The following is a 58261-nucleotide window of genomic DNA, read 5'->3' as shown; positions in this document are numbered from 1 at the left end:
TTTGACGCTTGGTTTTAAAAGTTTTTACAAAGTTTAAAGTTGCTTAGAGGGTTTCTTGGACGGGATGTCGATCAGCGGGGGTTGGGGAGAGAGTTATTGATTACGGCCGACTCTTGATCAAACAGAGCAGCAATTCGTGGGGCGACCTCTTCCGCAATATCCGAACGGGCCGAGGATTATTTCAGGATAGTTTTGCAGGAGAATCGTTGAGGGACTAGACTCGGAGGAGGCGGCTCTGGGTCAAAGCTGGGGGCGGCAGCGCGGTGGTGGGGACGGCGAGCGAGTGGGGAGCGGACGAGAGGCCAGAGCCTCTTTTCAGTCCTGGGAGAATCCAGTCGAGTCCCGGATCGCAGGGAGTGTCACGAGAGGTGTGCGCTTCTTTGAGGAAATGTGTTGTGCTTGACTCGGCCGAAATGACGTCCATCGAGGAGAATCCCGCCAGCCCTCGAAGGGACACGCAAGAGGAGGAGGACTTCACCCACGCCTCCAAGAACAACCTGGCCAATTGTGATACCAACTTGCCCAACTCGCGTGAGTAGCACCTCGACCGGTTGTCAATTGCATGGGGCGGTGGAATTCGAAATATGCACCCTAATCGCTGGGTCAAGATGAGATACAACAAGTGAGAAGCACCCTGTATCGACCCCTCTCGTCGCCCCCCCTAGCATTCTCTTACGCCCTCACCACCCCACGAACTCAAAACACCTCCGATAATAACAAAAAAATCATAAGAATCACGACATTTTTAAATCGATACAGAACTTTTGAGACACTCTCCGCATAGATGCCAATTTTCAGACTCGCCCGAAAAGCAAAACAAAACTCAAACAATTATAACTTTAAAAAAATTGTAAATAGGAACATTTCCTGGCCTGTTTAAAGTTTTATCTTAAAAAACCACTAACAAAAGTTAAGTACATAAACACACCATTCAAGAGCAGAAAAAGAAACTTCAAATACAATACAGATATTTCTCTCGAATATAATTTTCCAACAAACAAGTGATTTTTATTAGCTAATTAATTAACATTACATAGCAATTAATCCATCTATCTTATTAAAACAAATAAAAATTTTTTTATACATTTTTTATATAATAAAATAAAAGTTTTTAAACCTTTAATTTTACGCCCATTAATCTGTTTAGTCTTTACTCCAGGTAAATTGCTTTTATAATTCAAATTATTGCCAATTAAACTACAAAACTCTATTATTAAGTTGTTCATAATAAATTCAACTTTTATATTTTGTACTTTCTTTCCGTATTTATTAAAGTCTTTAAAATATGCAACAAAAATTAAGTGAATTAATTTAACGAGTTTGTTATCAACAGGATGTAAATCTCATAAATCTTGATAGTTGGGTCAGTGGCTCAAGTATTTTTCTGTTTGCATCATATAAAAAATGGGATAAATAAATAATGGGCAATAATAATGATTAAATGTTTTATCGTCGTTACTGCTGAACAAGTTACGACCTGGGACAGGGATGGAGTTTTAATTTTCGTCAAAATATTTTTAAAGAAAGTCTGACTAAATCTTGCAATAATTTGTCTAATTTTAGTCAAAACACGAAGATCTTGTTTTGTTCTATAAGAACATTTTTATGTTCATTTTTCGTATTGTTATTATTAATATTTTTTTTAGAGGTTTTTAATGGGTTTTTATAGGGAAAACAGAGGCTGGGTTAAAGAGTAAACGTGAAACGTAAAAAAGAGATGAAATTTTGCTAGAACTTCTTTTGATCTATTTTCTAAAGTTCCTGTTCTCTATCTCTACTTATAAGTAATCTTTAATCTACTGGCATAATTATCAGCGTCGATTAGCCTGTATCAAAAAAGGGGTTCGTTCTGAACTTTGTACACCGGTCTTAAAACTTTTTTATTTTGTTTGTCCAAATCAAACTTTTTGAAAGAAATTTGCTTATTTCTCAACTTTATTACAGTTGAAATAATAAAAATTAAACTTCGTGAAAGAGTGCATCACGACAATGCACTTTTTTTCGACTTTTAAACGACGTGTTAGTGATTTCCTGGTTACTGAAATACGAAGAAAAGTTGTTAAGAAATAACAATGTTTTTTTCCCTAAAGAGTTCATTTGTTATTTTCAAAATCGGATTATTAAAGATTATCAGGGCTGAGGTAAAAGTCTAAATGGCGTTGGATTATTCCTGAACGAATGGGCTCCCGTTATCAACCATTACTGCCAAACGTGACCAGATTTTTAAATTTTTGGACGTACGGTACGAATATCTAAATATATAATTCACTTAATCGAGGGGACACGAAAAAGGTTTTTCGAGAGAAAAAGAAAAAAAAATAGAAAACCCCTGCCTTTCGTTCACCAAAGTGGGTCAGAAAAGAAAACAGTATCAATCTTGGAAAATCGTCAAAAACCTTATCCAAGCTTATGATCTTTCATGGAGATATTTATTGTCGAATTATATCTCAAATTCAGGAAACTGGAATTATTGGAACGGAGACTCGGGTCTTGGTTCTAACGCCCTTTGCCTTTAGCTTCCTTAATCCGGACGGTAAAACCGGAGATAAGACATTAACAACAGATGAAATCAGTCTCAAACAAATATTGTAAACTTTTTTTTAAATATGCGATGTATATTTGTCAATTACGGTTGATAAAGTATAAAATTTAGCCTAAACGATTGTTAATCATCGTAGATTAATTTATGTCGCATATAAATTCAATTGATAAATTGACCGCACGGGTTAACCGTTTATCTGAAGCTCTTTGTCATGTTACTGACTATGGTTTATTTAAAATGATTTTGTTAACAATATAGCCTTATTAAATTATAAGGTGTAGGATTTTATTAAGTATATGAAATAATTTTAATATGTTTGACCTCAAATCTTTTCCTTTGCACGGTTTTGATACGATTATTTGATCAATGTGACAATGCAAATTTAAAAGGTGTTAAAAAGTTATAAACGTTGAAAATATAGATAATTGGAGCATTGTAACGGTATGATTTTGGAGTTAATAAATGCAATTAAATACGGCTAATTATAGACATTTGAACAGGTTGTTTACATCATCTATCTGGAATTATTTTGAACTATGTGCGTTTGAGGGCTGAATCGATCTGGTGGAACCGGCCGCAGAATCACGTCTTCTAACATTCCTCTGTCCCTTATTCGGCGTGTATTTTCCTCCGTACAATTGTGATTATTTTAAAAGCTATATTTATTATTTGCCTGTGTTACTTGTTGGCCAAACGCCTGATCCGTTTCCAGGATCCCAACAAAGGGTGAAAGGGTTGACGGTACGACCGGTGAATATTTAACGCAAATTTACAACCTCTGAAAATCCATGCGAAACTCGGCGCATCGCGGTTTCGGCAATTCTTCGGATCGATCCCGCGGCCAGCCAAGGGAAAATTTCATGATTTCGAGACGATTTCATTCTATGTTACAGTAGCGGAATCGTTCATAATTTTTTTCCTTCCCCACCGCCGAACATTTGTAAGCACGACCTGCATACAGAGCTTGTCGGAGACTGAATCGATTAGCTAAGGGCGGTTTTACAGTGTGACCCTTGCCAAGAACTGGGTATTAACTCTGATTCACCGGTCTGGCAATTTATTACATCCTGGCCTCCTGGTTCTTACAGCAAGCAACGACGTCCTACTCAGCCACGATCTTTTCCAGGGCGATTAATTGTCTTAAGACGGTCAACGTAAATGCTTTCCCCAAGATGTATTAACCTGATTTATGATCAAGTTTGATAAACGGTAAACTAGACAATCATATAAACGCCACACTTAAATAATAGTTATTAAAATTTTTAAAAAAATAATTACAACGACAGCCGTTAAATTTTTAACATATACAGATAATTTATTAACATCTGTGTAAAAAAATAATACTAAAATTTAATACTATTGTGTCACATTTAATTGAACAATAAAAATAATTAAAAAAGGAACAACATTGTTCAGTGTTATATCAAAGACCCAATTAAGATTAAAACAAACGTAGTAATACACTATTTACTATGAGCACGTCTCAAACATTAATGCCTTCAGGATCCCCCCCCACGACAGTCCGCGGGCTGACCTAGGTCATATCCGTCCAGCAATGAGGTTGGGCTCCGGGTGTTGTCAACAGTTTCGTCAATTCAGCACCCAACCCATGCAGTTCCTAGATGCAAACCTATTCACATCCTCACTCATTTTAAAATACATTCTCTCTCATACATTCTTTCTAAAATCCAAATTCTCCATCACAACCCTCTCACACTACACATTCACACCAATAAATACATTCACTCTCAACACACACCAAGGACACCATACTATCATTAATATATACAAAAAACAACCCTGTTTCCTCCAAAAATCGGAACCCCAGATATCCAGAGACCCAGATACTGTCGTGCTCAAGCAGATACTCACATCGGGCGGCAATTCCACACACTTTCTATACGGAGCTAAGGAATTGCATCCTTCATTGAATACCCTTTCTCTACGTGCCGGACAAAAAAGTTTATGTCCGTGTGTCAACCTCGCATGGCCTATCCTTAATTGGGTGAGGATGACCCTTCTTCTACGATTCAGATCCTCCGAGGGCCACCTATCAACAGGGCTGTTGGTCCGTGCGATTTTTTCTGCCAATCCGGCCTACCGATGCTGCCACTTTCTTTTAATCATATTTTTTATTTCGTTTTTGGCATCCGAGGGTTGGATCGCGGTGTTCCAGTCATACAGTAATGCAAAATCACATAAAATAATTAAAATAAAACTTATATCTGCAGATTCGGGCATGTCCAGAGTAGATCAATGTGTTAAATCTGTTCTTTTTTATGGACTTTTGGAGAAATTTTATCATCATATTTTCTAGTAACAATATAAAGAGTGCAAACATTATCATTAATATAGTACAGTCTTTGATTGTTTAATTCACTCAAATTCACAAAAATTACAATGTTTTAAAAGTCCATGGATTTTAAACAATTTTGAATTTGCATTCGCATTTATACATTATGATACCTTTCAAATAGTAAACTTTTTAATAACCGCAATACTTGAACTAGAAATAAATTTATAAACACGAGGAAATATTTAATTGCACTACATAGTCGGATAATAAAATAAATGAATAAATAAAAAAGGAAAGTCTTAAGTCAGCATGATTTTTAAAGATTTATAGATGTAAGATTACAGAAGAGAGAAATTATATGTCATTATTTCCTTCATGTACGTTTTAAAATTGTTTTTTGCACAATACTCTTCATTTAACAGATTTTACTGTTGAAATTATCAATTAATTCATACCTCAATAGAGAAGAAAGTTATTCTCCTTGATTTTTTAAGTTCACAAACTTTGAAAATATAAATGATTTCTTCCTTTTGAGCAATTTACAGTTAATTTGATCTTTTACAGTTCTAATTTTGTTAATATAGGTTTTTTTGAAAGTTTAATTCATAGAAAATCTCATCACCACTGCAGTAAAATGATTTTGTTTATTGGCCGTTTCCGGCTTTACAACCCACCATCCGCAACCCACTATATACTCGGAAGAAAGGAAAGTATAGTGTCTAAATAATTAAAGAAAACGTATCAACAGTATGTCTTAAGTTGCTTAATTTGTTAAATTAAATTCGCACCAATTTGAATTAAGAACCATGTTATTAGTAATGTTAATAAGGATAGGAATAATAGCTAAAGAACTCGACTGCTACAGCCATTATTTTGTCAAGGTGCGTTTGAAATCGTACCCCATGACAAGACGTGCATCGTATCCTGTTTCATACAGCCCAAAGGCACTACGCTCTTGTTTTCGGGCGTCATGTTGCAGTGGAAAAGCCGTGATGAAAGTAACATTTCATTTCGAGATTCCGCCCTCATTCTAGCTGTAAATTTCTCCACGTAGCCGATTCACTCTCGATAACCCGGCTTGGAACGGTGAAAGGTTCACCTCTCGGCCCGCACCTTTCCCCGCTTTAATCCTTTATTGATCCGTGTACATTTTGACACAGGAATCCGCTGTGGCGAAATTTGTCCGAGATGAAATTAAAAATGTACGAAGAGTATGCTTTCGGTTCAATCCATAGTCGTAGCAAAACTTGGAAATATATTTATCCACTCTTTTTCTTGTTCCATGTTTTATTTTATAAACAGTCAAAAGAAAGTACTAAAATCATTTCTTGATTTAAAAAAATACAAAACAAATTATTGCACAAAAAAACAACAATTAATCTAAATATTTTTTTACGTGTAAAAAGATAAAATAGGTAAAACAGTATTTCCACGCTCCTGGCTGGATTATAGAAAAAAAGTTGAACGTACTGTTTAGTTTGACAGTATCTCTAGAGGATAAAGATCAAATCCTGAATGATAAACGCCCTGACCTAGACCCACATTAATACTCAAATGCACTCTTTATTCTTCAGGCCTCGCGTCCTGATTTATTTTGTTGGACACCTCACGTACAACATTTATTTAAATTTTTACTAACGATTTACATTATTTTTAATTGAACACATTATTATTCTTCCAGCCTTGGTAAAATATGACTTTTATTATTTGTCTTTTTTGTTTAATATATTTAATAGAATAGATTTATAATGACGCTCTGAACGAAGCGAAAAAAGTATGTTTAAATTTGTTTTAAAGAACATTTTTCAACATTTTGTGATAATTAATTCGATCCATCTCTGCCTGGCATCGCAGATTTTTTAGGTTTCGTGTTTGTTGGAATCTAAGCAATTTTTATAGATCTCTCTGTGTGACATGCGAATCACAGAGGCCGGAGCAGAACGAACAGCGAGAACGGGCGGACCAGGGCACGTCGCTGACACTTGTCTGTTCGAGCATGAGGGGGTCAACGTTAATTAAATGAGACGATTGACCTTATTGAAAACATGAAAGTTTTTATATTGAAACACATTTTTTACAGTGATTAAAATAAGCAAAAATACAGAATTGCATACTTGAGAATAAACCTTAAAAATTTATCTTTTATATTATTTTGTATCGTTAAGTTTATATAGTTTAATAAATTCTATCGTAGCAGGGGATCTCGTAAAGGCCAATAATTAATTTTGACTACCAATATTAGTCTAATGGCGTAGATTGGAAGTCGGATATATGCCATTTGCAAAGTTGGAAAAACCTTCCAAAAGAATAAAAAAGCTAACACAATTTAGTCAGTCAAACATTTCTATAGACAATGAGAAATTGAACGAAGCAAAAATTGAAATTGATAAAATTTGTCCAGTATAAAGTAATTGTACTGCACCATACACGGTAGGGTGTGCTGATGGTTGGGAACACCAACATGCAAAATGTTCTCTCTCTTTCTCATCTCGATCAGGTCAGCCTTGATTAGTCGATGAATTAATCGGGAATGTAAGCTTAAATCTGTATGGTACTCAGTCGAAGATTATCGGCTTAAATCAAGTATTTAAAGTCCATAGTAAGCCGTAGTATTAAAACAAAAATTGATTCGCAATTTCCGGCAAAGATAGTATTTTACCATAAATAAAAACGAACGCATTCGCACAAACTTGTTCCAGAAATTCAAAAGTATATTTTGTTCTATAGGAATCGATGCTAGTTATGAAAAAATATTTGGAAAAACTATCAAGTTTAAGCCGTTGTTCAGCTAGAGGTTTGTCGTGAAAAAAGCGTTCGAAGTTTTTTTGTTTTGTTCACTTTGGTCTTGTTTCCGGTGACTGCTATTGATTGCGCTTTAGACTCAACAGAGTGATGGATTTGAAAAAAAAAAAAATATACATTCCGCTTTGATCAAAAGGGACAAAGCTACAAATAACGACTTTTTCGCCTTTCGTTTCTATTCGAAATGGGCAAGAAACTTCCTACATATGATATATAAAATGGTTCCACCAAAATACACAAAAATTCATGAGAATTTTGCAATGCCAAGGACAAGGACAGTATTTTTTTTAATCAAATTCCGATTAGGCGAATCTCTAATTAAGGCTATAGCTACCAAATACTATATGTTTTCCCTAACTTTATTATGCTAATACATAGTACAGAAAAAATATGCAATTGACAAATTTCCTAGTACACAAGAAAAATATACATTTTCGTGACTTAGGTTGGTTCTATAGGCACCCTTGAGGTAAGTGAAGGACTTACAGAAATACAATGAGAAAAAATAAGCTGAGGGAACATAACATTGCAAAATTGAAGAGAAACAAATAGTAATAATTTTTACGCAAAGACGGTTGATAAGAAAAATTAGCATTATGAGCGGGACTCGAACCTACTAACTTCGCCTCAATACGCCGGTGCTCTAACCGCTTCAACATTGAAATTTGAACCCCTTTTAAAAAAGTTCTAGCTTCGATATTCAAACTTCGTAGCATTATACAATTGTCGCATTACGATGTATGATTAACAAATGCATATTTTTATGTAAGAGTAACATCCTTTGACTATAATTATTTAATTATTATTTTCAATTTTTATGCGAAGACAACTTTCAAATAATATTCCGTTGACAGGAGAAGTTGGTGATCGGGGGAATCGAGGTTACAATAGCTCAACCGGTTAGAGTACCGGCGTTTTAGTTTTTAATTTTTCTTCTCGACTATCCTTGCATCCTTTGGTTCACAGATGGATCTAGAACGCAGGAAGGTACGGGGGCAGGAGTGTTTGAACCCGGAACCAAATACTCAGAACCCATGGGAAAGCACACCAGTATCTTCCAAGCAGAAATTCATGCAATTGAAAGATGTATCCAATTCAATCTAAATAAAGGATACAAAAACAAGAATATAGCTATCATGTCAGATAGCCAAGCAGCCATCAAAGCACTAAGCTCAAATACCATTAGTTCAAGGATGGTGCTGAACTGCAAAACCAAATTAAACATATTAGGTTCGCAGAATAAAGTCAGCCTCTGCTGGGTCCCAGGACACATGGGAGTAGAAGGCAACGAGAAAGCGGACACCCTTGCAAGAAAAGGGGCTGCCACACCGCTAATAGGACCCGAACCCTTCTGTGGAATAGGAATACACACTATTAACGAATACCTCAGACAGAAGGACAAAAAGAAAATGAGCGAACTTTGGAATTCACTTATTGGACATAGACAATCCAAGAATCTTCTAACCAACTTTGGCAAGAAAGAAATCACAGAATGTGCCAAAGGAAGCAGGAATAGACTGCGAATCCTAACAGGATTCCTGACAGGACACTGTAGATTAAATGGACATCTAAAGAAAATTGGAATAATCCAAGATGGCACATGTAGATTCTGCAAAGAAGCAGAAGAGACACCAACACACTTACTAACAAACTGTGGAGCTACACTAGCCCGCAGGAGGAAGTGTTTTGGGATGTACAATGTGACCATAGAAGAGCTTCAACCACTGAAACCGGGCCTACAATCAAGTTTCTTGATGAAATAGGACTCACCGATGTGCTTTAGGCAGAGCACAGGGGATACAATAGCTCTTAAAGGGCGCAGTATACCATACCCTGAAATATTACATCTACATCTACATCTACATCCTTGCATAAAATTTGAAAATAATAATTAATAGTAAACAGATAAATAATTAAATAATTAATAATAATAATGGTCACAAGTTGTAGGAATGTATTGAAACAAACCAAAAACTAATTTTTTTTTTTTAATAGTACATACAATTTTTTGTTACTGTTCTTAACTATATATGAAAATACTTGACGTTTTTAGAAAATGTTTTGGGATTTACTTCACACTGATCTCATTAGACATCAAATAGAACTACTCAGGGTTTAGATACAGATTCGATATTTATAGGATATCTCATGTTATATTTAGTTTTTTATATTGTCAATACAGAGTGTTCGGCTACTCGTGTTACAAACTTTGCCATTCGATTCTCCATGGAAAATGGAACCAAAAAGTCCTAATTAACTATGATCCGAATCTCAACAGTTTCGGAGTTAATCTTTTTTTTTTTTTTTTTTTTTTTTTAAATTTAACGACCTTCCATCAAATAAACAATGACAGCTCCAAAACTGAAAGGTTTTGGACAAATCCGTTGTTACCATTGCAAACAACGTTAAATTTCCAGAAAGATGTGATCAATACTAAACTGGCAAACGTGGATGAAATTAATATTTTAGTAGCCAGAACTTTGAAAAAACTTTTTTTTTTCAAAGTTAAAAAACTTACTATGGTGATTCTAAACTACTCTTTCTGAACTTAGAAGCGAGCACATTTCAAAAAACGTACTCTATTTGAATTCCTTTCTAGTGGTGTAATTGATTGTTTTATTACTTTTTTCAAAGATGAAGAAATTGATGATGCAAAGGAAAAAACCGTGGTTGAAGGCGAAAAGATTAATAATAATATTACGGAAGTTTTGAATGAATGAACTAAAACCATTTTGAATCATAAAACATTTTTATTCCGGGGAATAATAATAATATAATAATCCTCTAATCAAAGTTGCAGTCGTGTTGGTAAAAAACGTTTGCACTATTTTGGTTTCGAACGCAAATTTAAAAAAAGTTTACTAAATTCACTCAAAATTTCCTTAATTTTTTTTAATCGTTCCACCTTACCAATCCGTCAACCCCGGTTTTTTCCTTTCCTTCATCAATTTCTGCATCTTTAAAGAAAGTAATGAAAAAATCAATCGCACCAATAAAAAGGATATTAAATGGAGTAAGTTTTCTAAAATTTTCTCGTCTCTACGTTTGAAAATAATAATTTAGAATCACTATAATAACTTTCTAAACTAAAAAAAATTATTTTTCAAAGTTCTGGCTACTAAAACGCTTATTTCCCCAGCGTTTACAAGTATAGTATTAATAACATCTTATTGGAAATTTAACATAATTTTCAATAATATCAACGGATTTGTCCAAAACCTTTTAGATTAGGAGTTATCATTGTTTATTTGAAGCAAGGTCGTGAAATCTTAAAAAATCAGAAATAGTGGAATAACTCCGAAACTGTTGAGATTTGGACCATAGTTAATTAGGACTTTGAATGTAGAATGGCAAAGTTTGTAACACGAATAGCTGAACACCCTGTATAATTTCCACCAATATTGAAAAACTCCCTCGAGGTTCGGTAAAGGTAAAAGTTTTGCTGTATGACTTAGTCTGTTTCTTTCAAAAATCAGAGTAGGTGACCCAAATACTCGCTCTCCATATGGGGCCAATGAAGTACACCCTACAATTAAGTATGACACATCAAGCAACCGTTTTCTACATGCCTGACATATATTCTGGCTTTGTTTTAGAAGTAATTGTCCGTCCATCTTGCATGTCCTGTTTATAATCGGGTGAGAATGATTCCTCTACGAATTAGATCCTCCAAGGGCCAACCAACGTGCTATTTCAATATTGTCAGTTCAGGTCATACACATATAAAGTTTAATTGAAAGTAATGTAATTTATAATAGAATAATAGTTTTTAAACGTTTTACTCGTTTAAGAAAATAAATATTAATTCAGTAACAATCGGAAGCTAGGCTCAAAAACGCGGCGATTCACTTATGCTAAACCGTCTCGACACCGTGCAAGGGGGTTGTTTACGTTCCGATCGAGAAATAAGCATCTGCACCTTCAAGGTTCAATCCTTGTAAAAGGGACTGGCAGAGGATCGCGCCTGCGTTTTCCACTTAGTTATTATTTCCTAGAACGTGACCCGGTTTCAAATTGGGCCGGGATGTTCAATTTGTCGACCACTTGATACTAAGCCATTTCACAGGACTGTCAAATAATCTTTTTACACGGCACTAGTTCATACTAATGATTTCCCGGCCTGTTTGCGGCCTACTGATAAAAAACTACATAAATTAAACAAAAAATATTTATTTAAATTACTAAACTACCCTATGCACTGTTTTATTACGTACCAGGTCAATAATTATAGATCTATATATTTCTATATCTATAACTATCTATTATCTATAGAATTATAGATTATATAGATCAATAATTAAATATATTAATAAAACACATTAACAATTAAGTCGAATAAAGTTTCTACTAAAAACGATAAATTTAGAAAGTTACTAGCTCGAAGTTAGTTCGGATATTAATTTAAAGCATATCAAACTCCGCCTAAACTTCCAACTATGCAAATTTTTTAACTTGTCAACCAGGTAAATAACTAGATAATGCTGTGAAACCACCTAGTAAATCTTCTGGTTTCATAGTTAAATAACTTCTCTATTAAAAAACGAACAAAATTCAAACATCGCAGCGACAATTAGTTTGAAGTTAATTGTTTTTCACTTTAATTTAATAAATACCTAAGTTATTTCATCTAAACTTTTGACCCAAGCATAATAAAAAATATAATTAACTCGTGTGCATCCAACAAGGAATGTAAAGAAAGGTGATTTAACTATTAAATCAACAAGTGAATTGTTAAGAGACTGCATCGATTTAAACTTTAAAAACTATTCTGAAAACTAGCTAGTTCCAAGTAAAATTTTACAATATAATTATCGATATAAATACCAATTAACGAAAGCCTGATTAAAAGAATCAACACATACAGAAACAATTAAATTTAACACGTTTAAATAGTTAGTAAATTTTTTACTGACTGTGATCATTGATTTTATGGAACCTTTTTTTAAGTGATACTAGGCCAGAAATATTAAACACCTGAACGGGAAAAATAAAATGGCTCAAATATATAGGCCAGTTTCTAAGATGGGGCGTACTGATCGAATTTTTATGCTCGGTCGTACAGCATGATGCTTAATTATTCAATTAAAAATTAAAAACGAAACACTCAAAACAGGGGGAACGACACTCGTGGCAAGAAAAACAAAATTTATTTTTTCTCCGTCAGAATTAAATAATAATCCTGGATAAAATAGTGGTAGAATGTGGCCTAGTGTAATTGTTTTAACTTAATAGTAAACAGTTAATTTAAATATTTCTTCGTCTCAATTCCAAATTGGGCCTATTGTGTTTCGACAAGCAATATTTCAAACCGTATGAAACAAAATCGGGCAAAAAATTAGCATAATTAATACAATTATTAGAGAATTTTTAATTACCTAGTTCAATTATGGTTTAACACAGATTCAGTTAATTCCAATTAAATCTTTCACCTTGTTTGCAGTTTCTGTTTAATCAACTAATATTGATATTGGTTGATAATCATGATTAAACAAAATGTTTACTAGTTTGTAGACAAGAGCGATGATTTTAATTCAAATTTATATTTAATAAATGCTAAAGTTAGTTTATATAAATTTAAAACTATTCAAAATTAACAAATATAAATAATTTAATTTAGTACTTACGTACCATTTAACAGTGCTATGAATTGTTCTACCTCTTCCAAGGATTACAATAAAAATTATTATTATAAAGAAAAACCGAAATGTTAAAGACTGCTTTAATGTTAATACAGAAAAATCAATGTTTAAGTTGCTTATATTTCTGCATCTGTTCTTCAACTTTTAAACTTCTTGGCCAGTTTTAAATTTTTGAGATTATAATATTTAATATAATATCTACTGGGTCTGCTAGTATTTTCAAAATTACCTTTATTATGATCCAGCCCGGAGTCCCAAAAGGGAGCATCGATGGTATTTACCGTTTATACTGCTAACCTGCCGATACATCCCATCGACATACTTACCACCTACGCGGGCCCTCTTTAATATCCAGGAGCATCTTCAGCTCATTAAATAGTGGTCCAAAACGTGGAAGGTGAAATTGAACGAGGAAAAATGCACCCAAATAACGTTCACGTTAAACAAACAGCCTTGCCCATGTCTATACGTCAACAGAAAAGAACTACCGACATGTCAATAAGTAAAATACTTGGAGCTATACTCAGTATACTGTCCAGGTCGTCTCAAACGACAATGGCCCCGATACCTCTTCACCTTAATCCGATAACAAACTGAGTGCCAGCTAAGAAAACAATGTTCGTTCAAAACCCGGTCGCTATTCCCTTAATGACGATAGAAATAACAGGGAATGAAACAAAAGTCAAATACAAAGAGAAAGTACAATTTAAAAGGTATTTTTTAATATTTTAATGTATTTAACATTCTGTCAATTAATTTATACTCGATACGTGCACTAAAAAAAAAAAAACATTTCATGAAAGAGACGCGCCCAGTTTTTCACGATGAAACACGATACTTATTAACTCCAACTCGTTAATGAGTTGACTGAGGAAACAGGGTCTTTTTCGCCATTTTAATTATTAACAAGGAATAAAAAAAATGAAGGGTAATTTTGCCAGAAAAATTAAAGCTCATTCTCTAATCAAATTTAATTTACAAACAAAAGGTTTATAACAAAAGGTAATCTACTGCGCCCTTTCAGAGCTATTGTGTCCCTTGTTCTGCATTTAATCAAGGGATTTGATATTAAGCTAGGTTTTTTTTTGTTGCATTTCTTCTCCTGTTACATTTTACTTTTCAAAGCATTTGGAAACATGTAGAATACCATCACTAGTACATTGAGGTCGGTTCTGCTACTTCGCATAATCTGCAAGGTTGATGCTAATCTTTCTCAAGCGACTCCTTTGCTCTGTTAGGATCTAAGTTTCATCCTGCTTTCTTTGAAGCTTTTTGTTGTTATTTTCTTTACAAATTTTGCAAGGAGGTTTTCGGACTGTTTGAGTCCAGCGAGAGATCCCCAGTGTTTATTCACCATTTCTTCTTCCCTAAGATGCTGCTTAAGAGTATACATCCAAATGCTCAAAAGGGTATCAGCGCTGTAGCAGTCTTTTTCTCGTTGAATCCTGGAATCCAATAGAGCGATTTTGATTTGCGCAGCTACCCTGGTTATTTTCGTTTGCACTTCAACACCATTATTAAGCTGAAGGCATTTCAATTTAACGATCTGGGTTCTGACTAGCTAGCTGATATGATAGGTCGTTATTTTTATATTTGTGTTTTAGAGTTGTGGTTAAAAGGAGCCGGTCTTTTGACGACCTTAAGCAGTGTGGGTCTATATTACCATCTCCATTACAGCTCTTCGTTCAGCTTAAGGCGCTTTACCTGATCCTAGCGTTGTTAATGACTCCTATATGGATCCTTTAAGACTTGGCTTTTTCTTTCCTAGTACATATTCTGCTGTTTCTTCCTCCTGCCAATATCTTCAGATGCTGTTTCTACTGCTTCGGGTCTGTGCATATGCTTCCGGTGTCTGTGGTGTCCAGCAGTTGAGCCATCATTCTAATCCTAGGTATACTACTTCTGCTTAGTTTCTGGAATAGTACTTCGATGAATGCAGTCCTACCCAACCGAGGAATTAATTAACCTATTGTCTGGTGGATTTACATTTTAGGCTAATTTGGTATGCCGCAAAAAATATAGATATCCTCATCAAACTTGGCTCATGTCTGACAGGGCGTTGATGCAATCTCCAACGGATCTGGACTAAACTACTGATAAGGTACCGGTTTCTAGTGCTGCCCGGCTGTCCGAGTACGTTTTCTTTCTTTCTATTGAAACTTGCAATTGTCTTAAGATCAGCATGTTCTTCATCAAATGAAGAGCAATTGCGGTCACTAAAACAATGAATCATACTGATTTTATCTTGTCAATGGGCAGGCTTGACTCTTGTTTAATTACTTTTTTATTTTATGCATTTTGACTTAAACAGTTAAATGAATCAAGATCAATTATGACGGAATGGATTTGACCTATTGTATTACAATTGCGAACAATGAAATAATTAACGTGAAGTGAATCGGGGACAGAAAAATCATAAGATGCTGTTCTTTGTCAGTGATGACAGCTTTCTTTTGTCATAGAAAACTATTCTTTCTGGTTGGATGTTCTTTCTCCAGAATTTATCTTAATCGATCTTGTTAACTCTTTGTTTTTCTGCCAATTTTCTACAAACAAATAATAGTTGCTAGAGGTACGGGTTTATTTTTGCCGTTGGATTATTTTCAATCGGTTGATCCGATTCTATTATCCTGCTACCTCCACCCAGTTCTCAAGGATAAGGAAATCAAATAGAATTTTATTACTAGGTAGTGAAAGGAAGGTTTTCTTCTAATTGTCTTGAACATTGTAATTCATCGGTATTAAACACGGAGGAGATAATTGTGCAGCCTTGAAGTTATGGTTGTTAATGTTTAAATTACCAGTCATAAACGACCTTCCCTGAAGAAAAGTGATAAAGGTATGTGGCAGCTATTGCTCCTGTATAATTAAACTGGTTGAGCAATATCTAATTTGCTTGATTTCATATTACGGAGAATTTGAATCGGTATTAGGAAAAAGATAAAAGACTACGAGTCTTGGATTTCCGCCAATGAAAAGAGCATAACTCGTTTCATATTAAAAAGAAAACAACAAAAAGTGTTATTATTGATCCGCAATCTTACCTTTTGTGATAAGACGTCCTGGTAGATAACGAACATCAGGAGAATTTGTACAAGAATTTAATAAATCGTTTTATTCATTGGAACGACCGTTAAAATACAATTTCTTGAAAAGGTGATCATTGTTTTCAATCAACAGACCCTATTTTGTAAAAATACCAAAACATTTTCTACAAGCACAATTAACAGCCTTAGACTATAATTCTCAGCTCTTGTTGTTTTATTTTACAAGTGATGTGGCACAGAAGGACCTCCTTGCGCAATAGCTATACTGCGTTAATCTTAACATTCTGTCAAGATGAAATCCAAATTTTTACACAGATGGTGTAAATGTTACGTATGCTATATAAAGTCTGATGTATAGTATATTTTTAATTGTAAAAAAATAATACATACAAAATAATAAATTATTGAGCTGTTCTAAAGTCAAAACGTGTGTGCAGAATAATGTTTGTGCTACTTAACAAAGATGGGTTTGCTGAAGTCAGATGTATCTTGCTAAATATATTTGATTTCTAGCACATCCGTTTTGGAGTTGTAGGACGCTGCATGAAGCATAAATACGATTTTGCAGTGTATATGTCAAGGTAGGCAATAAAGTTACGATTTTAAGCTCAATGGTGTGATGCCGTTACGCCGAAATGATCAGGCCTACCGCGAATCTCCCGTTCGGTCCAGGGTTCGCCATTTTTCTTTGTTCTTTGCTAGTCGTCGTTTGTAATTGGTATGCAGTGTCATCCATGAAAGTGTGGTAGTATATGTCGGGATGGGTATACTTCTATTGGGACTCCAGCCTTAACAGGATAGTCGTCAGAAAGGGGTGTTCCTTTCCTGACTTGAAAAAAGCGGTCAGTCAGGTAAGATCGGAAAATAAGGAAGTCGGTGTTGGCTCTTGAGCTTCCACAGCAAACCTTGATGCCAGACCTTATTAAAGGCTTGAGCCACATGAAGAAAAGCACCCGAGAAGTTTCAGATTAAGAGAGGAAGGGATAACCTCTACACCACACATTGCCGGTTTGTGGAGTCGTGTTTACGGAAGAGACGGGATAATGTTTTGTTTTTCTAGGATGGGACGGATTCTTTTCAGATGGGGCTACTCGAAGATTATTCCTAGGACAGAGAAGAGGCTAATCGGACGATAGGTGGGTTATGTTTATGTGGATTTGGTATCATCTTATAATGGAAATCGTCAGTGTAAGGGACAATGAGTAGTTTTCCAGTATTGTAAAGGTACGTTAAAAAGAAGATTGCTATTTTTAGGGGGAATATAAGGATTTGAACTGTTATAAAGTTGTATCCAGAAGCTTTCTTTTTGCAAAGGCTTGTTATGATATGCTGGATGAAGGGTGAAAATCTTTTGCGGGAAGCGAAAAAGGGGGTGGTTTGACTAGTTCTTTTGCTATGGTTTCTATATGTTCAAGATCGATTTTGTTTGCCTATTGACAGGATGAGGGAAAATTTGGGAAAGGAGTTAAGCGAATAGTGAAGCCTTTTCTTCTCACTTGGCCCATGAACGTCCCACGTATATCCAAATATCGTGTAAAGTAGACATTTTTAGTGGACAAAAGAGTGTTTTTTTACGTATAAAACACTTGCTCTCAGGAGAAAGTTCTTTGGGCTATACAACGTAACCGAAGAAGAGATCCAACCACTGAAAACGGTCCTAGCGATAAAGTTCCTCGATGAACGAGACTTACAGGTGTGCATTAAACATTGAACGGGGGATGCAATCGTTGTTAAACGGTGCAGTATAATACACACTGCAACTAATAAATCTACATCTACGTATAAAACGTATAATTTTTATGGTATAATAACTTATGGGCTTCTATTAAATTGATGTTATCATGGTTTGTATCATGGAATTTAAAAAACAATGTCCTTTAATAGCTATAAAAGCTAGAATGATATTTTTTGGTACTGATGAAATCTATTTAAAAGAATGATAAAATAATAATCGTATGTCTTGAGATTAAAATCTGTATTTTTACATTAACTAAAAGTGCCTGGTTCATATATTATAGCATTACATGAACATTCTCAGTGACCTTGGATAAATTGTATAAACTCACCTTGGTAAGTTGAAATCCGGTTCCAGCCTGACTTATGGATCAGCACGTTAGGGCCCGCTTTGTTCTGCTTTTACCTTGATGTGAAATTTCCTGCCTATAATTGGACCTGTAGAATGTACTCCTATTCCAAATCTAGGCCTTCCTGATACCTGTCTGATAACATTTTAATTTCAAGAGAAGTAGTCAATCCAAGAAACAGAATGGAAAAAATCTAGAATTGTAATTTTACAATAAATAATACACCTTGGTTAATTCGTTTAAAAAGATTGAAAGTTACATGCTCTGAGCAGACTACAAAATGACTTAGTGAATGAATTATTAGAAAATATTGTTTCTTTTTTCTAAACTACCCTCGTTTAACGGTAAATCAAATCATAAATCGTAAAATTTGCATATCATATCTTGTAATTTTCTAGAATCTTGTTGTAATGAATTTAAACCCTTGTCTTTAAATATTCGAAAAAAATATCGAGTATAATTCGTATCCAACTGAAAGAAAATCAATATTTGTAATCAGAGAACGAAAACGTCGATCTTCACCTCAGCTTGCGGTTGAAGCGAACTAATCTAGCTTGGAAGCTCCATCCGTCCTTTGCACGACTGCCTGATTTCCGAGAACTAATATCAGCTAATCAATAACTCACATTATCACCGGCAAATCATACCATTCAAGAATTTTAAAAAAATCTCTTTGAATCTGTGTCGTGCAATGTGAAACAACGGTTGCACACATCTGGTGATAAACGTGTCGAAAGTTACACGGACTCAAACTTTGCATAAAATGTTAAGAATGAGAAATTTTGACTTTATCTGTAATGACCAAGGTGAAAAATGCCAGGAAAAAATATGGCAGTTCATAATTTTCTCGATTAATTCAACGTTTTGATAGTTCCAGCTCCAACGTGGTTCTAGTCAAAAGTATTTAATAGCCAAACAAAATCCTGATCATCAGGAAAGCTTTAATTAATTAAACGTTAAAAACCATTCCATTTCTACCTCTTTGTTGTCTTAACTATTTTCTTTTTCTTTAGCTAAATAAGTAAAATATATTTCTCTGAGAAAAGTCAATAAAAAAGAGGCAATCATAAAGAATAAGCCAGGGACATGAAAGTTGCACAAAAGCGCAGTTCATTTTAATTGTAATCTGTAGTATTTAGTTTTTCATGTTATAAAAATTTCATTTATTAATACAAATTAATTCTTCTCCTTTATTTAAAAACCTTGATTTTTCCGCAATATATGGTTTTAAGGGAAGTTTTATCTACTACTCCTCGAACAAGGAATGCTTGGTTCAAAACATATTCGAAAGTTTATTAAATCCCGCAGTTTTTATTGAATAATCTTATCTCTATCAAGTTTTGTCTCTGAGTAGTGGATTTTTGAAATATTTCTTCATAAGATCAATGAATAAATTTTATAGTTTTGCCAGGGGAACAGTTATGAATTGGACTGAAATGGTTCAGTAAATGACTCATTCATTAGACCGTTCTAGATTATAGATACGGCCTCAATTTTGGTAAAAATTGCTTAGGTAAGGAAGAAAATATGTTTTAAATCTGACAAGACTGTTTTTTCTTAGAAAATTTAAAAAGTGATTTTATCTTCTCGAAGGAGAGATTTAGAAAATTCATTTGTCCGGCATTCTACTCTACTTAACGTCTACTATTTTTGCATTCCATAGCAAACTACTCCATATATTCACTTACTACTCTACGTACAAATATTTTATTACTGCATTAAGAAAATCAAGGTAGTTTTAATTTTTCAAAAAATGGTAAAAAATTTCTTTTGCTGATTTATTGGAATATTTGTTCCTTCAGAAATAAGTTTTAGAAGCTTAATACTTTTTACAAGATTTTAAAAAAATTAATTATAATTCTTTTAAAAAAGCATATACCTTGAATTTTTTAATAAATATATTTTATTATAGTATTGAATGTGAAAAAAAATCGTTAAACGATTATCCCTTATTTTGCAAGAGAGCAATTTATTTTTTATTTAATAAAACCCAACAGTTTTGTAGGACGAAAGAATTTTCTTTTTTATACTTTTTATTTTTTAACCACCAGACATTATCGTCTATAAAATCAGATTTGGTTATTTATTGGCCTAAAGACAAATCAAAAATAAATAAACAATTTGACTGTTTTATCATTGCGCGCGCGTGTTTGTTTTGTGGGTGTTTGTGTTGTACATATCAAATAAAAACCGTCAAACTTAATTCTGTTTAAATCAGAGGACGTCACAATTAAAAACCACTCAAAAATACGTGAGCTTTCACTCTGGAGGCGTTTGGCTCCCTTTATACTTGAGCAGGAACGAAATTCCATTTCTGGCTAAATTAAACACTTTTTAGCCTCGTTCATCCCGTTTTAATTAAATAATAAATTAATTTCGAGCTATAATCAAGGATGATGCCGGTATTCATAAGGCATTCACACAATCGCTTAATTGATTTAGACCCCCGGATTCAAATTGCAATGGACGGATAGCTATCAACTTTTAGTTTTATTTTGAAAACTTGCGCTTGTTTTAAATCTTTGGCCGTTATTTTTCTCCCATTAGATTTAACGGTCTATTAACAATGGCATACATTTTAAATAGTTTAACACAAATGTATGTGTAAATGTACAATGTACAAATGTAAAACTAGGTCAATCTTTGATTTTTTATGAGGGTTCGCAACAGCAGAGGTTATATCAACCATCGGGGTGCCGGTGTTTATGAAAAAAAGCCCATTTATAAGTATGTCGGGTGGAATACAGGGCCGCTGGTTTCGAACCCGGGACCTTCCAGTAATGAGTGCCGTATCAACGCCAAGGTCAATCTTTAAAATAAAACTTGGAATTTTTACTTGTAATATATATTTTAAAAATTCGAGGAATTGGCTTGAATTTAGGATCAATGAAATTTGCGTAAAATTATTTTGACAAAAAAATTTTCCGAAGTTTTTCCAATCATCAAAAGCCTAGCTTTTCCCCTTTGTCTGCTGTTTGCTTCTCGTTTTTGCCGGACAAACACAAACACCGAGAAGGCGTAGATCACACAAAAAGGTTTCATTATAGCAGGAAACGTCGCATAACAGCACTCACTTACCAATTGTTATGGAGCCGTTTCAAAAAACACAAATCAACGGGAAGACTAACGAAATAAAACTTCCTGTTTTCGCGCATAAAAAAGTCTATAAAGGTTACAAAACAATGTACACCAGAAGACGTATAAATATGTAATTATTTCAATCTACAAAGTTGTCAAGTTCTCCTGTTATTCTAATGGGTTAACTTCAAACAAAGTTGAGCTGATCGAAAGCACTATTCTAAAAATTATCCGGAGATCGTAAGATGCGGTCTGGTGTAGGTTTTAAAAAACATTTTCAACGTTCCAACGTTTCGATCTTTATTGAGATCATCTTCAGGGCTCAAAGTGTTTGTTTTCCGTGCAGATATGTCATTCTTGTGCGTCCTGTTGAGAGTGCCAGTGAAATATTCCATAATATCTTATTAAACAAACACTTGGAGCCTTGAAGATGATCTCAATAAAGATCGAAACGTTGGCACGATAAAGAAAATGTTTTTTCTAAAACCTACGTCACACCAGACTGCATCTCACGATCTCCAAACAATCATTGACTAACGGTCACTAAACTCCACATACTATTCTAAAATGTTAATGCAAAAATTATCATGCAATTTTCAATAACGCTAACCTAACTCTATCCATCATAACTCTAACGTAATCCGATCTTTTTCAAACCCTAACCCTACCAAACCTAGCCTAATCTATCCCTATCCAGTTTAAAACAGTTTGGCTTTCCCCAAGAAAACTGCGGATATTTATAAATATTCTATCAATCTTCATTGACTATTAAATGGGAAAACACTTAATAAATATGACAACCGTATATCACAGAACACAAAAGAGTATTTGTACATAGGTGGTTTTGTTTTTGTTTTTATTCGCCATGGACTCGTTGGCCCATGTAGTTTACACTTGAAAAGATCTGGAACAATCACTAAACACTTCTATACAACTGCAAATATTTATCTTCGAGCTCCAACCCACAAAAATAGAGTGGATTCACTTCCATCTTGGCAAGATTAAGATGGCAAAATTATTAACGCTTACTAACATTTTAATAAGACCGCATACCAGATTATATTATTTGTACTATTCCCAGGCTTGGATAATTCGATATTATTAACAATAACTATAAGCTTTTTTTGTCTAAAAATCAATATTTGAATAATGGTGAATCGTCATCTTTCAGATGCATGTATGGGCTGCGTTTGTAAATATCGCTTCAAAAGTTTCATTTATGTTGGTTTTTTGTTTTTATCTTTTTTTGTTGGTATTTTTAGGCCTGAAACTACTGAAACGAGTGAATCTCTTCCAATTTTTAAGGGGAAGAAACTATTTGTCGAACAGAACGTCTCCTAGCATGCCGAGTGAGTTATATATTTCGTTTAAAAAATGAATACCACATACAAATCAATAAATTCGTTTCTAACGAATTAAAATAATGAAAAACTCAGTTTTAGCTTTTGTTTGTATGGATTGCTTCTTCATAAACTAAATAAAATCTGAAAAGAAGAGAGAAAAGGTGATCAAGTGTTATAAATAGATACTTGAATGGGTTTGAAGCATTGTTTTAAATTTTCAATTGATTATTAATTAATTGAGCACACGTATCATTTAATGGTCATTTTATAGATATCAGATCAACCGAATTATATTCCAATTGTGTGGTTTATAATGGTTGAATTATTTTTTCTAGTCTATTTAGGGACTAGAATAATTTCCTGAAATCACCACTAATAACATTTATTAAAAACTTTGTACGTGAAATTGCCTAAGCTGATTAGAAAATGTGACCAATTCAACAGACTGACATCAATATTAAATAATTCAGTTATTCTTCGTTTTTTAAGACCAATGCATGTGCTTCATCAGCCAACCTTTATATCGCTTAATACGTAGCACATCCATGTATGAAATGATAACTATTTAGTTTAAAAAAAAAGCTCAAATAGCTAAGCAAGAACGCTAGCTACACCTTGTAAGTTAGGCCGTAGAATGTGCTGACCTATTGGGAGGTACTCTGTAAAAAAAGAGCCCGTGTTCTTTCTATTCCAAATGTAATATTTACAAAAGGGGCCGGTTGCGATCCGTTAAGTGACATTTATCTTAATCGCATACCGTCGAATTAGGCCTCGGAAACAAAAGAGACGAAGAAGATAAATTGACACGAATGGAGCAACAAGATAAACTAATCAAATTCCTCTTGTCTCCCTTTGCAGGTTACGATCTGTCTTCCTTTTAACGACTTAGCGTGAAGATTCGTCAAATTTATACCGTGAAAATGTACGCTTGTAATTGTCAAACCGTTACGAATTTGTGTTCAGGGACGGCCGCATTAATTCGTTGTATAGAACTTAACAAAATCCAAGATATACATGGAAAGGATAGTCTGTTAAATTCAAATACATTGACTATCAAGAATCAGAACATTATACCCCTCCTGCATAGAAAAATGTGATATCTTTGCTAATATTCTTAAAGAACAGTTGAACCAAATATTTCAATTGGTCAGGGAGTCACCGATAAACTAATAAATGATCCCCTGCAACCAACTTCCCCTAAAACTTCAACACTCCGCCCGGCACATGGTATGATTATTCAACTGCTACTAAAACATATGAAGAAGAAAGCTATTGCTTTATTAATACAAAAGTACTCTTTAATTGAATACTGCCAGCGTCTTTCTGAACAGCTCTCAAACATTTGACTTGATATGTCATCTGGGTCTGCTGTGGCAACTTTCAAACACCAGTCACTTCATCTTCGAATACTAATTATCTGATTGTACCCTGATATACTCCAAGGTCATCACAAAGGATGTCATCCAGAGACATCTTTCATTTACCTGATGTCGCCTAAGAAAATATCCTGGCACTATCCTCTAAACCAACTACACCACGTAACCATTATATCGGCCGATAAACGATTTTCTTGTTCAGGGACTGCCACATTAATTGGTTGTTTAGACTTTAATAAAATGCATGATATACAGGGAGTGCCTTTCTGACCAGATCTTAAGCATTTAACCTGATAAAGCACCTGGATCTGCTATGGAAATTTTCGACTTCGTGTCACTTCGTCTTCAAATCCTCACCTGTGTCAAAATGTCACTCCAAGTACATACATATTCCGTTTTATCTTGTGTTCCACAAGAAAATATCCTGGCACTACTCCCCTGTGCAAATTATGTAAGCATTATTTTGCCAATACACGAGTATGTTGTCGTACCCTTCCGCTCACTCCAACAGACACCCTGAAAGGATGGTCTCGCGTTTGTAAAATCACAACCAAGAAACTATGAACAAAAATCCTGATTATTGTCTTGATTTTAGATTTATTCATACATTCGTGGACATTATTGTTGTTTTATTGAAGAACTCCAGTATTTCTTCTATTTATTTAAATGGATGCATTTTGGGCTAATTCCAATAGCCCCTCTCAGCTGACGATGTTTCGGCTTACACTTCGAATGAAACAGGAATTTAACAAAACTAAAATGTAATTTTTTGTGTAAAGAATGAAAACTTTTTTAACCTTTTACCTGTCATGAAAACAGGGAAGAACCTTATGAAAATGATCTTTACTGAAAATAACTCTAATATATTTAATTAAGTACCCTAACCGGGTTTTTCAACTTTATATTAACTAGGTTAAGTAACTAAATACTTGAATGTAACAGTAATTTCCCGGGTTATTAAATTGCTCCTTTCTCCCAGGCCGTAAAAGGATTGACGTTCAAATGATCCAGCCCAGATACAAATCTCTTGTTATCGAAATTAATTAAACTGGACAAACGAGTTTTCTACTTATCCCGCCTTCTTCCAAAAATTCCTCTTTACCCTAGGGATACAGATAGGGGTAAAAGAGGCAGCTACAAGGCTTTCTGCACCTCGACCTTAGTAGGTAGTTTGGTAGTTATATGGCCCTTGTTTATGCCAAAAAAGGAATTTGGGCTTTGTATTTTTTCGAGAATTCGTTTTTAGGTAGGGTGCTCCTGCCTCATTACCTGAAATCGACCTAGAACCATACGCTAGCGTAAGACCATGAATGAATCCTAGTTTCTTTGGGTATAGTTGCAGTTCCAGATTAGTGTTGAATTGATCTCATAGGCGTGGAGACCCTTACAAACTCCTGGCTGTTACTTTTAGCAATACAGTAAATTGTGTAAGGCAATATTATCTGTATGAGTTATTTTTTAGTGTCTGTCGAGTTCTCAGTTTCTCGGTGCTTCCATATTTTTTTTATATATGTACAGGTAAGGGTCGCATTTTGAGAATGTTCCATTCCAGCTTTAGGTGTTGCTTTAAGATCACAAGTGGTGCTAAGGCTTTTCTATGGAATTTTGTAGTTGTTCTTTAGCTTTTTTCTTTTATTTTTGATCACCATACTTTCCCATATGATCATGGGTCTGACTATCGTAACCGATAAACCGTTCAACGATAAAGTCACCTTAATATTTAGCCTCCCAGTTTTGTCAGAAAGACTCACAGATTCAGTAACATGTTTCATCATCATAAATGCTGAATTTGCGTATGAAGGTATTCATGTATCTGTCTTATTCTTAATTTGGACTGGACATTGAAAATGGTAAACGATATTTCTATTATTCACCCGGCATATGTCTAACAGGACATCCAGGACAGCCAATGCGCATCCAGTATGTGACCCCCTTTTATTATTTAATTATTACGACTCCCAGATGAAAGAGTGCTATTTTTATTAACTGGAAAATAACTTTTTAACAAATTTTTCAAGGAAAAACATTTTTTAAAATAGTTCTTCCTGTAGAATGTTTTGATTTTAGTGCAAACATTAAAATTCTAATAATGAAGTAAATATTTTTAATATCTTTTTAATTTGTTTAAGTCATAATAACAAAATACATCTTTGTATATGTAAATTTATGATATAGATGAGTGACATTTTTTTATATTCTTTATTTAATGTCAGTCATTAGGTCACGTAGTAATTGAATATTTCAAATTTGAACCAAATTGGTAAAATGTTTAACAAGAAAGCACTTTCTGTTAGGATGTTATCATGCAATTGTCGTTATCTAATTTCAATGGAAAAGGCAGTTCAATAGGCCGCTGAAAGCCATTGTGTGGAGCAGGGCGTCTAAAAGTTTTCTTTTCCCCGAATTCGTTTGTATTGAATTACCTCGCCTTGACACCCAAAAGTAATTCCAATGTCCCTTCAAATGTCTTCACAAATCGCTTAAATTCTCTGCCTCCTATCCCCTAGGATAGTTGTTACGTATAACAAAAATGTTAATTTATTGTTTTTGGAATAAGCGGGGAAGAAGTCGAACGGACTTAGACAAAGTGGTAAATTTATAATCATAAAGTGCTCACGGTGTAGGGCTTAAAAAGGGCTGGCTCACTTTAAAAGGCTTTCTCGAGAAGAAAGAAGTGCTGAACATCTACCTTGAAAGAATAGGTTGAATGGAAAAGGTAATACAATTTTGTACAGTCTGCACTGCAGAACAATAAACAGAAATGGTTGGTTTGTAAATTGTTTAAAATAGTTTACTGGGAGTTTCAATTCAATTTGTATGTTAGACTGACAAACTTCTCTTTGTCAACCACTTTCAAACTAAAAAAAACTCTGAAAAGTTTAATGACATTTGAAATGGCAATTTAATAGCTTGGCACGCCATGTCTATAATAAGAAAAGCTAGTATTTTTCAGAAAATCAAGCTCAATCTTGAATAGCAACGAAAACATTTCTTAACAATTCCAAGTACAAAATATACAAAAGTTCCATACCGAAAATTAAACCATAGCGAGATGAGAGTTGAAGGACGTATGATGGTGGTTTCATCAAAATAATTGCCACCTGAGATGAAAAGAAGGGCCGCTGGGATTTTCACGAAATGAGGATACCATATAAGCAAGATTTTTGTTTCACTTTTGGAAAATATGATAGCGCTATTTTAAAATAACTTTTTAAATGTAATAAATTATGTTATAATATTAACAATTGAATGAAACTTTCTAAAAAAAAACCTCTTAATAACTGAGATATTTTTGTTAATAATATGTATAGTAATTAATTATACTTTATGAATTTACTAATTTATAGTAAAATATAATTATTACAAAATAAAGAAATGAATAAAAAAATTTAAATAAAACAATATATATGTATGCAAAAAAATAGATAAACAATTTATTTTCATTTTTAACATCGTAACAGCAATTTATTTCAAACATTTGCCACCAGTTAACAGGAATATTCTTCATTTTTAAAATCTTAGGTAAAAATTATGCTTGAGAAACTACGACAAGGACCGTACGCCAATGACCAATAATCAGGGTATAAGCAGGTCGAGGTGGACGCTACTTTTCAATTCCTTGTAACTCACTGCTTACGGTTTAACGATTTTTCAAAAATGTCCACTTTTTCGGGTTTTAGATAAAATGTCTATATCTTCCGGCTGTTTGGAATGGACCACGAACTAATTATTATACTGATGTTGGCAGGACACAAAGTTTGAAACCACCAAACCACAATTGTGAAGATAGAACAAAACCTCTTTGTTTTACTTAAACGCATTAACCGACTTTATTTTAAAAGATTTACAGAAAAAACACCATTGAATGAAAAGGTCAGTAGGTAAATGTCGGGACGTCAGAGTTATAAGCAGGTTGTGGCGGACGCTACAACTTTAATTCCTTGAAACTCACTGCTCACTGCTGTAAGAATTATTCAAAAATGCCCACTTTCCTATCGGGTTTTAGGGATAATTGTGTACATTCAGTATCTGCAAGCTTTTGGATTGAATGATCAATTAAATATCTAAGAGGATCTAACGTTGGCAGTTCACAGAGATTTCAGAGATGGTAGTCGTAAGGTCTGAAACGGCAAAAACATAATTATGAAGATTTTACACAAGTTTGTTGTTTTATCTAAAAAAAATTTATTTTAAAACTGTAATCAAAAAAATGCCGTTGATTGAACAGAACCATAGGCAAATAAGGCGGCGTTAGGGTAATAAGCGGGTTGAGGCGGACGCTTACTACCTCAAATACTTCCATGGCCCACTGGATAGAGCATGGTGACATCTTTAGCTTTGTTAACTTTTAAAATTCTTTAAACATCAACCTGTTGAATATAAAATTTTAAAGTTTACTTGTAAAAGATTATGAAAAATCCATAGATTTTGGGTTTGGATCACTGATTTACACGGTTTTATGTGTTACGTTATCAATTTTTTGAAGAAGGACATGGCATATTTTTTCTTCAATTCCTTCCATGGCTGTTTATCATAGCGTCGTGACGTTACTTCCCATTATTTTTAATTTTAATATTCTGTACACTTTCACAATATGTTTATCACAAAATTTTCCTATTTGGGTCAAAATATAAACCATTTATGGAAAATCTAAGGTTAATTCATATAGCCTTTGAGCACTGCTTATGGTTGTAAGGATTGTTTTAAACTATCGGTTTTTGGGAGTCTTTACATAGAAGCTGTTTGAATTGGACCACGGACTAATTATGAGGATGTGATCTTAGCAAGGCCCAAGATTTCTAAGATGGCGGTCTAGGCTGGTGTTCGAAACCACAAGACCACAATTGTGGCGGATAAACCACGAGTGGTAACCTAATAAACATGACATTTTCACTCAATTAAGTTATTATTATATTTCCAAGGTCGATTCTGTAAACCCATAATCTTTAAAATAAAAAAAATTTGGATCGCTCCACATGTCTCTACAGCTCAGTTTGGCGATTTTAAGAAAGTGATATCCATGTACTAGAATTGCCCGCAAAAAATCAAAAATATTCCACATTTCCTATTTTTATTTCGTTAGAGAAATGCATTAAAATAGCATTACAAACATTAACGGATAAAATATAAAAACTGTTTGAGTAATTGCATGTCTCAATCTGTGACAACTGTCGTCGAAATGGCTATCTACAGAGACGAGTGATTGATTATGCCTCCTTAAGAATTAACGTTCCATGAAATTGATAATTTTTCATTTAAAAAAAGGAACAATCTACCAAGAATTTCGCAGTAGTTATTTATCATTTGGTAATGAGAAAGCTTTGGATGTAGCACCATCATTTATCCATATCTGGTGGTTGAGCGAAACATTTTGGAAGGATCCTCTTCACATTTGCTTTTAGGTTGTCAATAATTCAAGTTTTTTTTGTTTTGGTTTTGCCTTTTTTGCCGAAATCCATGGATGTGCTTGAAAGTTCTTGAAGGATTTATAAGCTTGAACTTCGAGAGAAGATCATAATTTCCGGCTGTCTGGGATATGTAGACGAGGGATGTTCTCTTAAATTTATGCCGGCGCGGAAATACACTGTTCTTCTGTTGTAAACCTGTTAAAGGATTAAAACTTTAATAATCTACCTATCTGTTTATAAACGGACATTTATGTATTGAATAGAAGAACTGATTATCAAAAACCACAAAACGTCTCATTTTACTAATTTATCGTTCATTTACGATTAAAAATGTTCAAAAATGTTATTTACCAAGGCCAAAATCAAGACGTAGGAGGAAAAGAGAACCAAATAAATCAAAATTGTACGTAATCATTTAACAAGAAACTCACCACCTCCTAGTGGGCCTAAACGAAGTTACTTTGTCATCCAGATAATTAAACTACTCTCCCTCGACAATTACGAAAGTAATATCTATTGTACATATTGTACAGTTGAAAATTGTATAAAAATTATTTATTTTATTTAAGCTTCGTGAAGGCAAGTTATTTTAAAACTTTGCCGGCAATGAGTTAATTTTTAATGTCATTTATCCGAAATTTCAACTTTCACTCTAACGTAAAATGTACAAATATCGATTATAAATTAAAATTATTAATTATTTTAAAAATAAAACAAATTAGTTTTTATTGTAGACATTTAAAGAAAACGTTAATTGTATGAACAATAGAAATTGTGAAGATCGTGTGCGCGATCACGCACATCACATGCTCGGAAGTATTATGTACAAGAAAGAGTAGATATAAAAAATAAATAAATAAAAATCATAGTAGAGAGAGAAAAAATAAGAATATAGGATGTGGATGAAAATCGACGAAATGAGAGAAAAAGAGAGTTACGAAAAGAATGACAGACGTATTTCAAATAGATAGATAGATAGACAGGAAGAGAGAGAGAGAGAGAGAGAGAGAGAGAGAGAGAGAGAAAATAAGAGAAAAATAATAATATACGATAGTGATAGAAAAAGCCGGAAAGAGAGAGAATGTGAGTTAGGAGGACGGAAGTATAACCTTGATACAGTTTGTGATAGGAAGACAGATACAGCGCTATTAAGAAAAGCATTGTGAATCTGCTGATTCTGTTTCTGATCTGCTGATCCTTCTAGATAAACTAAGGGAGACATAGACAAAAATTTATATGAACAATGTAAGTGCGTTTGTGCATGAAAAAGATGAGAGAAAAGTGAGAGAGAGAGAGAGAGAGAGAGAGTGAGAGAGAGAGGAGAAAGAACGACCTATTAGTTCTAGTTACTGTTTGAGAAATAATTTACGCACATAAATTAGATCACAGTGGAGTGAGAGAGAAAGAAAGGGAAAGAGAGAGAGAAAGAGAGAGAGAGAGAGAGAGAGAGAGAAAGAGAAAGAGAAAGAGAAGAAAGAAAGACCTATTTGTTCTGGTTACTGTTTGAGAAATAATTTACGCACATAAATTTAGGTCTTCTACCTCTTCATAGTGGAGTGAGAAAGAAAGAAAAGGAAAGAGAAAGAAAGAGAGAAAGAGAGAGAGAGAGAGAGAGAGAGAGAGAGAGAGAGAGAGAGAGAGATAGAGACAGACAGACAGACAGACAGAGAGGGGGGAGAGAGAGAGACAGACAGACAGAGAGGGGGAGAGAGAGAGAGAGTGAGAGAGAGAAAAAGAGAGAGAGTGGTAGAAAGCCAGAGACAGATGAGGAAAAAACAAACATCAAACATTTTAGTTGGATCTTACCATGTAGAAGTAGATGTAGATGTAATTTTTCAGGGTATACGATAGTATACTGCGCCTTTTAAGAGCTATTGTATCTCCCGTACTCTGCGTAAAACACATCGCTGAGTTCTATTTCATCAAGACACTTGATTAATAGGCCCGGTTTCAGTGGTTGAAGCTCTTCTATGGTCACATTATACATCCCAAAACATTTCCTTCTGCGGACTAGTGTAGCTCGGCAGTTTGTTAGTAGATGTGTTGGTGTCTCCTCTGCCACTTTGGGGAATCTGCCTGTGACATCTTGGATTATTCCAGTATTCTTTAAGTGTCTATTTAACTTGCAGTGCCCTGTTATGAATCCTATTAGGATTTCCAGTTATTCTTGGATTGTCTGTGTCCAATGAGTGATTCCATAGTTCCCTCATTTTCTTTTTGTCCTTCTGTCTGAGATAGTCGTTAATAGTGTGGGTTCGTATGCCACAGAAGAGTTCAGGTCCTGTCAGCCTTGTAGCAGCTCCTTGCCTTGTGAGGTTGTCCGCTTTCTCGTTGTCTTCTACTCTCATATGTCCTGGGACCCAGCAGAGGCTGACTTTGTTCTGCGTACCTGATATGTTTAGTTTGGTTTTGCAGTTCAACACCATCCTTGAATTAATGATATTTGAGCTTAGTGCTTTGATGGCTGCTTGGCTATCTGACGTGATAGCTATAGTCTTGTTTTTGTACCCTTTACTCAGGTTGAGTTGGGTACATCTTTCGATTGCGTGAATATACTGGTGTATTTTCCCATGGGTTATGAGTATTTGGTTTCAGGTCCAAACACTCTTCCCCTGTACCTTTTTGTGTTCTAGATCCATCTGTGTGCCAAAGAATGGTGCCATTATTAAAAGAGGTGTTTCCCTCTCGTTCCCATTCTTTTTTGGTACCTAGGTTTATTTGGAAGTTTTGATTAAATTCAAACATCCTGTTCATATCGTCTCTCGGAGCCACGAGTATCGGATGGTCTTTCAATAGTTTGTTGCTATCTCTCCATTTTAGTTTTATTCCTGTTGGAGGTTTCTCTTTGGTAAGATTAATGATGGTTTTTGCGCTGTTCTTATTACCATGTGGTATAGGGGGATTAATCCTAGTACTTTTTCCATAGTAATTCTCTGACATGTTCTCATTGCTCCCGTTATGCGAGATGCATGCAAGTCTCTGTATTTTTGTGAGTTCTCTTCTATTAGTTACTTGTTCTGCTTTATCAGTCCAGGCTGGACCTCAAAATACAACTATATAAAAGTTCAAGCTTTCATGCTACTGTTATAATTGTTTATGTATAAATATTACATGTTTGACTTGCTGCATCGAAGGATGCAGTTGTAAAAAGTAAATAAATAAAATAAACATCAATACATTAAAAAAATATATACAGAATTTCTTTCATATACACACCAAATTCAATTCCTCTGAGAACGTATGGCTACTAACTTCGGCCTCTGACTTCAAAAGATGTTACATTGTCTTCACGCCCTCTTCCTTTTATAAACTTGCTTCTTTGTGTTCGACACATAGGAAAAGTTTCCGGGGTAAAAGATTTTTATTTATACCATATTTATCAGTGGGTCGGCCTTTAACTTGCGCTTCGTGCTTTCTGCAATCATCGGGCAAATTGAGCAAGGAAGTGGAGCATTAAGTCTACGCGAAGTACAACTCAAATACTCGGCTTCCCTGCAAATAGCGGGATTACAACAAGTTATCGATTCGACGCCTTCTGTGTACATCACAGATCAATAAAAAGCCATGCAATTCTCTCATGTTTACTTCCTTAATTCCCGGTGAATGTTGAAATTGTATCAATCATAATTATTAAAACTAAAGGCAATTATAGCTGGAAGGTGAAACTAATGAAATATATCATACTGTCCTGTGTTAATAAATAAGAAGTAAGCAAATAAATGAAGCAAGCTGACTTGAATACTTCTAAAATATGCTTTTATTTTGCTTGAACAAAAGAACCGAACTTTCCCTGAACTTGATTGTTAACCGGATACAAATGAAATTTTTAACAAAGAGCATAAGCATTTTTTGTTATAGCTCATTCTTCCTTTCTGTGAAGCCCCACAGATTTGAAGTATATCATCGCCGTCCAATTTATTCGTCGCACCCTCGCCCTTAAATCGTATTATATACCTGATGAAGTGAAGCGTGAAAAATTCGTAATATTCATCAAGATTTACTGTTCTAAATTCAGTTTGTACCATATTTTTTTTTTAAAGGTCGTCTATTTATTTGTTTATTTGTGTAAGCAGTGGACGCGATTACGGGTATTAATGTTTAAATAAGTTATACAAGTGAAAATATTCCAGTTCAAAAAATATTATAAGAACGTCTGTTAATAACGGTACAATAATTTTTATGTGTGTTTGTAATTGATGATTCTACTCACAGATTTACAACAATCTGAATTTCAAGCATTTATTTATTTACGGTTTCCCAATTTCAAATGTAAACAATAAAAGTATTATGGTTATAACTCGAAATAAATTTAGAAATATTTATAATAAGAACAATAAAACAAATAATTTAGAATGAACAGAACAATTTGAAAATGTATCAACATTATAATTATCAATTATTAATTGTCAAACAAAAATTATCGACCAACGCAGATATGACGATGTTTCGTTTGAGGATCAGAGATGTGGTCAAAATGAATACTGTTATCTTGCCAAGTTTTCGGCTTTTATTAAGCCTTCTTCAGGACTTTACAATTCATAATGTAAAAGTAGTGTATAAGTTTAAGAACAAAATTGGAAAGAATTTGTTTACTAAATTAAAAAGTAAAAACTCTTTGTTAAAGAAATCAAATGTTATATATTGTATCCATTACAGTTCGTGGTCCGATTGACCAATTAACTTTTTCAATTAATTAATCTTTAATTAAGGTTTTGATTATGATAAAAAAGTCAGCGTCACGAGCGGTATTCGAACCGCTGCTGCTCTTCCATTTGAGCTATCGTGACTTCCATCCACTCGGACACTTCCCATCTCAACCTCACCTCTCGAATTTTTCCTCCTTTTTGCCATTTTTCAAATCTCGTGTAATCTATTTGATTCTCGGCGACAAATGAAATGGCCACGGAGAGCTTTCGTGAAAATATACTTCAGTTTAATTATTAAATCCATTACAGTTCATGGTCCGTTTGACCAATTAACTTGTTTCAACTAATTAATCTTTATGAAAGGTATTGGTTGAGATAAAAAAGTCAGTGAGAGCGGATCGAAGTCACGATAGCACAAGTGGTAGAGCAGCGGGTATTTATCCGAAGATCGAGGGTTCGAATCCCGCTCGTGACACTGACTTTTCATCTCAACCAATACCTTTCATAAAGATTAATTAATTGAAAAAAGTTATGTATTGTGTTAAGTGTAAAGATTGTTCTACTGTCTAAATACGGCCAAACTAAGCAGTATCTTGGTGAACGTATGAGACAACATAAATATGGTGTGGTCAATACCGATAGACCAGGTACGGCTCTTTCTAAACATAGCCAACAACATTAACACACATTTGATTTCGACAATATTAAGGTTGTAGAAACTGAAATTAACTTCAGTAGACGGTTGTTGAAAGAAATGATGCTTGTATTAGGGACAATAATACACGTAACTTAAAAACAGACCTTAACAATTTAAGCGTTATTTATAATGGAATTCTGTGATGTAGTGTAAGCAATTTGAAAATTTGAGCCAACCTCAACTATGATATCGACATGTATTTATTTATTTTATTTTGTTATTTATTATTACATGTAAAAAATAATTATTTAGAGGCACTTCAACAAATGTAATAACTAGTGGCGTTTAATAATGTATATACCATGACTGGATGATAAGGAAAGAGGCTGGTGCAACAAGAATGTTGCCTTCCCCCTTACTCATGTTTATATATAGTTTTTATTAAATTATTTATTTGTTTGTCTATTTCCACAAAGAAAACGTATATACAATTTAATAAGAATTTGACACTTCTGTCGGAGAGTTTTAGTGAAGTATACTTCATTTTGCTTATTAAATCCATTAGGTTTCGTGGTCCGATTGACCAAATAAACTCTTTTCAATTAATTAATCTTTAAATTAGGTAATGGTTGAGATAAAATGGCAAAAAAGAGGTAAAATTCAAAAGGTAGGTTGAGATGGGAAGTTGGTGTCTGAGTGGATCGAAGTCACGATAGCTCAAGTGGAAGAGCAGCGACGTATTTAACCGAAGGTCGTGGGTTCGAATCCCGCTGGTGACACTGACTTTTTCATCTCAACCAATACCTTAACTAAAGATTAATTAATTGAAAAGAATTTATTTGGTCAATCGGACCACGAAATCTAATGGTTCTATGATAGAAGGTTCGAATTTTATGCGTGAAATGACCGTAGCCGTTAACACGCCCTTAAAAATTATATGTATCTTTATGTTTTAATTTTCTTAGCAATTCTCTAACAACAAATAAATAAGCTAATAAGAGTGTTAACAAATAAATAATGTGCAACAAGTGGATTTACATTTTTTCAATCTACTAACAACATACGAATAATGGCAGTAACAATAACATAAAATATAATTAAAGCAATAACAAGTCATAACATTAGATATAAGATATAATTGGTTGAGGGCAATTGTTGTTCTTATTATTTATATTATTTATACATAGTTAAATTCTGCTACGAGAAATTCTCTTTATTTTAATGCATGACCAGATATTTGGAACATTCGGTTCCAATCCTTACCATTTAAAATGTTAATAGCACTTTCTCGTGATAATTGCTTCAAGCCCCACATATCGACCCTAAACTCCTCCAACACTCTAAATTCAGGTAGGAAGTGATAATGGTTTTCCGGCGTACTCAAATTACACGTAGAACATATTTTTATTCTCTGAGGTTGCAGTTGTAATAGATGTGTTGGTTGTTGTCATCTCTTTATGTTGAGCATTGACATCTTCCTCTTTAGGTGCAGCATTCCCGTAGGTTCCTCATCGTTCTGGATTCCATTCTGGTTGGTTTGCTAATACCTTTTTCTCCATTACACCTCAAACGATTTTCTTCCAAATCGAAACTAGGAACTCGATCCTCGAAAAATATCGAGTTTATCCATACTGAGACCCTAGCAACTTTGCAACATTGCTTTATTTTGTACTTTACAGTGAGAAGTTTGTCCCTAGTTTGACGGTGTTTTTCAGTTAGATCCCGAGAGACTACCCACCTCGTTCCCTTCAGGATTTTAGCATTCTGGAATATTTTTCTTACATCTATTTCAATATTTTCTTAAGTATTTATTAGGATAATATTTCAAGATTAGTTGTGTTGTTTCTCACGTTCAAAATTGAGCTGCATTATAAACCAGCTTCCCATTGGAAGGTCGCGTTAGCGAGGGATCAGTGTTCGATTCATGTGACGTGTTTTGTAAATCCTTCATCATGATGATGAGCGTTTAATGCTTGAAATCCGGATCTTTGTAAACAACAAATCTGTGAGAAGAACCATCACTTATAAAAAGCGAATCTACATACCCCATCTTCATCATTTCTAATAAAATCTAAACTGTTCGCAATATCGGTCTGATAGTAAACAATTTTTTTTCTCTACAAATACCCTTAAATTTTGTCTAATTACAGTTTATTAATTAAATCTATTACGGGCAATGTTAAATTACTAAACTTTAATAAGTGTTAAAACTTTCCAAAACGTTTGTAGTTTTCGCACGAGCTAAAATATCGATTCAACTCTAGGTTCAAGTGTATGAAAAGTAGGTTCACGTGATACTTTCGAATAACGGACCATTCAGCGACTTCAATATTTACAGGTTGCAACACTGGTTTTAATATTTTAAAAAAAAATAAAGTTTATAGTTTTGCAACAGGGGTAATGTTCTCAACCAATTTACTTAAGGAGTCCAGATATACCCCGAGCGTTATCGGTTTTGGCCAGGTTTCCGTTGGGTACACCATTAACTTCCATGAATGTTATCACGATGCTTTACAAAACACGGGCCTTTTACATCACCGGGCCCCGAGATGTTTGGCTAGATAAACTTGTTTTAAACAATTTTGTCGAATTGTGTTTATCTACTTGCATTTGAGAATGAGCCCGGTGTGGTATATTGTTCAACCGGCTTAATTTCCCCTTTGGAAACCTTTAACTCGTGATATTCTATTAAATTTCAATTACTTTAAAACTTTCAAATTCAACTGAATTACATATTTAAACGCTTTAGAAGAAACTTTTCCTCTTCAAATAAACACAACTTGATGAATGTTCCCTATTATTAACGGAATGACCGAACAGAGTTAGTCTGATATGGCTTATTACTAACCTAAATAGAACCATACTCCATTTTTATTTTAAACCACTACCAACCCATTTAAAATTTATTATTCTCTTTTAAAATAATATTCCAGGAAAAATACTATCAGATTTTTTCCCACCTAATGAAATGTTTGTTTTTAAAAATCTATACATTCTGTTTGTTTATGGTACGAAATTATTTTCTATTATTACACTTTCCTATAATATGATAATTTTATTATTTCGTTTTGTAATAATGTAATAATAATTTTAATTCTAATTCTACTTGTTGTTTTTAAATGTAATGCTTGATAAAATCAGAGAAAATATGCAAAGAACTAACATTAACTCACTCATTTACCATTAATCTTCTAACGATAACTATTCCACCTTTTCTTCTCTTCTCAAATTAAACTTTCAGATTGAATGTGCGAACGCTTTTGTTTCTTGACCATTGATTTCGGCCGGCAGTAGAAAAGACAAGAGGCCTTGACAATGCATTTCGGCCTAGAAGCACAAGGTGAAGTCATTAGCCTCCCAAATAACCTTTCTTTTGAAAGAGAGCGATGATCTCCATGCTTTGCACTTAAAAACAGGACTTTTGTTTTTAGACGGACTTTACATCCGAAGGTCGCGAGCTATGTAATATTAAGTACATTTGAATTATTTTGATAAGATTTAATGTTAATAGAAATGATAAATGGTGGAGTGAGTGTGGTGTTCAATCCTTTTTTTTTAAAAGATAGTTCCTACTCACAGTAAGTTGTTTTGCAACGATCCGGATTTCGAGCCTTTTAGCTCATCATCAGGTTGAAGGACTTCGACAACCACGTCTCTCGACATGAATTGCCAAAGTGAACCCGCTGATACCTCCGCCAACGCGACGTTCCAATTAGCAGCTGATTTTTTTAATGGCGCTCAAATTGAATTTGGACTCATTGGAATTGCCATACATTGGTGAATTATCGGAAAAAGATAGTAAAATTTTTAAACAAGAAGGTTTTAGAATAGCTTTTAGAAGTATTGGTTCACTTAAAAACATTCTCTCAAAACCTAAAGACAAAGTAGACAACTTGACAAAGAGCGGGGGTTTACCAACTCATTTGTAATGATTGTGATATTAAATATATAGGACAAAGCGGTAGAGAAATAAAAACAAGAGTAAAAGAACACTTGCCTAAATCGAGCAANTATATATCCCTCCCTCATGCCCTCTTTCTCTTTTTTTATAGCTATTTTCTTCTTTTCTTATTCCTCTCTATCTTACTTTGTCTTGGGTGACCGAAGTCACGGTAGTTCAATTAATTAGAGCACCGGCGTATCTAGCCGAAATTCGTGTGTTCCAGTCCCGATCGGGACACCAATTTTTCACCTCAGCCATACTATACATAAAAATTATAAGTCAATTTAAATAAAAATGGTTAACTAGGACCAAATAACAAAATATATAGGTTAATATCTCTATTAATCTATATACTCTCTATCGATTCCCAAAACAAGCCATATACCTCTCTATTTGGAACTTTCTTTCTTCTTACTGTATCTCTCTTTCCAATAATTCTTATCTATTTATACTATCTCTTTCTCTTACTCTCTCTTATTCCTTGTTCTCTTTTTTTTCTTTTTCACACAGTTAGTCGCCAACTCTAAATCTTTTCACTCTTTTACAATCTTCATTTTTCTCTCACTCTCAGTTTCCCTTCTTTTCCTTACACTCTTTCTCTTATGTCTGTTTGTTTCTCGCCTTTTTCTCTCTCAATCTATCCCTTTCTCTCTAGTCTCTCACTCTATGTCTTTCGTTCTCTCTTTCTTTCGCTCTCGCTCCATTTCTTTCTGTCTTTCTTTCCCTCGCTTTATATGCTCTCTCTCTCTCTCTCTCTCTCTCTCTCTCTCTCTCTCTCTCTCTCTCTCTCTCTCTCTCTCTCTCTCTCTCTCCCTCTCCCCCTCCCTTCCTCACTCTCTCACTGTCTTTATCTTACCTCGTGCTCTCACTCTCTCTCTCTTTCAAAACTCTGAGTGGATAGGTAAGCGCATAATAAATGTAGCATATCTCAATATAAATGTATTGAAAGTTTAAGTCAAATGGGACTTTGTGCGATGACAAGATAGGATTCTAAATAAATCTCCGAGGCAAAATAATATATGAAAATTGGTCTTGTTAAGCACTTAAGACCTTAAAAATTTGCTTTCGTCCCGTTAAACGGTGAGGAGGGGGGGGGGGTCCTCCGGCCGTTAATGACCGAACCGGTTTAACCGATTAATTGGTATTATTGGCGGACAAGGGCGTTATTTTAACTCCTAGATTTTAAAATTGAAGAGGGGCCAATTTATCTATCCGTCTGATATAAAAGCGTCTTAAAAGATGTTGACATGGCAGGAAATAATAATCTCATGAACCGAGTTGATTGTTGCCGCTTTGAAATTTCCTAAAGGAAGTAGAGCGTTTACTGTAATCGGTTGACCCTTTTTCCATCTCCACACATTTTCGAGCGACCGTCGAAATTCACAATATTTAAACTGATATAGTTTTTTTTCTTGGATAAATCAGTTGTTCGGTGCAGGCGGAGTTTTCGTTTTATGAAAAAGACCGAGGGAGACAATATGATTAGGCTATTCGGTACTAAACTATCCTGGCTATGGGAACCTCTTCGTGACATTTCGTTGTAAACACAAGTAGAAAAAAAGCGACAGATCCTCTTGTTAATGTCAAAAGGTTATTTTATATGTGTGCGTGTTTGCATGCAAACAGAGACAGTTCCAGCTGAAATCTTCAATTTTTCACCTTCGGAAGGAACAACAATCATATTATTAAAATCGTTTTAATGAAGCGTCATACCAAATGGAGCATGATCTCGAGGGTTTGAGTTTATGTGTTGGTAACAGTTCATAACACTTTTGTACCATTCAGCAGAGAAAGACGATATAATAAAAAGAAAATGATAACGAAATATTCCTTGCAATAACAATTAGGAAGAAATTTATAAATACAGAATTACTTTCTTACGGCTTTTTCTAACTATGACGTAAAACGTATTCACATATTTGCCGTACTTGCTCGTCCACGTTTATCTTTGGGATTGTAAGTAACGCTCTTTGTAATTTATAATGAATACAAAATGTTTACTTTTTCACGGTCCGGCCGGGGCTTCCTTATTATTTATTCAACTGTTGTTTGTTTTATGCCGAGTACGGATGGATGGCCGAACTCCCTTAAGCGCTCCTGGGCAAACAGTTTTAGTGAGAACGTGTTTAAAAATAAAAGAAGCTCACTATTATTAACAAAAGACTAGAAATAAAAAAACTTCATTTTTTAATTTAATATTTAACCTTAATCCTGGTTTGCTTCATGCGCAGGATTAAGATTTCATTAACGCAAAAAATTTCTCCCATCCCCTGGTAAAAGTTCACATTAAATTTAATTAAGTGATCAAACATAAGGGTATTTTTTTAAACGAGGGTTCGCAACAACAGAGGTCATATCAACCCTCGGGGTGTATTTTTGTTGACAAAAAGCCCATTTGTAAGTATGTCGGCCCGCATTCGAACCCGGCACCTTTACCTTACAGTGATTGGCGCCGTGACATATGGCTAATTTAATTCGACGTTTGCGTTGCCATGTTAATGTGTTTAAAATCCACTAAAAAGCAAGTAAAAAAACACAAACTCCACCTCGACCAATTAATCCTTAATTTAAACGATTTTGACCTAACCATTAATATAAATTATAAACCGTTGCGCCAACCAACGCCCCGAAAATGATCTTTAAAAAATTATTGTGCCGGGTCAGCTGCACGAATTTGGACAAAAATAAGTAATTTCTTAAAACCCCGGTCCTAAGACATTTTTTTTAACGAGGGTTCGCAACAGCAGAGGTCATATAAACCCGAATTTGGACAAAAACAAGGTTGTTTACTTTTTTAACTTTCTATAAACAAACGAGGTAAAGGAGTAATTATTAACTTAAGAAAAAGAATAACACTAATAAGTGCAGACGATATGATATTGATGACCTCAACATCAGCATCTCTGCAGCTGGTGATAAGGGAAAATTTTATTGCTGTAAGTAGAACTTAAATTTAAATCGACAAACATCCCAAATCGTAGTCAGTTGGCAAGGAGCCGAAAAAAATTCACGAATGGCGAAAAATGGTTCTTTAAAGGGGAAATAGTTGGCAACATGAACCGCTACAAACATATAATGATGGACTTCACCACATCCTTGAAGATGAAAAATCAAACTATGTAAAAGTATTTAACAGTGCGCGCTACGTAATGACTAAGAACAGTACAAGTAGAAAGGAAGATGGTAATATTCTATAGCTACGAGATCTGTAGTGTGTGCGCTAGTCTGGGGTTACTTAAATATTAAGGAAGATCCAGAAAGACTTCATTAGGAACCTGCCAACTAACACTACAGCTATACCCTGATTCTGCATCTGAAATATGTAAGTAACGTACTGAACCATGCACCTAGCTTAGGCGTCAAAAGCAATGGCATATTATATATAAACATTTGTCAGAGTTGGGCAGGCTTACGGGTAGGGATGAGCTGAAGTCAGCAGTACTGTGTGAATTAAAAAGTTTATGGTAAATAAAAAGAATGACAGGGTAGCCCATGTTACGGACTACTTTAACTACTTCATTAAGAAACTTTTCTGTCTGCGAACTACTACCATGGGTTATATTTTATATTGGGAGTCTGTCACACCGCACAAAGCTGCGCCCTGAGCCTGCACTGAAATATATGTAACAGGAATCTTCATTAAAACCTCAAATATAGGACCAATGCACTACTCTGGTTTTCACGATGATATGCTCACAACATGAGAGTCGCTGTTCCGTTTACACCGACCAACTAGACAAAGTGTGCAGATGCAGCATGCACGATGTATACTCAACCGTACTTAGCGATAATGAAGGCACTGTCCGCAGTGGTGTGGTGCATTCCCAAAAATCACACTTGCTAGACAAGACTGTTAGCAGGTTCATTTTCATTTGTATTTTTGTTTAAGATAATCATTGATAGTGTGAATCGCTATTCCATAGAAGATCTCAAGGCCTATCAGCAATGTTCTTCCTTGCAAAGGCATCCGCTTTCTCGTTGCCTCCTATTCCATATGTCCTAGGACCCACCAGAGGCTGACTTTGTTTTGCATACCTAATTTGTTTAGTTTGGTTTTGAAATTCAGCACCATTTTTGAGCTAATTGATTGAACTTAGCGCTTTGATGGCTGCTTGGCTATCTGACATGATAGCTACATTCTTGTCTTCGTACCCATTATTCACATTGAATTGGGTACATATTTTAATTGCATGGCCCTCAGCTTGGAAGATACTGGTATATTTTTATATGGGTTCTGATTATTTGGTTCCATGACCGAATACTCCTGCCCCATACCTTTTAGCGTTCTAGATCTGTATACCAATAGATGGTGCCATTCTTAAAGGAGGTGTTTTTCTCTCTTTCCCATTCCTTTTTGGTACCTAAGTTTATTTGGAAATTTTGGTTAAACTCAAACATCCTATCAAGTCGTCTCTTGGGCCTAAGTATCGGATGGTCTTCCATTAGGTTGTTGCTATCTCTCCATTTTAGTTTTATTCCTATTGGTGGTTTCTCTTTGATAATATTAATAATAGTTTTCAGTGATGTCCTCGTTATCATGGGTTGGAGGGAACCAGTAAAAGTAAAAAACCAAACAAGTTTGCCGTCGAGTCGCCCGCCAGACGCGAATCACCGGCCCGAAGAAAAAAGTGCTACTTGGAATATAGTTACATAAGTATGAAAAAGAGAGTGAAAAAGATTAACAAAATCGTGATATTCAAGTCGAAACACGGCAGATAGTACATAAAACGAACATGATTCCCTTCCCCCTTTCCATTTCAAATAGGCCATATGTCGATTTAGAAAAGACACATTTCATGTTTAAAGACGGAGCGGAAAAGTGATTTACATGGAAATTCGGCGTGTTACAGAATTTCAGCCCGTCAATGCATGCAATGAATAGTGTATGAGAGTGTGACATATTCGCCGCCGACGACAACCACGGAACGGTCCGAAAATATCCCGTTCGGCCGAAAGGGAGTGTCATTCTTTAAGTGTTATATCTCCTATTGGAACAAATAAACACTTGCTCTGTACAGAAACAAAACAATAAAATCTAACAAAGTTTACTTATATTAATCATAATTGCTTTGACTTTTTGGTATTTTATAGAAAGTTATGAAGTAAATGCATAATTCACATAAAAAGCGAATTAAGCGTGCGATTTCATTACACTTAAAAAATGTTTTCAGACTCTTCAATTATTTTTAAATTGACTTAATGGATGCTCGTTTATATTGATAATTACCTTTTAAAACTCTACACCACATGTACAGGGCATGGATTGAATTACAAACACACACAAAATCGGTTCTTCCCACTTTTAATTTATTTTTACAGCCGCTTGGCTGAAGCCTAACATAATATGTTATCCACTTGGGAAATGAATCTAACTGTACGGAGATGTACGAGCCCTGTGTGCTCCCTCCAACTTTAATTTCCGCTTTTCAAGTACAACAATAGAATCCGTCTGAAAATCAAGAGAGACGAAATAAATTTTGGATGATATCGTTCTTGGAAAGGAGGGCAATTTGTGAAAATGAAACGGTTCGATTACGCCACTCGTGTTAAAATGTAATCCGTGTTAATGAAAACAGATATATAAAAGCGTTTGTTTAATTATAGCCGCAATCATGTTCGACGTAAAACGGGTCTTCGATATCACGTGGTGGCCAGCCGTAATGGAGAGTACAATACACGCACCCAGGGATATTTACCGCCTAATAAAACACAATTCTCGCCGCAAATGGCAAAAACTGTGAGGTGTAGATGGGAACCCTTCAGAGTTCTGTTTAGGGACCATACCTATGGGTCGATGTAGACGACTTCACCGTGTTAGTGGAAGCTCAGATCAACATTTCCAAAACCTTGAAAGTGTGGGCACCTGGATATGTTAGGTTGTCAGCTCGTGGTGCAAATCTGATACAATGGAAGTTACTCTTGAAAAGTTTCAGCTTCCCGTGCTAAAAAGAAAATTGAACATGAAGAGCCCTCCCTTAGTACGATTAAACGGATCTTCCACCCGAAGCCTGAAGTTCGTAAAATATTTGGGGTAACCATAGGACGATACCTGAACACCAAGGGGCATACCAAAAAGCTGAAAAGCGTCATGATAAACAAGAGTTGCCTTTGCCAGAAACATATGCGGAACAGCGTGGTGCATGACCTATAGGGTTATTATGTATAAGCCATAGCGGAATCGGTTTTGATGCATGCCCGGCTTGGGCTAAGAATCTTAATGGAACAAGCACAGCGAAGCATCCAACCTAATGTAACGAATAAAATACCAATTGATTTAAAAATCAAAATGAGGATAACGAAATGGGAAATGATTAGTGGACTACCTAGGCATTATGGTAGCCGAAGAGAATGATGATTGGGCCATCACCCAGTGGCAAGCGGAATGGGTAATTTGTGACAAAAGGTAATATACCTTTAATGTCTTTCCTAGTATAGAAGGGCAACTGCAAAAGAAGCACATTCAAGTCGATTACATGGCAAGTTCCTTTTCGGACATGGAGATTTCATAGCCAAGCTCTATCAGTTCAGTTTAAAGCCAATGCCAATATGCTCATACAGGAAGAAATGACAGAAAATAAATTCTTAGAGTGCCTACAATTCAGAGAACTTATGGAAACAAATAGACATTGGACGCTCTCAAAAAATGGTTCCATATTAACCAAAAGAAACTGTAAGCTTGCCTACCGAAAATTATAAGAGAAAAAATAAGCTCGTATAACAAGTTGTCCGAAATCCAAAAAGAATACTTTTTGTTGTCTATCCGAATAGAGACAGGTCAAAACTTCTTGTCCGTAAAGAAAAACACATTTTAAAAGTACAGGGAGAGCTCATAAAAGGGGTGGATAAGTTTTTCAATTTTCTTGATGTTGATGCACTTCACCTTTAATTTACACCAGACAACTTGTCGACTAGCTTTCTTTTTTTTAAGGTTAAAAATTAAGTTTTTTTTCGTTCAAACTGAATTAACATTTAAAACAAAAACTATCATTGATTAACCAGCTTCCAGTTAAAATTGATTTTTTATTAAGGAGAAAACTCAAACAAGTAGTAAATGAGTTGTTAATTTCCCTCAAAAACAATAACACCTTTTTTTTTATTCTGAACACCTGAACACACAGTAATCGGAAGTTACTTTTCTCAACGGTTCTAAACAATAAAAACCTTACACTTTTTAACTTTAACTCACATAAATGCCAATTAAGTGTTTTCTCGTATAACTTTCAATGAAATAAACCATTTCTTGTCCCGGTTATTTGTGTTTGTAAGTATTTGTTCGGATTGATCAGACTTACAGATGCAAAAAGCAAGAATAGGCTGACCAAGATGATCGACGATGATTATCGCTCTGCTGCATTCAGCACTTGACATAACTTATAAACAATTTTTCAATTAATTAATATTTATGAAAGGTATTGGTTGAGATAAAAAAACAATGTACTTGTAAACAATGAAGCATTTGTTTGCTTGACCACATCGACCAAAATGGAATTCTCAGCTAGTCGACAAACTTTTTTCTATATACACTAACTTTCACAAGGTCGGCTTGATCGTTTGTGATGTTTATAAATTATTGCCCTTGGTAATCACATAATTATGAAGGCTTGAGAGGGACTTGACATTGTTTAAGATGCCATAATATCTAATTGATATATACAAACAGCGAGTAACCGTCGACTAAAGTCGTTGAGCTTGATTTATTTTGAAATACGCAAAACGAAAACTTCCAAAGAGAGAATATGTGGAAAAATTGGATGGAAGAAGAGGCGGACCAGGGTGATCTGTGATAGCTATTCGGTATTTGACAATTGATCTGATTTGTGAATTGAAAAAAACGCGTCTGACACAAACGTTGAATGTTTCTTGATATTAACGCACGCTAGTTTTATTACCAGACAAAGTTTTTTTTTTTTTTTTTTTTAATAAAACCCTTTCTGACCCCTGATTGGTCGACGTGCTCTGCATTGACGAACGGTTCGGCTTGATCTGTGGATGCCAGAAATGCCGAAACGCGTTCGTCATTGACAAACAGCGAGCATAGGCGGATAAGTATGAACAAAGTCGTGAAAATGGTTGTTGTTTGGTATTTGACAAGTTGGCCTGGTTTTTGCATTTTCCTGGATTCACGCATGTAGAAAAAATTTCTGTGGGTTTGTACACTTTGCTTTTATTGTTTACAAAATAATTATCATGTCGTTTGGTCGTTTACTATTATTTTGGTAGAACTACCCTCACTGTTTTGCTCTGTCAGACGTGTTACAGCTTCTCGCCATCTTCATTGTTGGATAAAAATTGCTTTGCCAAAGTCATTAACTTTGACCAAATTAACTTGAGTTTTAAAATTGTAAGAGATTTGGTCGTTTTGGATCATTTTGGTGAATCTTCGATGTTTTGATCTGTCAGTTAGTTCCGGCTTCTCACCATCATCATGGGGTTGTTTTCTTGTCTCGACTTATTGAAATCTCTGACCAACTAATTATTTTCCAAATGTAATTAATTTGTGATATATCGCACTTCAGTTGAAAAATCGCTATAGGTTTGATGGTTTGGTCTCGCTTTCTTGCTTGATGTCTTTCAGGCGCGTTTCGGCTTCTCATCATCATCAGGGTGGATTGTTTTCTGGCCTCGCCCATCTTATATCGCACTACAACCCACGCTTTTCGGATGACATTAACTTGCAATATATTGCACCTGAGATCTGGTCAGTCATCCTTGCTTATCAGATCCGTCAGTCGCGTTTCCGCGTATTGCCATCGTTATTGATTGATCAGGGGTATAAGCACGGTGTACGGCCACAGATACCCACCACTGAAAATTGAGTTACTGAAACAGGTAGATCAAATAATCGGAAATGATCAAACTCCATGATTCAACAAGTCCAACATCCAGCAGACCACAAGAGAAAGCTTCACAAACTAGACAAGCTTTTTTAGACTTTTTTTCCTTAAGCGTCCCTTGGCCCTTATCGAGTGATCGTAATCTTTATCTGTTAAAATCCGGTCTGATTGTTTGTTGAACATTTGTTCAGCTTGTGGACAAGATGCTGTAAAATTTGTAAATCAGACTAACTAAACGAGAACTGACGGACCAATAGATCTGGGACGATTAAGCGGCAGACAAATTGGTTGTTCGGAATGTGACACTTGACAAATGACTTGTCGTAAACTCTACTCAAAATCTTTGTTATTTTACAACTTGCTTACACCATAAAGTATGAAATCCTCTTTGAGTAGATGAACAATTCGATAAGTTTGATCTGACAGACACAGAGAGAGTAGGCGGACCTAGATGATTGGGTTGAAAGAAGAATTTAAAAAATATCAAATTACAAAAGTGCTTTAAAAACGTAAACAAATAAGAACTAAAAGCTTCATACGTTTTGTGGGTGAATTATTTCTCGGACAAATTTATGTTATCACAAATTTCTTAATGAAAGCATGATATATTCACATATTCTTTATGCTTTTTAAAACTCAAATTACCTCACAGAAATCTACAAAAACTATCTGTGCTGCCAACTATCTAGGACGATAAAAAGATATACTTGCATTCTGTTAAATATGTACGCAAAAAATTAACTGTAAATTGAAATCAACGTGCCTCCGCGTTGTAGGCATCATCGCTTCCTCCAAAGAATACATTTAAAATGATTTGTCAGGATGTAGGGTCGTATTTGAAATTTCGAAGTTGAACTGGGCCTGAGGTACCCTGTATAATTTGCGCAAAAAAGGTAATTTGAAACTAGACTAAAAAATATTAAACATGCATTGTTTTCATTTTTTTGATAGCGTCATTGGTGCAAGAGAAACCGGGCCATCTAAAAAGTACACCCTGTATACAGCTGATATCCCTTCCCATCCCAATACCACAGTCCTAACATTCACTGATGGCACTGCAATTCTATCCTATAACTTCTACTCATCATAGCTCACCGAACCCACCAGACACATGGTTCAAGAATGGTGGATCAAAACATCACAACGGCCCAAAACGTTCACCCTTCAATCATACACAACTCAATACAGAAATCAATATAGACAAACACCCTAGAACTATGGGGTTCAACCAAACTCTCCAATAACCTTGGAACCGAAAACGTCAACCGCTAACTAGGGCTGTATCTAGACAAACGAATCACCTGAAATCCCATACACGACTTAAAAGAGCAGAACTGAACCGACGATATCGATAACTTAAAAGACTACTAGAGAACAAATTTAAACTCTCCTTTCACAACACAATACTCATAAACAACTCAACACTGAAACCAATGTATACATACAGCATAGAACTATGGAGTTCAACCAAATTTTCTAAAAACCTCCCACCCCCTTCCCACCGAAAACGTCAACCGCCACCTAGGGCTGTATTTAGAAAAACGAATCACCTGGAATCCCACACACGGCTCAAAAGAACAGAACTGAATCGACAATATCGATAACTTAAAAGACTAGTAGAAAACAAATTTAAACTCTCCTTTCACAACACAATACTCATCAACACTCAATACTGAAACCAATATATAAAGACATATGGCTTAGAATTATGGGGTTCAACCAAACCATCCAATCTTCGCAGAACCAGACCTTACAGTCACGAATCCTTAAATCCATCGACAACGCCCCGTTCTATTTTTCTTACCATAATGACCTAAATGTTTACTTTTCAAATGAGTGGTAAAATCCAGCTACAAAAAAATTCCACATAACCTCCGATCCCATACTATTTCCCTCGTACAACTACCCCTTTCGATCTCTAACTAGCAATGCTCCTTAATGGCTAAAAAGGCCCTTTGTGCTCAGAGATTGCGAGTGATTATTGCTGAATGATGATTAGGGATAATGATGATGTCTAATTCTGGAGTGCCATCGCTGGATAGCTTTTCCACCCTATGTCTTTTCGTTTTTGTTTTCTTTTAATTTGAATTATCTAATGATATATGTAACTTATTGCCATTATATTACTCAATCAAATAAAAAAAGCAATAACAAAAATATTTTTAAAAAATAAATTGACACTGTTTTAAGAGAATCAGCGTTCTTGGTAATCGTGACATTTTTATTATTTACTATAGGTGATACTTTACAAAACATTTCTAGCCTCTCGTTATCATGTACCCAATTTATTATTATTGATATTATTTTATTTGGCTTTATTAAAATTTGTTGGAACGTTTCTTAGAATATTTTTAAGTCATATCGCCCCTACGTTTTCAGTTTGAACTGGTGAAAAGTTTTCTCCCGTTTGAAGACTTTGAAGAAACAATTTTAAATCCCGTGCCTTTTAATTTGGCTCATTTTCCATTCGAGGATGGACAAGTTTCCACAAACGCTCGCGAGTTCTCGTGTCAGGACCTGCCCTAAGTTGTTTCGTTGCCTTCCGTTTTTATATTATCTCGTTCCCGATCAGGAAACTGCCAGGTGTCAGTTTGAGAGATTGCTCGCAAAAAAGGACTGTTTTAGCACATTTAAGCAACGCGACATGTTTGCTTTATAAAACAGCTTTCGTGTTTGAAATGAAAATATCATTTTTTGTCAAACTATATGCTGAATGTACAGTTTTTTTTTGGCAATTTTATTTATTTGTAGAATTTAGCTAATGTTCCCTTCCTTTCTAACCACATTTGTCGTTTATTCGTGAGGTGGTAACAATTTTCTGTAATTAGATCGTCACTAATTTCACTCTTCACTACATAAATAAAACTAAAATTTGAAATAACAAGAATAACACAACTAGAACAATGCTGGAAGGATCTGTTCATTTAACAGTAAAAAAATTGTGTTTGTGTATTTGTAAACAAATGAAGAAACAATTAATTTTCTTATTCTAATACCTTCCAAGGCAATGTGGGCTTCCTCTTTGCTTCCTCATGCACTATTATTCCAATTTGTTCCTTTAGCCATTTAACTATAATTCTTCAGTGCTTTATTTGCCTAAGTTGGTACAGCATTAAGCCTTATTTCAGCTGTGACTTCATAACGGACTTTGCTGTTTGTCCGGGTTGACAAAGATCCATACAAAGTTGTTCTGTTTTATACATAGCAGAAGGTGCTTGTGAATCATATGGCAGTATTTGTATGATAGATTATTGGAGCAGTGGGGGTTGAGAAAGAAGATAAAAGAGTCATCTATCGATGACCAACATTAGGCAGCTTTGACTGCATGTTATGATCCCAGTGGGTGGCTTTATGCACCTAGTTAGTCAATAAGCCAGGGGCACCTCCTTTGGGATAAGTGTGGAAAGGTCAAAACAGCTGGAATGAAGAAATAATTTGGCAAGAAATGTGAGGTGTCTGAATTTGGCTAGGTCAATATCATAATTAATTCAAGCTCTGAAAGTAGGATTACCAAGAATCATCGGTGAAGGTCATTCAATTCCAGGAACTACAAAAGCTGTTTACAGTAAGCCTTTTTGTTGTAAATAATTATTAAGTATTTTAGTTGTCTTGGACCTGTAGTTCACTTCTGCCATTTTAAGTCACATATGTAGATTTCATGTTTTGTCTATTTACAGTTTGAGAATAAAGGACACATATTGGGATTTTTTGTTTAATTCTTCATTTGTTTCTGAGGTAAGGAGATAGTCTTGGAAGTATCAAACTCCAATGATAGAAGGTTTGCAGAGAGACTGTTGTATCATCAGCAAAGTAAGGGTGGGATTATTAACAGAAGTCTGCTGTGAACTACAGTATAAAGTACATATTTTATTACTTGTTTGTCCCAATTGTCTCAAAACATTTTCAACTGCAGAGAAACACTGCTCTGCAATTCGTTAGAAAATTTGGGCAGTTTCTTCTTTGTATTGTAATTAAGAACTATGTACCTTCTTCATTGCATTATTGTGTCTGTTGTGACTTGACAACGCTTTATAATTTTAAAAAAGTTCCATTCATGATTGGGTGATACTTGTTCTCTCAAGTCTTTCATTCTGAGACCCAATGAAGAGAGATTTGTTTTTATAAATTATTTATTTCTAATTTTAGTGTCAAAATTCTTACAGACATTTTTATCACATCTTTTTATCGGGAATTTCATAAAAATATATATGTTTACAGAGTCCAAACCGAACTCGTCACCCAAAGAGGCTCATGACTCGAAAGACACTCCCCTCAACTCTGAGTATGAAATTATTTTCACACAGTAAGTATATTTGAAATAACTTAAAATAAAATAACAAAATAACTCATTTTTTCTTTCTTTTTTTGTCCCAAGTTGTTCAGGGTTTGGAAGATCTATCCAAAACCAGATGGGATTAAAGGACTCCCAAATAATATTTGCAATTGGTGCTGTAATAATTGGTCTTTTAATATGGGGTATACTGTATGGCGTGGTCCTTGATGAGGTAGCCCCAGGAGGAGATCTCTTTCAGATTTTAGTTCTTGTAGTTAGTGCCTATTTAGCTGGAAAGGTGAGGTATATTACTTCTTTTTTTTTATTTTTATTATTTAACTTTTTCTTTGAATCATAGGTAGTAGGAATGTGCCATTTACCCCCTCTACTAGGTATGCTTACAACAGGCATCGCGATGCGTTCTGTTGGTTTCTTTGAAATCTCAGGGGTTTATCCTGATCTTGTCACTAAATTGAGGTAAGGAAAAGCACAATTTTACAACTGTAAAAAAAAGTACCTGTAAAATTGTTTCAGAGAGACAGCTTTGACAGTAATATTAATCAAAGCTGGGCTCGGCCTTGATGCCGTAGCATTAATGAAACTAAGCCTTGTTGTATTACGCTTGGCCATCCTACCCTGTATAGCAGAAGCTGTGGCGGCAGCTGTATTTTCATATTTTATTTTAGACTATCCTATTCTATGGGGGCTTCTTTTAGGGTAAGTGATTTTATTTTTATATTTTTTTGGTTTAAAAAAAAAAGAAGCAATAGAGTAAGAATACTTGACTTTTCTTCAGTTCAGAGTGTTTAGCATTACATAAAGAATCATGTTTTGATTTAATTAATACCCAAAACATATTTGTCAGGTTTATGTTGAGTGCAGTCTCCCCTGCAGTGGTCGTACCGACTTTACTGAGTCTGAAAGAAAAAGGCTATGGAGAAAATAAGGGAATTTCAACGCTTGTTATTGCTGCATCTAGTTTAGATGACATTGTTGCTATTTCAGTGTTTGGTGTATTCCTTAGCATAATATTTTCTCCAGGTGAGTGATTGACATTCACTTTTTAATTAATTCAGACAACATGACTAATGTTTTTATTTTTCTCATTCTAGCGGGACATCAAGATGGTATGTGTTGTACTTTTTTTATTTTTGTTAACATTTTAAGTTGTTAAATAATTCTTATTTGTAAATAATAGGGAAAATGCTTGAACAGTTATCTCAGGGACCAATCGAGATGTTACTGGGTTTAGTACTCGGCATCTTCTGGGGTCTAGTTGCTGCTTTCATTCCACACAAAGACGATGTATTTAGTTAAAATATTGGAAAACTTTATATTTGTATTTTAATATTTTTGCAATTTTGCAGAAACAAGTCGTAACAAAACGGGTGTTGATGATCGGCTGTGGAGGACTGTGTGCAGTACTTGGAGGAGAGGTAATTCACTACAGTGGCGCTGGTCCGTTAGCCTGTATTGTTTCAGCTTTCACCGCAAGCCTTGCATGGAAGATACAAGGCTGGAGTACTCATGTAAGTAAAATCATTTTCCAAAACAGATTGACTGTTTTGACTACTGTTAAATATACATTCCAGCATCCCGTTGTTGAAGCGTTTGGAACCATTTGGACAATAATTCAACCAATGCTGTTCGGACTGATTGGTGCTGAAGTTGATGTCAAATTACTGCACGCAGATACTATACTGAAAGGAATCGCTGTCATATGCGGCGCTCTTGTCATAAGAGTTATTTGCTGTTGTGTCGTACTTCTTGGTAGCAAACTGAACTGGAAAGAAATCATATTTGTAAACCTTGCTTGGCTTCCAAAAGCCACTGTCCAGGTACTTGAGAAGTTCAACAAAATTGTTTAAACTTGGTTCAGTTTCATTACATTCAACTCTACATTTCAGGCTGCACTTGGGCCAGATGCCCTTGAACTTGCAACCCGTGCCGAAGAAAAAGATGAACAAGACATACTGAGAGGTCACCAACTTCTTACTCTAGCAGTACTTTCTATTTTAATGACAGCTCCAGTAGGCGCCATAGGGATTTCAACGACAGGTCCTTACTTACTTTCAAACGTTTCAGTTGAACCTGAAGCTGGTAAGTTTCGTTAATATATTTTGTTTTATTAATTAATATTAAAATATTGTTCATATATTAACATATTATTCTTGTCATTGAAAAATCAATTACTTGGCTATCAGTGAAGATCATAATGCCATGAGAGAGCGAGAGAGAGAGAGAGAGAGAGAGAAAGAGAGAAAGACAAAGAGAGTGAGGGAGAGAGAGAGAGCAAGAAAAAAGAGAGAGATAGAGAGAGAGAGAGAAAGCGAGACAGAGAAACATAGAGAGAGAGAAAGGAGAGAAAAAGAGAGAGAGATATGCATGATTAGTCAAACTTTTTAATATTTCCATATGTGAGTCTATGTGCAATATAATAGCCTTATTTTTAATAAACTTGTGTTAATTTTATATTATTTGATTTGGATTAATATTGAGGATTTCCAATGTTTCCCATTTTTTTAAATTAATAATTAACGATTTGCCATGCAATTAATTTTTGGTATAAACTAAACTGATATTATCCCGTTCATAACCTAATTACATCCACATTTGAGGGATTAGAATGTTTGAAAAAATGTATATTAGATTAACCTAATTTTTACCAAACAGATACTATTGCTTCAACATAATGATACTAACCACGCCCCTCCTTTTCTATAGAGGAAAATATTGAAAGTGCGGACACCGCAATGCACATGAGCGAAGGTACGCAGCTAAAGAGCGAAACGAAAGAAGATGCCGCATCTAAAGTATGAATGTAAAACACAAGGTTCGCCTGGGAGTGAAAAAATGCCTTTTAACAGACTTTTAAGAGAGTAATCGTGAGAGCGTATTGCCAAGGTAGAACAGTTGGAACGTCTTGCATTTCAAAACTCCCCCATCCCATGTGATCATTTGATAGTTGTAGTAAAGAAGCTTTGTGCGATGAAGACTTGCCTTTCACGGTGTTTAATGGACGAAAACAAAAATATACTACTAAATGGCAATAGTAGTCTTAGGCTGTTTGAATAAATTTATTATTATTATTTTAATGAACATAAAAATAGAAAGCAATGAATATTAGAGTTATATATATATTATTGAACCTTTGGTTGTAAATGGAAACCTAAAACTAATTTTGTGATTAAAATGTTTATTAAAAAAAATATTGCACATGCAATTATATAAATTGACAAAAAAAGTTCAATAAGAGTATTTCCCCTTGTAGATCGCTCAAAGAAAAATATATATATTTAAATTAGAGATAATACTTTTAAATTTATTTTTGTTTTTAACGTTTGCAAGTATTCTTTGTTGGCAATGATATTATTTTTTTAAACATAATATTTTAAAACTGTGTTAAATATTTATCTTCATAAATTTAATAATTGTTTTTAATTTTTAAAATTGAAATTAAATGTATTATAACTGTTGACGAGTAAAAATTTTACAGTATATTATTGAAACAGTATAGATTTTTAAAATATAACAGAACTTTGTTTTTATTGTAAATGATAAAGATTATAAATATTTATTTGTAATTTTTTTAATCTTATTTGATTTTTTATTGAAATGTTATATATATTGACTTTGTTATTTTTATCAAATAATTTAACCTAAGATGTTATATAGTATCAATTTAATATTTCTGAGCTTTGTTTGTGAACTGTGATATAATACTTAACATTAGAGGGTGATTCTGGTAAAATTAAAAAAAAAAAATTAATAAGTTGTATAAAGTGTAAAAAAATTTCGATATTTATGTTTTTGCCCATATCCAGAAAATTTAAACTGCGTTTATATAGAAACAACATAAATAATGACTCTTTTGACACAGAACCACCCGCTCTTGTTAGTGCGGGCAATTGGGTCACAAATAAGATCAAGAAAGTGATTAAATATTGTAAAAAAAATCTAATAGCCATATTTTCGTTTACTTAATTTTAATGACAATAACTTTGATCACTATATTAATTTCTCTTAATGTGCTAAGATAATATGTTTAATCATCAACAATTTTACTTTTAAGAAAGGGTGTTGGATTTTTTTTTTTTTTTTAAGTTGTGAGATATCTTGTTGTACATATATTTAATTTTAAAAAGAAGGTAGAACATTTTAAGAATTAAGATAAATAAAACCAGGGAATGGTTCAAGTTTAGAGTTTAGATTAGACATCATTCTCACTTTTTAGTTTTCTAATTATAATTATTTTTCTTGCTTAACAAACTAAACTTTCAATGTAGTCAGTTTGTTAAGCAGAATCACATTGTATCCATTTAGTGTATTCTTTACAATTCAAACTAAATTGCACTATTACTTCCTTTCACATTTAAAAGCGACAAAAGAGGGTAGAAATGAATTTTTATCTTCATTACTATCAGAGCAATAAGCTGTCTTTAATTGCAAAATTTGTTCTTAAAACAAGTAGAATCGTGTTACATTCAAATTTATAATTATTATACTTCATTCAAATTATCTAAAGTATTAAAAAATATAAGTAGATGATTTTTTTTCACTAATCACAATTTTATACTTGTATAAAGTACAAATCAAAATCCTATAAATTCTCAAAAGACACCTTTCACATTGTTTAAAATAAAAATGAAAACTTTCAAGGAAAATAATCTCTTGGTCCATTTTGCATTTATAATAATTAAGAACTAAAGGTTTAGACATGAAAAACTTCAATTATTTCAAAACAAACCCTCAGATTTTTTTTAAAATTAGTTTAATATAGATTTAAATTAATTTATACAATAGTCTCTTCAAAGAAAACTGTTAGGGGTGTGAGAAATTAATATAAAATATAAAATCGTAGAGGTAGAACCAAACATATCGGATTGGTTGTTGTAGTTACAGTTGATGAATTAGTGAAGATACATTTAATTTTGAGATTTGATGTCATTTAAACAAAACAAAAAATATTTTTAGTGATAAAATAAATTCCTTTTGATGTTATAAATGATATTTTAATATTTGTAAATAATTTCTTGGTTGTTTGTATTCTCTGTTGTTTTTGTGTTTTGTTTCTACCAAAGGAGAAATATTGTTCGTTGTATAATTTTATTGAGTGAAATTATGTTGCATTTCTGTTTAAAAAAAAAAAAAAAAAGATATGAATATATATTGACGTTAAAAGTTGGGTCACTTGTATTGTATGAAATGTGCCAAAATGTTTTTAAAAAAATTAATAGGTTTTATGTCTTTTAAAATTACATAAAGGAAAAGGGGTAATCGCAAAGAAGTGTAATTTCTAAGTTTAATTATTACTTCAACAAATGAAATATAAATACAAAAACATTTTCTAATCTTAACTACAATTATAATAACATCAGTATAATTTGACATAAATAATTTGTATTAGCTATAAACATTTAATAATTCCATAAACTGGAATAAAGTAATAATTGATCTTAGTAACTATGAATGGAATGGATGACACAAATCAAAATGGAATGTATAATTCTATTTTTGGTTTCCATTAAATTTCCTAATTGTTAATAATTAATAGTGTTGTAGAGTACTTTAACTGTATTAGTCAATATTATAATCTAAGGTAGTGTTACAATATTTATTTTATTCATAATTCATAAAAAAAAAAAGAAACCAGATATTTTCCTTCAGACCGTTTCTCATTATTCCTCCGTCCAAATGCCCTATTTTCTCGTGGTGTAAAAAAAATCCTCCTCACTAATGTAAGTGATTAGCCTTTAAATCTAGATTATTTAAATTGAATAATACAGTAGGTACACTATGAGCTCATTTAGGAGGCTTTCAAAAATGAATTTAAAATATTCTCAATTCACACAAAAGAGAAAAATGTGGACCCAACCGAGGTAATGTTGTTGAACAAATGAATGAAATTATTAGTACGTTGTTTAGTTTTAGACAAAAGAAAAAAATGTATTTACCTAAATATTGTATTTGTCAATTGATGTTAAAATTTTGCTGTGATCTAAACTGTTCAAAATTATTTGAGTGGAAACATGCAAAAAAAATAAAGATAAAGATAAAAGAAACAATAAACTAGTGATTCAAAATTCAACAAATAAATTGTAATAGAATATTTAAAACGTATATAAATAAAATGTGGTTTAGAATTAGCATATGGTACCTTCCTAATTGACGTGTTTAGCAACAATGATGTCAATGAAGAACGTCAAGACATAGTTTTGATGCTGGAGTCCTCCATGAATATCCAAGTTCAATTCTATGAGCCTATTAGACATACTTTATTTAGGCGGACTTATATATGTAAGAAACCGAGAAT

At 34.2% G+C, this 58261-nt stretch overlaps 1 protein-coding gene across 2 annotated transcripts; it reads left to right on the top strand.

Moving 5' to 3' along the window:
• The first annotated feature begins 220 nt into the window (after positions 1 to 220).
• LOC106666817 (sodium/hydrogen exchanger 9B2-like) lies at positions 221 to 55480 on the top strand. 2 transcript variants are annotated; one of them, XM_014394286.2, is made up of 13 exons: positions 221 to 531; positions 22751 to 22837; positions 51894 to 51978; positions 52051 to 52246; positions 52307 to 52425; positions 52483 to 52665; positions 52814 to 52989; positions 53061 to 53075; positions 53147 to 53253; positions 53316 to 53477; positions 53541 to 53786; positions 53856 to 54048; positions 54673 to 55480. In XM_014394286.2, exons 1-13 carry the CDS (start codon positions 414 to 416, stop codon positions 54765 to 54767), a joined length of 1782 nt encoding a protein of 593 aa, XP_014249772.1. In that variant the 5' UTR covers positions 221 to 413; the 3' UTR covers positions 54768 to 55480. The 2 variants fall into 2 exon arrangements, with proteins under 2 accessions (XP_014249772.1, XP_024086022.1); XM_024230254.1 differs by lacking the exon at positions 22751 to 22837 and having other exon boundaries at positions 225 to 531; positions 54673 to 55479.
• Positions 55481 to 58261: the final 2781 nt, after the last annotated feature.

The sequence above is a fragment of the Cimex lectularius genome, unplaced genomic scaffold (assembly GCF_000648675.2).
Source record: "Cimex lectularius strain Harlan isolate CLEC.00 unplaced genomic scaffold, Clec_2.1 scaffold2, whole genome shotgun sequence".
Lineage (NCBI taxonomy): Eukaryota > Metazoa > Arthropoda > Insecta > Hemiptera > Cimicidae > Cimex > Cimex lectularius.
This window is presented reverse-complemented; position numbering and strand designations above follow the sequence as displayed.

What these genes read in the sequence shown, in the direction of transcription:
- LOC106666817 (XM_014394286.2), top strand. Translation starts at nt 414, where the DNA reads ATGACGTCCATCGAGGAGAATCCCGCCAGCCCTCGAAGGGACACGCAA. An exon ending in GATCTTGTCACTAAATTGAG is followed by an intron (nt 52,426 to 52,482) that starts GTAAGGAAAAGC and finishes AAATTGTTTCAG; the next exon opens with AGAGACAGCTTTGACAGTAA. An exon ending in TTCAGTTGAACCTGAAGCTG is followed by an intron (nt 54,049 to 54,672) that starts GTAAGTTTCGTT and finishes CCTTTTCTATAG; the next exon opens with AGGAAAATATTGAAAGTGCG.